General features: G+C 35.8%; 2 protein-coding genes across 3 annotated transcripts in view; both read right to left on the reverse strand.

Moving 5' to 3' along the window:
- The window catches only part of LOC106069434 (acyl-CoA-binding domain-containing protein 5-like), a 17,892-nt gene extending 1,403 nt beyond the window's left edge, over positions 1-16,489 (reverse strand). Inside the window, exons 1-10 of one of the 2 annotated variants that reach the window (XM_056004947.1) lie at positions 16,355-16,489; positions 12,993-13,113; positions 12,111-12,183; positions 9,984-10,134; positions 9,079-9,189; positions 6,038-6,285; positions 4,658-5,030; positions 3,886-4,124; positions 1,625-1,654; positions 968-1,071 (exon numbers count right to left, since the gene is read on the reverse strand). In XM_056004947.1, the coding sequence (XP_055860922.1) occupies positions 968-1,071; positions 1,625-1,654; positions 3,886-4,124; positions 4,658-5,030; positions 6,038-6,285; positions 9,079-9,189; positions 9,984-10,134; positions 12,111-12,183; positions 12,993-13,113; positions 16,355-16,421 (1,517 nt within the window). In that variant the 5' untranslated portion in view covers positions 16,422-16,489. Of the gene's footprint in view, positions 1-967; positions 1,072-1,624; positions 1,655-3,885; positions 4,125-4,657; positions 5,031-6,037; positions 6,286-9,078; positions 9,190-9,983; positions 10,135-12,071; positions 12,184-12,992; positions 13,114-16,354 lie in introns of both variants that reach the window. The other variant, XM_056004946.1, reaches the window with a different exon arrangement.
- Positions 16,490-27,948: 11,459 nt separating this feature from the next.
- On the reverse strand, positions 27,949-60,330 carry LOC106053763 (major facilitator superfamily domain-containing protein 6-like). Its single transcript, XM_056004654.1, has 15 exons — positions 60,129-60,330; positions 54,398-55,342; positions 52,293-52,452; positions 49,001-49,161; positions 47,213-47,405; positions 44,927-45,000; positions 42,744-42,866; positions 41,449-41,632; positions 41,211-41,318; positions 40,850-41,011; positions 37,484-37,566; positions 36,201-36,339; positions 35,071-35,130; positions 34,696-34,745; positions 27,949-32,336 (listed from the first exon to the last, which is right to left on the reverse strand). The coding sequence occupies exons 2-15, from the start codon at positions 55,268-55,270 to the stop codon at positions 32,232-32,234; spliced, it is 2,475 nt and encodes an 824-aa protein (XP_055860629.1). The 5' UTR covers positions 55,271-55,342; positions 60,129-60,330; the 3' UTR covers positions 27,949-32,231.
- Positions 60,331-60,948: the final 618 nt, after the last annotated feature.

Below are 60,948 nucleotides of genomic sequence, written 5' to 3' on the forward strand. Positions count from 1 at the left end.
TAGCAGGTTTGAATTAAAAATGTCAGCTGAATTTCATTTCAACTTTTCTGAATTTTTCTGAAGTTCTTTTCCCTAGTGTGTTGCCTCAACCCTTAATGAGCATTCAGCAATTTCATTTTTATCACCTGCACATTTCCTTGCTGCTAAAGGAGTGTTTGATATGGGAAGTGGCCAAATTAGTTTTAATTAGTGACTCTTGCAAAAAACTTCTATCAACCATGCTTATAATGATTTATCATGATCATACCTATGATGATGTTCTAAGCCTATGTTCTATGCCTATGAAGATGTTCTATGCATGGTTTTTCCACGCCTTTGATGATGTTCCATGCCTATAATGATGTTCTTTACCACTTAGGACAGTGATGCCCAACGGAGATCGGCCTGCGGGCCATTTAAATTTCTGACACTCATGTTGTGGGCCACATCAAAGGGGAAAAAAAATGAATTCACAACTTTTCTAATCAACTTTTGCTGCAAGTCCGCTGTGACATCAAACCGTACATCTCCACTGTTCTTCGAGGTTTTATATTCAGAATCTACTTTTGTTTTCTTTGGAACTTCCATTTCATTAATGCACCCATATTAAATGGTACAGTACCACTTGCATTGATACCAAAAGATGGTCAGAAATGATGCAAAAATGATGCTCTGGGTTGCACACACAAGATGTGACTTAAAAGACTATTTCAAGAACATAATTATGAATAGAAACGAATGAAATCCATGGAAGAAAGAGAGAGCCCTAACATCGGGACAAATAAATTTTTTAAAAAAACCTTATTTGAGGAATTTACTACATTTTTACATGTTTCAGCAGGCCGGATAACATCTTGTTGTGGGCAGGATCAGGTCAGATCTGGCCTGCTGGCCATATTTTGGGCATCACTGTCTTACGATGTTCTATGCCTATAGTGTTTTATGTCTTTGACGACGTTCTAATCAGTTATGACAAGAACTATCTCACCTGTGTTTTTGGCTGAAATACTTCAAAAGGAAATGCGCTACAAATGGCCAGACAATTATTAGGAGAGCAGTTTTGGGAGACAACTCTGGTACAGGCCACCATCCCTGTAATGTGACACGATAATGTTTATAGTTAATGAAACAATATCTAATAAACTAGATAGAAAAACTTAAATTAACAATTAAACAAAATTAATAATGAAGTTGAGACATGCTACTACAAGGCATTTAGAATAAACTAGATAGCAAACATAGACAAAATCAAAACAAGAATGAAAAGCTTAAAAATAGTCATCATTAGTTATTATCAAGGACAGAAATAGAGATGGATGGATCATGCATTCTTAATGGCAAACAATTGCAGTGGCTATTATTCTAAATAGCACAAAACAGGGAAAAAGAGTTAGCCAAAAGATTAACAGAGTAAGACTTAAAGATGGTTTTTGTAACTCCAGAGGAACCAAGACAAGATGAAATGATGTTTCACCACCATAAGATCTAAGGATTACTTTAGTTTTAAGATGAAGTAAAAGATACAATCCTATCAATGAAAAATATAGATTAAATTTACTTGGAATGGTGAAAGTAGTGGCCTAACTAAGCCCTTCTAATGTATATTATGTCTGATGTAAGATGGAGGTTTTAAAAGAACTATTACCTTTGACAACGTGTCTTTTTTATCTCTTGCCTGAAATAGAAAGAAATGACATTTTTGTTTAAATAAAGTAATTAACCAGCACCACAACATAACTGTTAGGATGGCTACATGATCATGTAGTATGCGCGCTGGACTCTTGTTCGGCCGTCTTGATATTCTCATGTTCATACCCTGCCCGCTATCCCCCCCCCTCCCCCTCACCCTGAGGAAGGTTTGGACTAGGAAAAAGTTTTTTCTGAAGGAACATCCAAAACATTTGTTTAAAAACTGTTATTAAATTAGTTTCAAAACTTTGAACATTTAATAAACAATAACTAGCAATTTATCTTTAGATGTATTCTCAAGCTATAGGGTTTGGGTAGGGTTTTAAAAATGTAATGAAAAATAAAAGAAACATATCCAGATTTACATAATAAATGTTCATTAAAGCCTAGTCCATCTAGTCTTTTTTTTTAATTACTTTAGTGTTTTGTAGATAATTTTGTATGAGACTTTTGTATTCTAAAGAAATGCAGGGTAGTAGGTTTCACCTCCTTGATTCAGCAAGTGGAGCTGGGGAAGCATTCCATTGTAAAGTGACTTTAGCATGACAAAGGTTCAAAGACATCTTATATCGAAGATGATCTTATGATGATCAATCTCATGGCAGAAGTATGTGTACTATATGAACTTTGATTTTCCATCCCATTATAGCATTGGCCAGTGCTGCCTTCTTTATTTGACTTTATTAGATGCCAGGAGAAGGCATTTTCGCAGCTCAGAATGCAGGAAATGCTTCAATATGGACCCATTCCATTGTGGGTACTGCATTTCTGCAACTTGAAATGCGGTAAAATGTTTGGTGTCATTTGTGTTTTTATTTATTAAATAGAATAGACATCATTTTGTCCTTTTACCTTCATCGAGTTGCCTACCTTAAAGTTATTACAATATTTAAATTTTATCCAAATTTGTATCTTATTCATTGTTCGGCTGTGGCGTGCCTGTTTGCCTTGTATCTGTTGTGGTCAAGCAAAATTACAAATACAACATTAATAACACCCTAGACACTGCAAAACAACCACATTGTTGTAACTCCAGTAGTGGACTGATAGAGTTAATGTGTGTGCGACCTACTGACACATGTGACTTGGGAAAATCACGCAGGTCAACGGCTGTCGATAAACAAGGACGGTACTGCTAGCACATGCAACTATGACCCGTGTTATGGTCATGTGATCGAAAGCCAGAGACAGTGTGTAAGAAAGGACAGTTGAGTCCAGGACAGCAAGGCAGTAAGGACGGTGCGGTACAAAGTAAGTCCTTGAAAATGTAGCTGTACGGGTCCAGAAGTAGACAGGGAGACGAGTAGTTTTTAGTTGGCAGTTCTGTTAAGTACAAGAAAGCATTTGTAGTTAATGTAGCCAATTGTGTTGTATTGGCTGTTGATGTATTTCTCATTAAACCACCACATTATTATTTTGAACTCTTGTTATCAAGTTCTTGTGTTAGATGTGTTGTGTTGAGCAGTGTTTACAATAGGCCTGGTAAAGAAAGTCGTAACAATATGTATTCTTAGTATACCAGTCGTAACACAGAGGCATCATGCAAAAAAAGGCCCAACTTAGAAGAAGTAGCAGCATCTTTTAATTTATCTTAATTTTTAATATATTGATTAGCAGTTCAAAAATTTTGTTATGACAATGCTACAAATATAAAATTTTCTTTGCCCCTTGAAAAATTAATTGAATGACTTTGCACCTTTTCCTCCCGAAGGTTGAGAAGTGATGTTATAGATCCTTAACCAACATTTTTTAAACAGATATTGCTTTGCCTTTGAGTATCTCTACAAAACACTCTCATGCATGTGCACTTAATAAAACACAGATTTAACATTAGACAGCAATTAAGTCTCACTAAATATTAGACAGCAATTAAGTCTCATTAAATATTAGACAGCAATTAAGTCTCACTAAATATTAGACAGCAATTAAGTCTCACTAAATATTAGACAGCAATTAAGTCTCACTAAATATTTGACAGCAATTAAATCTCACTAAATATTAGATAGCAATTAAATCTCATTAGACATTAGACAGAAATTAAGTCTCACTAAATATTAGACAGCAATTAAGTCTCACTAAATATTAGCAATAAAGTATCATTAACCATTTAAACAGCAATCAAATCATCTTGCTAGATATTAGACAATAATTAAGTCTCACTAAACATTAGACAGCAAATTAAGTTTCAATAAACATTAGAAAACAATTAAGTCTCACCATTTTCTCTGCTCGGACTAACTCTTCTAGACTGTTCAATCGCTTCAAAACTCCACTCATGTCATGCTGCAGCCTCAACAAAGTGACGACAATCTGTTCATTTAAGTCAACTGGCTGTGGCTTTCCTCCAGTGTCACTTCCCCTGTTGCCCCCACCACCTCCAGGGTTAGGAAACAGCCCCCTACGTCCACCACCACTGCCAGCTCCAGGGTTTCCATGGCCACTTTGACCACCATCACCTAGAATCATTTCAGACATTAGAGTTGTTAAGAACATATTTATTTCATGCAGGATCATACAGAATGAGAAGGGAAAAAAATATATTCAAAGATAAAGCTGAAGTTTTCTTTTTGTCTTTTGTATAACAGCGTGTTTTCAAAGTGTGCGTTGGCAATACAAAAATTTACATTTGATTGATTCCTAAATTCATTAACTTAATGTTAATGAGTAGATCCATTTATAATCAATCCATATACAACCTGAAAAATTAAAACCAAATATTGGGATCAAATTGAACACTAGGTCCAAGAAATAAATTACATTAGAGCTATGGTGCATTCCCCTTCACTTTCAATTCCAAGAACTGAATTATACATTTTACAGGAAGCTATCAAATATGTACAGCAGCATTTTGTAATTACTTACTGATATGATACATACATATGAAATAAGAATAATCTAAAACTTCACAACCTTATTAAATAATTTGTTATTACTCAAAGGTCTACAAACTTGTTTTTGTTTGATTAATTAACATTACAAATATACCCACCACTGCCTAAGTGTCTCCCTCTTCCTCCTCCAGTTGAACTATAACCTCTGGCCTCTGAACCTTCAGATTTGTGCCTCCTCTCATCACTATCACCACCCCTGCACATGGAAACATCACAGTTTTCTTCAAAAGAACCATTGAGCTTTGACCTCAGCACACAGTCTGAGTCAGCCTGAGTTTCTAATGATGACAGATCTCCAGTCTTGGCTGTGACATTCACAATGAGGCTGTCATCAAGGGCATGGTCAGACCCTGAATGGCCAATGCTTGGGTCAAAGTGAACCACCCTGGCTTTAGGGATTGGCGTCGATGAGAATTCAGACACAGATGAGAGTTGGCTAGCACATAAATGAGCAAAACTAGGGACTGCTGCCTGTCAACAGAAAGAGCATCATGTTAAATTGTAGCAAAAAAAAAAAGCATTTAACTGTTTCTCTCCGTATATATTTTTCCACGTTTTGACAGAATTCTTAATTTCATTCATTGCTATTTCACTCCCCTGTTATGATTAAGCTTCAATACTTTTAAATTTGTTATCAGAAAGTGTTTTATTTGGTATTGAAGGGAATGCATGCTCTTTTTATAGAACACAAAGTTTATACAATCAAACTAATTTAATTTAATGAGGTCAAATCAACGATGGTATCGTCAATTAGGAGAGAAAGAGTTAAGCATCTATATCTTTATTTGATAAACAGCAAACTTTTGACCAAGACCCAAACTACAAGATGTCCACATAACCTCTTAGAATATCGACTGAAATTAAATAAGAATTAATTAAGAAGAGTAGATTTTGAAGCATTCTTATTGTGCTGTAGTTTTAACTCAACCTCTTCAATAGATATTGCAAAAAGTATGTCAAGCAGTGCTTTTTTTTGTAAAAATAAATGTGTGACGGTTCTCAGTGACGGACTACCTAGCTTTTAACTACTAATAAATTAATAATAAACGTTAAAATGCAAGAAAAGGAATAATTTTTTTCCCCACATTGAAAAAGGTGCCGGTATGCCGTACCGGTGCATACCGTCACAAAAAAAATCAACGATGTGAAGAACATGCTAGATTATTTAACCATGTTTCTTAACCACAGGGTCATCAATGGTAGCAAGTACATCAATTATCTATTTCCTTTAATTGTCCTATATCTCAAGTTTAAGACATTTAAAAAATGTAAAAGTCCACAGAAAGTAGTCCAGGAATAGTAGTACAGTTTTGATCAAACCAGTGAACAGAGGAGAGGTTTGAGATGAAAGCTTTTGGGGGAAAATAATTGTTTTAGGGACTAAAATATATGAACTCAAAAAGTCAAATGAATTCTAATGAACTTGTAACTTTTTGTAATCTAATAAAGTTCTGCGTTTGTCTTTAAGAACTCAATACCTCAAGAGGCTCATCGGATGTATCACAGAATTCCTCACTCTCTGTCTCGCTATCATTCACAGACTCTAGGAATATTTTTTCCTCTTTGAACTCTTCCCAGCCTCCATTCTGAATAAGGTCAGAGTTCACTTCCTCTTGGGAATCTTCTTCCTCTTCTGCTCCTAAGTCAGTTTCATCACTTTCTGTTTCACTTCTGCTGCCTCCATTTTGATGAGGAAGTGATTCATGTCCATTGCTACTACCAATACCTGTTTTATATAAAAAATATGGAATAACTGTGTATTGACATGAAGGGAAGGTTGACTAATGGGTTAAATTTAAAAAAAAAACATAAAAAAAAATACTTTTTAAAAAAGACTTTACCTCCTTTTGCAGCTTATTGTTTTTCTCTTTTAAATTAATAAATGTTAGATTAAAAAACACTAGAACATTTTAACACCCACCCACCCCCACCCCCCCAAGACAGAATTCTGGTTAAGTAAATGTATAGATCTTGTATACTTTATAATATTCCAATGTATCTTCACTTAGACGATGTGATGAATGTTCCTGAACATTACTTCAGTCAGAAAAGCCTTGCATTTGGAAATTTCCAAAAGCAATAGTCATTTCAAGAATGTGATAGTCCTTTCAAAAGCCATGTTAGATATAGAATCTAGATTTAGATCTCTAGCCAAATTTAAATTTTTTTCATTTTTTACTTGAAAAATGATAATGGTCAAACTAGAGTTTTCCCCATGTGGCAAACGAACTAGTAATTCTTTTCTCAGCGATATACATGTACTATTAAATTTCTAAAAAAATTGTTAAAGCCATTTTTTTGAGATCAGTGTCCAGGTTCCTCCTTCCATGAAGTTATGACTTGAATAGAGGTCTTGTAATGTAAATATGTTCAAAGGAAAAAAAGCTAATGAACTAAAAAAGCTCAATAGCACAGCATTATATATGTATATAAATGATGATACTGCATAATTTTTTAAAAACTAGGGGATAAATGAGCTATATTCCTTTAAAATTTACTATTAAACTATTGTAGACCATCTCCACTAAAACATTACTGTATTTAACTATTGTAGACCATCTCTCTGTCCACTAAAACATTGCTGTATTAAACTATTGTAGACCATCTCCACTAAAACATTACTGCATTTAACTATAGTAGACCATCTCTCTGTCCACTAAAACATTGCTGTATTAAACTATTGTAGACCATCTCTCTGTCCACTAAAACATTACTGTATTAAACTATTGTAGACCATCTCTCTGTCCATAAAACATTGCTGTATTAAACTATTGTAGACCATCTCTCTGTCCACTAAAACATTGCTGTATTAAACTATTGTAGACCATCTCTCTGTCCACTAAAACATTGCTGTATTAAACTATTGTAGACCATCTCTGTCTACTAAAACATTACTGTATTTAACTATTGTAGACCATCTCTCTGTCCACTAAAACATTGCTGTATTAAACTATAGTAGACCATCTCGATGTCCACTAAAACATTGCTGTATTAAACTATAGTAGACCATCTCGATGTCCACTAAAACATTGCTGTATTTAACTATTGTAGACCATCTCTCTGTCTACTAAAACATTGATGTATTAAACTATTGTAGACCATCTCCACTAAAACATTACTGCATTTAACTATAGTAGACCATCTCTCTGTCCACTAAAACATTGCTGTATTAAACTATTGTAGACCATCTCTCTGTCCACTAAAACATTACTGTATTAAACTATTGTAGACCATCTCTCTGTCCACTAAAACATTGCTGTATTAAACTATTGTAGACCATCTCTCTGTCCACTAAAACATTGCTGTATTAAACTATTGTAGACCATCTCTCTGTCCACTAAAACATTGCTGTATTTAACTATTGTAGACCATCTCTCTGTCTACTAAAACATTGATGTATTAAACTATTGTAGACCATCTCCACTAAAACATTACTGCATTTAACTATAGTAGACCATCTCTATGTCCACTAAAACATTGATGTATTTAACTATTGTAGACCATCTCTATGTCCACTAAAACATTGCTGTATTTAACTATTGTAGACCATCTCTATGTCCACTAAAACATTGCTGTATTTAACTATTGTAGACCATCTCTCTGTCCACTAAAACATTGATGTATTAAACTATTGTAGACCATCTCTCTGACCACTAAGACATTGCTGTATTAAACTATTGTAGACCATCTCTCTGTCCACTAAAACATTGCTGTATTAAAGTAGACCATCTCTCTGTCCACTAAAACATTACTGTATTTAACTATTGTAGACCATCTCTCTGACCACTAAAACATTGCTGTATTAAACTATTGTAGACCATCTCTCTGTCCACTAAAACATTGATGTATAAAACTATAGTAGACCATCTCTCTGTCCACTAAAACATTGCTGTATTAAACTATTGTAGACCATCTCTCTGACCACTAAAACATTGCTGTAATAAACTATTGTAGACCATCTCTCTGTCCACTAAAACATTACTGTAGTTAACTATTGTACACAATCTCTCTGTCCACTAAAACATTGCTGTATTAAACTATAGTAGACCATCTCTCTGTCCACTAAAACATTACTGTATTAAACTATAGTAGACCATCTCTCTGTCCACTAAAACATTGCTCTATAAAACTATAGTAGACCATCTCTCTGTCCACTAAAACATTGCTGTATTAAACTATAGTAGACCATCTCTCTGTCCACTAAAACATTGATGTATTAAACTATAGTAGACCATCTCTCTGTCCACTAAAACATTGATGTATTAAACTATAGTAGACCATCTCTCTGTCCACTAAAACATTACTGTATTAAACTATAGTAGACCATCTCTCTGTCCACTAAAACATTACTGTATTTAACTATTGTAGACCATCTCTCTGTCCACTAAAACATTGATGTATTAAACTATTGTAGACCATCTCTCCGTCCACTAAAACATTGCTGTATTTAACTATTGTAGACTATCTCTCTGTCTACTACAGTGCTTCTCTATTGAACTATTAACACTCTACTACCCACCATTTATTTGAGGCTTGCTGTCCCCATTAGTTATGAAAGAACTGTCCTGCCATTTCTTTAAGTCCTGTTTCAACAGCTCATTAACATTATAGGAGTGAGTCAGGGTTTCATCTGAAAGCATAAGAAAAACTTATAAGTCTGATTCTCATATCAAAGTATTCAGAAACACTTAAGAAGAAATTAACACAAAAGCTGCAATGTCTGGTTTTAAAAAGTCATGATTCTCATATCAAAGTATTCATAGACAATTTAGAACAAATAGACAATTTAGAACAAATTAACCCACTAGCTGCTAAGCATGTGATGTGTGTCCGAGAGGCTAAGTACGCTTGAGCTTGGCTTGGTTACCTATCAAGGGAATTGAGGTTTGACACCCAACTCGAGCAGAGTGATGTTTACTGAGCACCTAAAGGCAGCATGGAAAACTTTCTCCCAGATACCCCCCCCCCCCCCCCATGGTTCACAAATGAGATTGGTCCATAGTGCTCTAAGCATGCTATAAGCTATGAAAAGTTATTAAAAAAATAAAAATAATATTAATCCACTAGCTGCTATTTCTGGTTTTAAAAAGTCATGCCTATCTCATAATCATAGAGAGACAATATTTTTAAAAATCCAATTCTTGAAAATACATTCTGAGAGAGACATGAGTTCTCATTATATAATTGTTTATAAATTGTTGATAACTTCCTATTACATTGTGCTGCATGAGTTGTCTACCCACTGCATCCTATTGCAATACTAGCTGTTGAATTAAAATCAAATTTCTGACAGACGCAGAAATTTTCAATAAAGCATCAGCTACTGAAGCGACCATACAACTCTTAAGGTGTACCTGCTGTTTATAAATCAAGTATGGCTGGTACTAATATAGCAGTAAAGAGTTTATTAAGTATTCCAGCTACCCTCATTGTCTTCCGGTGCTCCATTAGGCCAGGGCTTGTCAAGGAGCTTGAGTGTGTTCTGATTCTCACTGTCCTCCACCATCTCATAGAAGTTATCTAGTTTCTGTAGGAACTCTGTGACTGCATTAGTCTGTGGCATGGTTTCTACAATCTGAAGGGAAAAAAAAATTCAAATACCAAACTCAAAAGGGACCAACAGATTTACATAACATAGAATATTATTTTTTTTGTAACTCCATTTAAGATTCATCCTTAAATGCATGAAGTTTTTCCTAAGTACAAACTGGATATCTTTGAAACCCCTGATATAAAAATTTTTTTATCTAATTTTAATAGGACATCAGAGTTTCAGAATACAATTGATTAATAAGTACAACTTTAAGACACTGATAGCATGTTTATATATCTATATCATTAAGAAACTATAAAATCTTGTTATCACTTCAAAAATAAAATAAATAAATTGTAATCTAATATTGAAAAATAATATGTTCTTTCTAGAAACATATCATAACATAATGCACCTAAGTTAAACATAAATTTGGACTAAAATGTGTTGACTATACTTTCAAAATGTAAAAAAAAAAAATGAAATCATAAACAATAAATAGGTAAAAACATATGTAGTTAAGTGCAAATTGAGAAGATTATATCTTTTAAACAACTCCTATTCACCCATTTGTAGAAAGATGTGTACGTTTATTTTATTTCTTGTAGTAGTATTATTCACAGAGTAATAGTTAGAGTAAAACAAACTTGGTTGAGGAAGGGTTATTGAAAATGAAATCTCTACTCATAGACTAAAGGGTTGGGGGAAAAAAAGAAGATTGAGACATTTTATGGAAATCATAAGTCATAACAATTAGTTGGTGTTACAATAATTTATGTTGTATCCATCAGTGTAACAAAAAAAAACAACAAATAAATAAATAAAAGATTTGTCAGTATAAAGAAAATAACCATAAAATAAGTCTCAAATTATTTTTAAAAAATTCAAGGCAATAGAAATTTATTTTTTTTTCAAATAGTCAAAATAAAATTTAAAAAAAAGCCATCACCAAGCAGAAATGAAATTCATCACTACAAATGAATACAGCACAAAATAAACAATTGAAACATCAACTAATACACTCTTAATAAGGGAAACAATTTTAACTAACTAAAAAAAAAAACAAATTAAAAAAAAAGAAGAAATAAAAAAATATATCTATCTATAGCTATTTACTCCACATCTATCATCAACTACTAAGCTGAGTATGTCAAGCCTCCAAAATTAAATCCATCAACTTTATTATATTTGTATTTGTGATCACAATGTTGCTGTTTTTAGATTGAATGTCATTATTTAGTTGTAACTTCTAATGTCTCACACATTAGCAAATTTTTTTTTTTTTTTTTTTTGTCTTTTTCTCATAATGTAAGGAATTGTTTTCAATTATTCCAACTTGGGTCTTTTTTCTTTTTCTTTGTGAGGAAAGGAATCGCTTTCAATGACCAGTGCTTAGGAGGTAAAACAGATCAATAGGCAATAGTCTTTTTATTACCGGGTATTTCAGTAATTCTTCAGCCACATTTATGTAATAAAGCTTCTAGCAATCTAAACACAACACAAGTTCCCTCAACCAAAACTTTATTTTTTTTATAACAGAACAACTCCAACATTTTTTTGCACAACCAAAAGATTTTAATTATTACTAAAATTGTATACAAATCTCATATAATTGTGGCTTTCATTTTCAAATTAAAAAAATGATCTTCTAAAAATAGTTTTGATCAAGATAAAATAATTCTTCTGAGAAATCAGTTCAAAAGCAAAGAATTTTTTTTTTGGTTATAAAAGCATTATTTAAATTTCAAATAAAAATAAATTAAAATAGCACTTTTATTATAAATAAATTAATAGTGAGTATTACTGATTATTTTAATATTATTCTTATGTAACATTACAGATGCTGACCAAATCTATTTGTATTACATTACTTTGAAGCAGGTTTTAAAAAGCTTGAGGGGTCAGAAATTATACTTTTCATGCACTGGCGGAGTATTTTTCCACCTATGGCCTATGTGGAGGCTTGACAATTGCAATACCTGCGGTGGATAGTAAGTTTTCCGAACATCTATGCTCACTTTTTTTAACTCATCCACATACATCAACATGGCTGTCTCACTTTCCATGTCACCTAAGTTTGACCAGGCTTCCCTATAAAAAGAATAGGAGATGAAACATTTCAAAGTACAAAAATCTTTCAGGATACTCACACTAATCACAATACAGCCAAACTTATCTGGGCAATTCCCAATTTCAGGCTTTCATATAACAATCTCAGAGGGGGGAACATAGTGGCCAAATATTAAAGTGCTGAGAAGTATAAAGTTTGAATCCTAGGGAAGGCTGGGATTTTTAGGATGCCCCTGAGCCACCTAAATCTTAAGTGTACCTGACAAACACTGGGGAAGTAAAGGTGGTTAGTCATTGTGCTGGCCAGATGACATGCTCTTTTTTCCTTAGACATAGAAACAGATGAGTTTTACAGCATCTGCCGCAAATGGAGCTTTTTTTAAAATATACCTTTATAACAGAAAAGCTCTTTATTTATATTGTTCAATCTTTACCGAAATTCATGTAAGTATAAGCCTAACTTCACCAAATGAACCAAAAGGGTTAGTCCTCAGCCAATCAAAAAAAAAAAAAAAAAAAAAAAAAACATGTAACTAAGTGAAAAAATAATCTATGTTGTAAAATACTGCTGATATCCAGATTCTGATACATCCATACATAACCCTAACCCCAATAATCATGTTATACTATGAAATTTGCAAGTTTGACACTTGTTTAAACTTAAATCTATACTATATATATGCAGAAGAAATAGACTAAGTCTGAACTTTCTGATGGTGTACAAAAGCCTAACTTAACTAAAAAAAAGAAAACTGTCGTACTAAAAAATAAATTTAGACTGTACTCTATCTGGACTATATAATAATAATAACTAAAAGACAATTCTTTACCATTTTTTACGATTAACTAAGTCCCAAAACCCAGGTTTTGCTGCAGTGCAAGGTCCTTCTGTAGCTTGTTTATAATAACTGTAAAACTTGAGCATGAGTTCATGAGAAGGCTGAAAAGAGCCTGGAATTAAAATGAAACACAAGCTGTTCACTGATGCTGGCATTCAATAGAATTAAGATCAGATTGAAGAAGGTTCTAAAGTTCTCAGTTTCAGTTCAGTCAATTGAAGGAGATTAATTGTAGCCTTAACACTTTCATCACATAATTATTTTTGTTTTCTGACGTCATTACTTGAGGATGCCATAGTATTCAATCATACATCTAATTACTTATTTTATTTCTTGATCTGTCTTATAAATAAAGATTATATGCTAAATGTAATTCTACTTCTAATTCAACAAAAGACTTCCACTTGCGTTTTATCTGATGTAGTAACCATGCTAGATACAATGTGCTGTGTTTATCACACTTTGTGAATGTATGATTAATATTAATGTAATTCACCATCTATTTATTTTTTTCAGTGTTGTTTACATTTTTTAGCCTAATGTTCTTCAAACCATGGGCGACCCTCCTCCTCATATGGTGCTGACAAATGGGGTAGAAAAATTGGTTTTACTTTTTTTTTTAAGGACAAAAAACTGTTATATTTGGATTGTGGTTATAACCTTTATTTGTCTATTAATCAAGTAAAATTGAAAGTATTAGTAATGTTTAAAAAATTAATTAAGTGAAGTCGTTTCAACTCCCAAGTAGAACTTTTTATACTGTTTTAGCGTCTGCAACAAGATTAAGTCCTAAAGCTTCTAACAGAAGACTAAGATTCTAGCGTGCACTTTCTTATGTCAGAACTGTAAAATTTCTTCTGAGTGGTGTACCTTTGGGTTCATTATTGTTTAGCTGATGCAGTTGACACAAACACAAAGAATTAGGTACTTATCTTATCTTATATAATACAGACGTTACTTCAAAAAAGAAGATGATTACGTCCTATGCGTCATGCATTCAGTCATGCATATTAACCAATGACTTAAATTCTGCCAAGTCACTGGTTTTTCTGGCTAGCTCAGGCAACCTATTCCATGCTCTAATAGCACTAGGGAAGAAGTAGTATTTGTACTAATTTGTCCTAGCATATGGGTACTCTAAAACAGTGGTTCTCAGACTGTAGGTCTGTTCACCTACAGTGGTCAATGAGACGACCATTGTGGGTCCGCAGAAAGATGAAAATTGTATGCTATACACACAATTCAAATAAAATCTTCACTAAAAAAAGCTACTTTATCTGATCTCTGACAATCTAAATAATAATGAACTCAACCCTCACTTATTTAATCGAAAGCAAGGGAAGTGTAATATACATGTTCTCCTTTCAATCCTGAATCCAAATATGTAGGTCTTGCTTGGCTAATGCATCATGGGACTATACAGTAGTCTTAGTACCGGAAGCACCCCCATTCATGTGTATGAGTAAACAAAACATGCACTCTCATATATATAGTATACCAGTGTACTACATTGCCTAGTAGAAAAACAATCTTGCACAAAAATACAAAACTATGTGTTAAAAATTAGAAAAATGGATCTTGCACTGTGACTTATTTATACTATCACATTTCTGTAATAACCATCAAAATAAATATCATTAAGTTTTAAGATGCATAAATAAAATATGAAGAAATATCTGATATAGGCCAGCTTTACTCTAGTTAGTCACAGCTAGTCACTTAGTAAAACTAGTTTTATTAAAGAGTAAAACTGCCATATATATCGAACACTTGAGTTACTCAGTCATGTTAGACTTAGTCTTAGTCACACTTGTCACTTAGGTCTAAGTGAGTTTCTCAGTTACCACTAGACTCTATGTGACTATAATGTCACTATATAAATATAATATACTAATAAATATAGATTCTAAGAATACTTAGTAAGTTGACAGATTAGTCTAATAGATCTAACTCTGATTAGTAGACTAGATTCTCAAGACTAGATCTACTTTCTAGCTAGGCTAGATAGATCTATGCCTCCTGTACTACACTGATTTACACTAGTGTATAATAATAATACTAGATCTAATACTACAATACTGGTCAACAGTATAGTAAATCTAATAGTTATAAGTTTTAGTTTTAATATTTAATTAATTTAATATAAATAAATCAAATATAGATCTAGATCTAGTCCACAATGACAATGAATTAAAACTGACTGTGTCATAGAATGGGTGATAGAACTCAAGTCAGTAACTCACACACACTCAGTTACTGCGACAGACTCAAACAATGCAGACTCTAACTCTTAACTGTAACGTAACTCTAGATCTATAATAATAAAATAGACCTAGGCCTAGTTTTAGACTGGCTAGACTGACCTAGTCCCTAGAGTCAGAGTCTCTACTCAAATTTTAAAACTACTCAAGAGACACTGTCAGTGTCACACAGTCAAGTCTCATTTCAATTTTCAAAATCAAAGTCAAGATTGAAGATTAGGTTATAACTTATCATTATGACTTATGTAGATCTATCTACTTAATAATCTAGCCAATTTACTAAGGCACTAATAAGCCACTAAGGACTAAGCCCCAGACTAAGGCTTAGGTTAAGATTAATAAGATCAATATTAATAATAATTATTAATATAATACTAATAATGATCGATTATGATACCGATTATCATTATGACTATGTGAATGTGACTATCACTAGTATCACTGTGACTGTCACTATCACTATGTCTATGACAGTCTATGTCACAGCACACAGGTGACAGTATGAGTATCAGTAGTATCACTATCTTTATTATTATAATTATCATATTCAAATGATATTCATGTCATGATCGAGAGTATGTACTATTTACTATAGTAGTTATTAGATAAATTATAGAAGATCAGTCAGTATAGTAGTATTATTATTACTCATTAGTATAATAAATCTGTATATATCTGTATTATGTATATCATATCAAATAGATCTAGACTAATTATTATAATATATCATATATTATGATTATGATATATATAATAATATATCATTGATTATATGAGATATAATAAATATATGATTATGATATATCATATAGATCTAGATCTATGACTATGACTAAGTAACTAGACTCTAGTAAGTATGGAGATGAGTTTGACCAATTAATTCAATTAGAATCAATTATTATTATTATTATTAGATTAGATATGTGATTATGTCCAGTCTAATGTGACAAATGTCGACAATGTCGTCTGTGTAGAATTAGCAAAAAAAAAACAAAACAATATAGACCTAATACAAGTAGATCTAACTTCTCCGTTAGCAAACAGATATATCTAGTTTATGAATAAGAACTAGATTACAAAACATTAGCCTACCATTTTTAGGTAAACCTCGAATCACTTTCACTGCTGCTTCAAACTTATCCTTTGGACTTGACGCCATCTTTGTTTTTAAGATGGTAATCAAAACCAAAAATAAATAAACACCAGGAAGACGTTATTTTCAACTTTCGACTTTTTAATAACTTAATTATAGATTTCTTATCTTTTAGTGCGACACAATATTATAAAATACAACGTTACTTCAAAAAACGGAGATAATTACGTCCTACGCGTGTCCATCGTCTTACGCCTCTGCCAGTCTTTTAAATTTAAATTCAGTGTATCGTGTATCAGAGAAAAATAAAGCTTGAGCACCACAGCATTTTTTTTTGTTTCTTTATTCCCAAAATACACAAATAAAATATTATAATCTAGATATAGATTCTAGATTTAGTAGGGGGTTCACCCGGACAAGCTAGCCTGCCCCGATTGTGAGAGGGGACAATTAGGCCAAATGGGTAGCAAATCAAAGCTCCCCTGGGAGTGCCTAAGAGAGTGCGAGAGCATTGTAAGGGGATGTAAAAGAGCTCCAACAACCATTGTCAACATCCTGGCGCCGTCCCTCTAAGAGCCGTTACATATATGGCATGTCCCGCATGGTCAGCCTGTTAGATTAAAGGAATATGGCGGGGCCCCGGCGTCTCTACTTCGCGAGTCCGGAGCGTCCGTGACGCTGGAATCGAACATCAAACTAAACACGAATTTAACCCCGAGTCTGACCCCCGCCAGACAGAGCGGTGAATGCGTGGTGCACACTGTTCATTCAGGCCGGTGAGAGGGAGCTGCTGTTCAAACAGTAGGGGTTCAACTCCCTTACACACACAACACCGAAATCCTGCGACATTTTATTTTTATTTTGGACGAGAGATTTTAATTGCCCCAGGGTTGTGATTGCGGGTTTGAGGTTGAAAAAAAAAAAAAAAAAAAAAAAAAAAGCAAACTAGTCACCAAACTCCATGACTCTTTGACGTGGCTATGAGTCTGGCAATGAGCTATTGGTTTAAACTGCCCAGGGGTTGCGACGTCACAGGTCAGTGTTCATGCCTTCTATACCGATTGGTCTCAGTTCATTGCGCTTGGGCCATTACTCATGGCCAGTTGGGTCCCACAAGAGCAATTGGAGATGAGATTAAAGTGGTTTTTTTTTCTTCTTCTTCATCGTTCTCATTGTTATGTTGGAGCGTTCAGATGACTAGACCAATACATGAGATGAACTGCGCAGTGGTTTCCAAATCAGGGAGCTCTCCATATAGTTTTCTTTCTATTGGGGTGATTTTGGGCCAATGTCTTATACGGGCCTCTTGGTATAGAGAGCAGTTTTGGAGGACGTGGTCGGCATTTTCTGGTGATACTTCACATGGGCAGATTTCACTGGTTCCAATTTTGAGCTTCCGGAACATGTGTTGTCGCATTCTGTTGTGTCCGGTCCTGAGTCGAAAGATTATACGTTGGTCTTGTCGGGATAGCTTATAGTAAGCGTCATCTTTCTTGTGATTTGGATGAGAGCTCGTCCATTTCTCATTTATTTTATCTACAATTAATTTCTTCATTTCTTCTGGAAAGAGTGCAGAGTTTACTTGTGAGTTTGTTCTCCCACTCTTGGCGAGTGTGTCAGCCTTCTCATTTCGTGCTAGTTGTATGTGAGCTGGTATCCATTGAATAACAGTTTTTTTGCTGTTGTTGTTGAGCTTTGTATTAAAGTGGTTCAAATCATTGTACTTTTGTTAAAACTAATTTTATTTTAAATCTTAAAAAAAAAATGTCTCAAGATGCCCTAAACGTTTAAAGAACTTTAAATTAGCATCAGAACATAAACCCGTGTTCCTATACTCGGGGGTTTGGACTGCTTTTGGACACGTTTTTTCACCCACACCCATTCTCAGATAAAGGTGAAATTTCGCACAATTATTTCTGTACCTGACAAAACAACAACCAATTAAACAAAAAAAAAATCAACCAATTAATTAGCTATTGGTAATTAATTGTTTTGTTTAGTATCAAATAAGGGAAAAAACTAGTACTTTAATGGTACTTGACAGATGTGGTGATTGAATTAATTCCCTTTATACGTCATCCATTACAACTAACAATAGATAACTATAAAGCTTATTTTCAAAAGCACTTCGCTGGCACAATGGTTAACACATTGGACTGGGGAAGCTTGAACCCTCAAGTTCGAATTCAACTCGTACATCTTTTTTTTTTTTTTTTGAAAATGCATTTAAAAAGCGATCACAGTAACATTAACAGATACCCCTTTCTCCCCCCCCCCCTTTTTTTTTATTTTACCCATCTGGTACAAACATTGAGAAAGCTAAAAACATGAAACAATTGGTAAACATATTTGTAATCGCAGTTTAATTTTTGTCTAGATCTATTACAAACTTTAATCGCATGACTGCTGAAAACTAATTGATACAATTACACTTAATATAGGCTTTATTTTTTTTTATTGTTTTTTTTTTTTTTTAAGATTTTCTTTTAATATTTTACTTGGTTCCCTGTATGTTTGTGAAGATATGCTTGAGTGCCAGATGACAAGATACTTTTGATGCCGATCGTTACGGTGTGTTACTTCTTATGCTCTACTCTAATGGATCTTCTCTAGGCTTTCAGTGTTTGCGTTACCCATTTCAACGTTGGGTTTATATCGTCGGTAGGCCTACTGGTGTTAGGCTACCCTTGACTTTGTAGTCCTCACCATGGTTCGTGTTGACGTTCAGAAGTTCAGTGACAGTTCTTGATTGCCATTGTCAGAGTCGTGTTTCAGTGACAGTTCCTGATGGCCATTGTCAGAGTCGGTGTTTCAGTGACAGTTTCTGATGGCCATTGTCAGAGTTTGTGTTTCAGTGACAGTTCTTGATTGCCATTGTCAGAGTCAGTATTTCAGTGACAGTTCTTGATTGCCATTGTCAGAGTCGGTGTTTCAGTGACAGTTCCTGATGGCCATTGTCAGAGTCGGTGTTTCAGTGACAGTTCCTGATGGCCATTATCAGAGTCAGTATTTCAGTGACAGTTCCTGATGGCCATTGTCAGAGTCGGTGTTTCAGTGACAGTTCCTGATGGCCATTGTCAGAGTCGGTGTTTCAGTGACAGTTCCTGATGGCCATTGTCAGAGTCGGTGTTTCAGTGACAGTTTCTGATGGCCATTGTCAGAGTCGGTGTTTCAGTGACAGTTCCTGATGGCCATTGTCAGAGTCGGTGTTTCAGTGACAGTTCCTGATGGCCATTGTCAGAGTCGGTGTTTCAGTGACAGTTCCTGATGGCCATTGTCAGAGTCGCTGTTTCAGTGACAGTTCCTGATGGCCATTGTCAGAGTCGCTGTTTCAGTGACAGTTTCTGAAGTATCTTGTTACAGTGAAGAATCTTCTGTGCAGGTTGTGCAACAGTTGATGTTGTTTTAAGTCACTGTTGGTATCTTGTCTAGTGTTGTTATGGAACATAATAAAATGTGCTTATTACATTAATATTCCTTAATTAGTTACTATGAATGTATATTTAACCTTAATTACTCATTGTACACATCATTCATGTTAATATCATTGTGTAAATAGCATAGAATAAAATTATCACTCTTATTTTAAATCATAATCCACATAGTTTATTGCTTTATGTACGACTGATTGTCACGCGTCGCTGGGAAAGGCCACCATTGTCAGGGGGGTCTGGGAGGTGTGTTTAATTAGAAACAATACATTATTGAAATAATTTAGTTTTGGTGACGTTAGGTCTAGGGGCTTCTAATGCCACCATAGACCAGCGTGCGTTACAGATTGGAAACAGAACACACAGGTAGCATACAATGGATAAAAGAATCCCTTTTTGTCAACAAGATAAAATAGTTTAATGTAATTAAAATGAAAGGGGGGGATTACAAAAGTGAGGAGTATAATCATACAACCTAAAGTAATATACAAAGTAAGTATGGATAAATGAAATAGTTAACTCATCAAATTGACTGCTGACTTTATAAATATGTGAATGCCCAATTAACTTAGCCCTTAGGTTCCTTGGTTTGGTCGTGGTCTCAGAAGCTTATCCCTCTGCCTTGGTGCTGTAGACCGTGTAAGTCTGCTAGCATGAGCATCAGCTTGGGAGATGCCAGCTCCAGCTGGAATACTGCAATTGGATTGAGAGTATAAACACACATATTTTACAGTGTGTCTGTTAGGCTGAACTTTTGGATTAATGTAATCATAACGCAAAAAAAAAAAAAATCTTGTCAAATAAACCATAGACTATGATAAAAATCTATAGGTCTGTAAATCGATCAATCGCGAATAAGAATTTGTTTCCGGTTTCCAGTCTAAATATAATATATAAGTCTATGGTTTGTCCATTATCTTTTCATCTTCTTTCTGATTACTGTCTTTCTGTCGGTCGTCTGTCTAGTTTGTTTGTCTTTTGTCTTCTAAATCTTATAAATCACAGACGGTCCTTCAAAAGAAGTTATTTACGTCCATTGCGCATTCTCGTGTCCTGGAGTGCGTGCTAGAATTGTTCAGTATTAGGGACCTAGTGATTGTGAGCATAGTGTTCGGTCTGTCTGTCTGTCTTACTATCTGTCTGTCATTTATTTATTTGTCTGTCTGGTCATCACTGGTGTCTTTCGTCGGTCTGTCTTTTCTTTCTTCACTGTCCTGAATAAATTTGTTGTGGATTTGTTTGAGGTCTGAAACTGGACTCTGTTTTGTCATATGATTGCTACGTATAATTTTTTTATTTTTTTTTTCAAATAGATTCGCGAGAACCTCCGAGAAAACGTTCATGAAATTAGAATGCTTCAAATTAACATTCCCATTCTTCTCTGCCCAACCCTATGGTTAGTCACTTAGTGCGCTAAATAGGCCTAACGAAAACTTTCTAGATATATTGAGTAGTAGGCCTATTGTAGAAATAGCATATAAATGTACCTTAACTTATACTTAATCTTTTCCAAGAACATAGATTTCATCAATGTCGTAAACAAGAAATTACACGAACTAATATTGTAATAACTTAAGTGAGGCAACTCAACGAGGACATAGACGTTTATTTACATAGAGACATGACAAACATAAAGGGCATCTGCCTTGAGTTCAGCATCTCCATATTGGCTCTCTCCTTGGGCGGAAATCGTTAGTCTACTAATGTCAACATCCGACTTGTTTGGTCACAGATAGTGCGCACCTTCTTTCTGCACTATCTTGGATGGCGGTGCGCATGGCAAAGTCATAACATTGCCCCCGTCTTAGCACTTTTCGTCCCGAAAAGAAACAACTGCAGCTGAGGTTTGACAGTTCAGGTGGAGGTCGATCAGTGGGAGCCACAGGCGGCAGGGAGCGTGTTGCCCACGAGGCCATCTGCACAGTATTCCGCGGCCGTCGCTTCCTCTTCTTCCAGTTGGCCAGTCTACGCTTGAGACGATGTCGTGGTCGCTGCTTTGACTTCATGACGATATTCTCTGATGCCAGCCACTTAACACAAATGGAGGTTGTGGCGATCACTGTAGTTTCCAGGGTTGTTGTTCCAAGACGCTGAGTCAGCGGACCTTTTCCATGGATGTCTCGTGACACAGTTGTAGGCCCACTGGTAGCCATGGTTTCAGGCACATAGTCTTTCTCAGCCTCATCTGTAAGGTATGCCCATGAAGCATCCTTGTAATGTTCATCCACCGCTACATCAGGTTTCGCTGGAATTAATTCACAACCGTTCAGGCCACTCTCACTGATGTGGGCAGAAGTACACATTTCTGTCAAGTTCAGATCTTGTAGCTGGGTTTCTTGGCATGGGCACTTTCCCCGCAGGACGCCGCATATACAGTTCAAGTCAATCGCCTGGATGCAGTTGCCAAGCATCGAGTTCTTTCTTATGCAGCTGCCAAAGTCCAATTCCTTGTTTCTGTCTCGGCCATTGTTGGGGCCCGTATTCGTAATTTCACCCGACGACATCCAAGGCAAGGAATCAGAAGCGGTCTTCAGGCTTTCATGGTTTGAATTCTCGTCAAAGGTACTGACAGATAAACAGAAATCTTTAAGGTCCACAGCAGAAAGCTTGGACGCAGACCCAACGTTGTCTTGATCTGTCCGGCTCATTGAGGTACTGGTAACAGGTACAACAGGAACAAACACTTCAGGCACATAACAGACTTCTCTTGTTTCTTCATTTGTTTCTTTCCTTTCGATTTGAAACATACCGTTTAGATCGTCGCAGCAATCGTCGTCACGTTTCTCGCCCTGAAAGTCATCCCCGCCAGACTTGCCCACAACACAGTCACAGACAGCGCTCCAATCCCCAGCGTCTCCGTCACCACTGTTTGTGCAACCACAGTCTTGACCACGAAACTTCTTTACCAACGAGTCTACAGGCAACTGCTCTTTTACCAACGAGTCTACTCTTTCTTTCACTTGAAACACCATTTTATCTACCTTGTTCCCCATACTGTTAATTTGTTCACACAATGCATCAATACCTTCATTTATCTTGCCAATAAGCTCATAAATCTCCGGTTCAATTTCAAATAGGTAGGTCTCCGGATCTTCGTCTTCATCGATCAGGGCTTGCCGAAGACTAGCTGTAAGCACCTCTTTGCTACCACCAAGCTTCAGGCGTCTGTAATGAAGTTCCTGCCTTAGCCTTAGCTCTTTAACTAAGAGCTGGTCTAGTTGTTTCAAAGATGCCATTGTGCTAGAATCCTACCTCCTCTCGTTGAGTCGCCTATGATCCCACTTCTGAGACCAATGTAATAACTTCAGTGAGGCAACTCAACGAGACAAAGACGTTTATTTACATAGAGACATGACAAACACAAAGGGCATCTGCCTTGAGTTCAGCATCTCCATATTGGCTCTCTCCTTGGGCGGAAATCGTTAGTCTACTCATGTCAACATCCGACTTGTTTGGTCACAGATAGTGCGCACCTTCTTTCTGCACTATCTTGATGGCGGTGCGCATGGCAAACTCATAACAATATATTAGTCTATATTGGCTAAGAAAATAAGTTATAAAACTTTACATTTATAGATTTAAGTCACAAATTGATTTGTGCACACTTACCTCTGAAAACTCTTCGATGACAATTGAGTTTCCATTCATCATTTGGTGTAAAAGTGGTGATTAAAATCTTTAGTGATGGCTTCTTTATATAGTAAACTATTTCACCGGAAGTCATTCTACCAACACTACCTTGCAAACAAGGACGCCTCAGTGTACAGGACTTATTTAATTGAATAATATAGGCGTGGTGCGCACAGTTGGAAGTATATATATATACTTTGAATAAACACACATTATTGTATTTAAAGTTACTAGTCGCTATTTTGCAGGGCCGGCCTTAGGTGACCGCAGTGGGCTCCGCACTTATGCCACCGCAGTGGGCCCCGCACTTTCATAGGACCCGCGCTAATTCTTAGTGTATAAATTATTAAATTAAACCATTGTTTAACTTATAACAAATTTCCCGCGGCCTCCTGTGATTTAACAGGAGCTCCTGGAAATCTCCTGAAATTGCAAAATATACGAATAAGTCCTGGAAATATCCGGAAACAACCATCGCGCCAAAACGTCCAGCTTCGGGGTCAGAAGTGACTTAATTAAAATTTGTCAATTTTCTTAGAATAGCAGACGATACAACCTCTAGCCCTCTAAGATGAATTGCAAGACTATTAGATTTAGGATTCAGTTAGAGATTAAAAAAGGAAATATCTGTTTCTTTAAATTCTTTTTTTTTTTTATTTTTAGCGGCCCCCCGAAAGGGGAAAAGACTCCATTAGTTTTGTGTGAAATGTCTGTCCATCTTTCCCCTTTAGATCTCGTAAACTAGAAAAGAGAGTGAAAATCTGACACCATAATATTTAATTAAAAAGTAGGTTTTCATATTATCGCGTGAACTGCAGCGGTTCAGCATGGCCATAGGACACTTAACTAAAGGATTTTTTTTTCTTTACGCAAATGTTTTTTTTTTTTTTTGTTTTTTTTAGGATTTTAATAAGAGATTGACCCTTTACAAAACAATTAGATCAATTAGATATATATTCAGTATAAGACATCAGTTAGGCCAAGTTCACATTTAACTTCACATTCACTTTCACCTATCCTTTGGTCTGCTGGACCGTTGGGGCACCACACTAGATCTGTCAACCTTCTTTCTCCATTCTTCTCTGTCATTTGTCTTTGATAGAATTTAATTCTTATGTTCTTTCTGAAAATATTGAGACCTGCATTTTTACCTGCCTGGGTGGACCGCTTCAGGGGCCGATTTGGAGTTTTTGTTTCCACACAAGCTGTCTTTGTAACCTAGTTAAAAATAGGTGTATAATTTTGACAGTTCCGTGTATCGTATATAGGCCTAATTCGACCCAAATAATATTTGTCTTGCTCCGCCACTGGTCATGGGCCCTGGCGCAACTAGCCTTTTGGCGCCACAAGTATAAGTGGAGAGTACCTCTCATATATTTATTTTCCTACACGCCTTTTCCCAAATTTTTCTTATTCTCAGAATTGGTCTATTGTAAAAATAAAATCGGGCTAATAACTCACTTTAAATACACAATATACTCAAGAAATATTAATCAAGTAATCACAACTAATCTCCAATAAGGATCAATAAAGAAGTCTTTGTCTAGACCAGTGGTCTTCAACGGGGGCGCTATGCCCCCCCCCCCTTGGAGAGCGTTTTCGAGATTTTGGGGGGCGCTGGGCACAAAAGGGGGTGCTGGGTATGAAGGGGGAAAGAGGAAATTAAGGGTGCATAAACAAAAAACAATTAAAATTCTTCAAAATTAAAGCAGAAAAAGTAAATATAGACAAATTATACTTAGCTGGCTTCTAATTTAAGAACAGAAACAACGTTAGAAATTTGAGTTCGGGAATTCCATTTTCTAGTTTTAAATTCTTACTTTTTTGCCTTAAGGGTATCTAGTGACCTTAGATCTAGAACGCATAAACGTTTATGATTTGATAAACAAAGTAGGTAATGCGCCTTTTAGATTATAGTTTATTTTATCTACATATGTTAATATATTGATATGTAAATGTTAATTGCAAAAAAACGTTAAAGCTAACATTCAAATAGAATAATTTAACGTTTTTTTAAACAAAAAAACATTGATAAAGTTTTGTTACGAAAACTCGCTGGTATGTAATGGAATATTACTAAGAGTTTTAGTGAATTGTCACTAGATAAAAAGTATATTCTATTTTGAATGACGGCATTTTCAGATTAGGTTATGAAACCAAGTCGGCTTCACGAACATATAGCAATATCCAAAAATAATTTAAGAATATTCATGAACAATTATAAAAATCTACTATTAAAACAATATTAAAAACAAAAAAAAAAAAACGGCAAAGCAGGATATGTTTTAGTGGCTTCTTAGAAAAATGCATAGCTTTTTTTAAAGTCTTTTGATATTGTTTGAAAATTGATTGAAACTAAATTTATTTAAAAAAAACAAAAAAAAAAACAAAACAACATATGTATAACATATATATGAAAAAACTTTTTTTTGTAAGTTATGAAATATAATTTCAAAATTGTCCAGTTATGTAGCTTATGACGACATATAGGGAACCATCAGTGGTTGTACACTACAATGGCTTCATAAGTAATGTAGAATAAAGAACAGATCTATTCACTATTCACCTTGTGAGTTATGATACACAAGAAAAGTTTAGCCCGCAACTTCATTTCTATTTGAATCTAATTTTAAAAATTGTAAATAAAATACAAACCCATGCCGAAAATAGTCTCATCTTTCAACAGTTTTGTGAAACAAATGATGAAAATGATGTTAGACTCTTGTTGTAAACTGAAGTTCGATGGATTTCTAAAGGGGTTTGTTAAGCTCTTAAATACAATTTGGATTTTTTTTTTTTTTTGAGAAATAGGAAGATTTAACGGTTGGCGATGCCTTAAAGTAGGCTAAAAATATTGTTTAACATGGTAGGCATCTAACGCAAATGAATAAAACGAGCCTCAGACTGCTTGGAAAGAAATGTACTTTCATTGAATATATCATTTTTTTCTTTTATCGAGATATAACTTGTTTGTTGACAAATGAATTACTGCCTAAGGACACCGATATCTCTGCAATTCACAAAACAATGCTCTATGAAGAAATTACAATTCGCTTCTAAAATTAATATATATATATATATATATATATATATATATATATATATATATATATATATATATATATACACAAATGACAATTATTAAACATCTGATATTAAAATTGAGCTGCAGGAAAAAAATAGATTTACAGAATTATGTCTTCAGTAAAAAAAAAAGAATATAAACATAGTAGGCACACAGTGACGTAGCTAGGGTGAGGGGGGATAGAAAATTTGAAAATCTCTCCGGGCCCCCAAATGAGTGTTTTTTTAAATTAATTTAATTAAATATAACGCACAATACAGGGTCCCAAATGATGAAAAATTTTTAAATACGCTCCTGGAGACACAGCACAGATTTGGCTGCATTTAAATGTTTCAGTAAAATTCCAAAACTGTGGTCGAAAATGGAATTATGTTTTAACTTTTCTATCAGCATACATGGTTCACCTAGATTTAGTGCGTAACAAACTTAATGAATAAGCAAAGAAATAGACTGGATGTAGCCACTAGAGGAGACCTTCGCCTTGCTTTGGCTAATTTAAAGCTTGAAATTTCTAATATTGTCAGACTGCAGGAGGCACGAGGTACCCATTATCTTAATTTCTTTTTGTAGTGAATTCAGAAATAATAATGTTTATATTAAAAAATAAAACTAAATTTACAATTAAACCTAAAAACAGTTGGCCCTAATATTCAAAAAATGTAAAAGGGGACTATTCTTAGGATTTGAAAGAAAGTCATGACAATGGAATTAATTTTTGTGTGTAATCACTGAAGTTATTTGACATAATTTTTGTATAATGATAATATTGGCTGTTTTAGCCTTTGATTCCAAATATTACGACTGAGTGTTTCACATAACTACGTAAACCCAGTTGCGACCTGCATATTTTCCCGAATTTAGTGCAGACAAAGCCGTTGTCTGCTGGCGGTCTATTTAAGTTTTCTTTCCGTCTTTGACTTCAATAATGGCTTTTCTTTGAGTCTCAAATGTTTGTCCCGCAGCTTTTGTGAGAACTCTTCAACTGTCTCTCTCAGGGGCCTCTGCTGCCAGGCACTTTACACTATGCCAGTGAGGGCGAAATGGCGCCTGAGTGGATCTTTATAGCGCTTACAGGGAGCACCTCTGTAACTCCGTCCTACTCATAGAAGATCGCCTTTGGCATGGGGTCGTCTCCCATGCGGGATAAGTGTTATTGACAACATAAAAATTAATAACTAGACATTTTGTTCAAATTTGCTTTCTCACGCTTCTTTATAAGTGTTATTCTTAGAGGGGGGCGCTGGCGGAATTAAAAAAAAATACTAAAAGGGGGCGTTAGGCAAAAAAAAAAAGTTTGAAGACCACTGGTCTAGACCATGCCTAGACATATTACGCACAACAGCAGATTTTCTGGAGCCTCTCACTCTCACAGTGAAATGGAGTTTGATGAGAATGATTGATGAGAATTTATCTGAGAGAATATGAAAGGAAAACGAAACTCTAGAACAACATTGAAGAATATCTAATGTATTTGTATACTTCTACTTACAATAATGCAATGTTACACAATGTACACTATTATATGTACTAAATGCTTCATTGTATCAACTCTAACTAACAAAGTCTCAATGTACAATAGACAATGCGTCTAGGGCCAGGCTTTTCTGTATTAGCATATAAAGATCGATGATATTTTTTGCTTTTAGCTTTTTGTGCACACTATTTGACCCAATGTGATACAAGGTTACCAAAGTGGATGTAAAGCTATCAAGATAATGAAATGTTACCTACGTCGCAGGGTTCATTTTCAAACATAAGGGGATATTAAATTGGAAATGGGGAAGGGTGCACGTTTTTTTTTTTGGAGGGGCCCCAAAATATTCTGTATGTCAAGGCAAAATGAATTGTTAAAAATGAAGATAATTTTTTTTTATTAAGGCTAACTTTAAATTGAATTTATGTGTACTGTTGTAGCTAAGATATTTCTTTAGCTTTTTACAAATCTTATCTTTTCTTATATAATACAGACGTTACTTCAAAAAAGAAGATGATTAAGTCCTACGCGTCATGCATATTACCAAATGACCTAAATTCTGCCAAGTCACTGGTTTTCCTGGCTAGCTCAGGGAACCCATTCCATGCTCTAATAGTGCTAGGGAAGAAGGAGTATTTGTACACATTTGTAGTAGCATATGGAACGAATATCGTGCCTTTATCTTTGTGTCTTTCTGATTATTTTATTAAATTTTATTTTTGTATTTGAAGATTATGGTTCAGTGTTTTATGTATGATTGCTACTTTACTTATAAGTCTTCTATCCTGAAAGCTGTCTAAATTTAGTGATTTTTACTAAAGATGTTACTCTAGTGACAGTCTAGTCAAATGTGAATATTCGTCTGTTATGAATCTCACTGATCTATTTTGTGTCTGTTCCAGTTTCTTAATGTTTTCTTGAGTTGAGGGGGTCCCAAACAGAGGATGCATATTCTATTATTGGCCTAACCAATTTTATATCACTCTGTCTGGTACAATTTCTGTACACGTTATGTCTCCCACACCCATTTTCGGATCAGGTTGAAACTTTACACAATTGTTTGTTGTACCTAACGAAACAGGGACCAATCAAAAAATTATTTATCTATTGTAAATCAATTCTTTTGTTTGGTATCGAAAAGGAGAAATAAATACTACTTATTGAGAGATGTAACTATATAGGTGGAGTTATTTCCCTTATTATGTTTATATCCCATCTCGGATCACGTTTAAATTATGCATAATCATTCATAGTCGATGACAATACACGAATCAACAAAAATATTAACAAATTAGCTAATCAAACAGTGGAAATTAATTAATTTTGTTTTATATGTTTTACTTTTAAAGGGAGCTTATTGAGATGTATTGAGATGAATGACAGTAATTTTTTAGTACTTCTTCATAGAAAAGCTTTTTTTTTTAAAAAAAAAAAACGATTTTAAAAAATATTTAGCTTGTTTTAAGAGTAAGAATGTTCACGTATGAAAAACACTTGGTTTCATTTTGTCACATTGGGTCAAACATGTGCATTTAACAATCGTACAATCCAAGCAGTCAAAATAAAAATAACAAATTTGAAATATAGATATTGTCACAGCACTTCATTAACAGAGTTGTAAACACAAACAGAAGACTAGTGTACACCATGGTTTTATATGGGCTTAATTTAAAATATTGAAATGGGGGTCTTTATGACTCAGAGTCATCATATTTCATGAAAATTTGCATGGGCTGCTCAGAATAATAATTTTTACTGTCATCATTTTAGGACACAGTTATGAAATTTAAAACATCTTTGCAACGATAAACCAATCTTCATCAAACATGAACTGAAATGTAAACCTAAATGCTTTACCAAAAACTAAAAGTTTTCTAATTCAATTTTTTTTTAAAGATAATATTTTACTTGAAAATACATAGGAGGTTTATGAGTCTAATAGATTTTAGAAATATTTCAATGTATTCAGCACTGGGATATATAGGATTCCATGATACCACAGCTTGGTTTATTTAACTAATTATAACGATCTGATATAAACTTTTCACATGTAAATTATGAGTGAGTCTGGTGTGAATGTACATTTTTTTTAATAGTTAGAATGTTTCGTTTGATGTAATACGAAAATTGTAAAACAAATTTCCTTACGGACAATAGAGATTATTATTATTATTATTATTATTATCTTAATTGTCATTATCCTAAATGACTATAGCATACCAATATGTTTGCCCCACACATCACTGACATGGTAGACATACAGTCCAAGAATATAACAGAACCACCTTATAGTAGAACCTGACACCAACGTAACTATAAATAAATAATAAATCGGTTGTATTATATAGGCATATTAGCAAGTCAAACATTCTCATCACATGATCACAGTAGGGTGCAAACAAGCAGGGGCGGACTGGCTATATGGGCATTCGGGCAAATGCCCGGTGGGCCGGTACCCAAATGGGATGGTAGGGCACCTAAAGGGCCTCATGGATTGAGGTCTTATAATATTATCTTATAAAAGTGACTTTTCGTGTTCAAATAATCTGTTATAGTGTACTACTACTTTTATCTAACACATTTTGTTTTCGAACTAATGTACTAGCCTACATCCGTAGACAAGAATCGCGGTGGCTGAGTGGTAAAGCGCCTGGCTTTCGAATCCTAGTGTGATTGTGGTTTTTAATTTCGGGATCCATCTAGTTCTAATAGGTACCTGACATTGGTTGAGGGAAAAAGTGAAGACAGTTGGTCGTTTTCGGCATAATGATAGGGCATACTCCACAGTCCATAGATCGCAATAAACTTACATACATACTTGTAGGTTTCATTCGTTTATCTTATATTATGAATATATACAATTTAAGGGCCGGATAGTAAAGAAATGCCCGGGCCGATTTAGACACCCAGTCCACCCCTGCGAAAAACAATGTATCGCTAATTACCAAAAGTTACTGAGACGTCCTTTTTACATATTAATTTTTAATCCCTTGATTACCAAAGAGTAGAGATGAACACTGTGCCTCACTTTTCTTTTTTGCATATATTTACATTTGTATTTTCCTGGTATCTGATACCCAGCATTTAACAGTAACATTTACTCTCAAATCTAAATTATTTTTTTTCTCCATCAACTAGTAATAGCGCAGTAACTGCTACAACAATGAACTATAACAAAAAATATAAATAAAGCAAATCCCATTGTCTATGTAAAAATATAAATAGCTTTGACTTGTCTTAATATCTTTCATCGAAAAAAAAAGGATGGAAATTATGGACTATTGGCTTTATTCTTAAAAGCAATAAATCAGAATTTTTCCATGCTATAGAGTACAAGTAGGCGCTGTGGCTAAGCGGTAAAGCGGTGGTCCCGGGTTCAAATCCTGGTGAAGTCTAGGATTTTTAATTTCACGATCTTTGAGGGTTAGGTAAAGCGGTGGTCCCGGGTTTAAATCCTGGTGAAGTCTAGGATTTTTAATTTCACGATCTTTGAGGGCCTCTGAGTTCCCCAGCTCCAATGGGTACCTTAGTTGAAATTAGGTGGGGAAAAGAATGGCGGCTGGTCGTTGTGCTGGCCACATGACACCCTCGTTAACCGTGACCTTTACATTATCTGCCCTATAGATCGCAAGATCTGAAAGGGGAACTTTAATTTCATAAATTACATTTAAATGCGTGTCCCGATGAGATTTGTTAGTTTTTGACATTCAAACATTATAATATTTGTAAATTTCAGATGCTCCCTGAAAATAGTAACCTTTTACTCTTCAAACCCTATTAAATTCTTAATAAGCTGATTTAAACTTGCAAACTTTTATACCATCTCTAGTACATTACCTAGTGCTTTCTCTGATAGAATGATATAGATTTGTTTCATTTTTTTTTAAACATCAATGAAGTCTCATTCTGAGTCTGGTAAGCTACTAGGCAAGGATCTCTACCTTTCAACTGACACATGACAATATCGCGCAGTTATCAATGATTACAAATCATTGAATTCAATCTAGAATTATTTGTTTGGATTGGAGACATCTCACAAAGTGATACTACTTCCAGTTCTATGGATAAAATACGTTAAATGTATCCATCCAGTTGATATACAAATATTATCAACTCAACAAAGTCATTATACCAGTTAACAAAAACAGTATACATACGATTTTGCAGGCATTACAATAAATGGAATATAGTATACAAAATAGATATATACTACTAACAAATTCAACTCTAAAGTCGGAGGTAAGAAGCATGGAACATCATGGGCCGTAATCCTGATCATAGCTGTTCTTGGGTTGTTGTTGATAGATGTGTGTGGGCAGACGAGGGGGCTCAAACATGGTTATCCGGTCTCCTTCGTAACCCTGGCAGCAGACGAACAAAATGGGATAAATGAAGTTTATAAAAAAAAAAATGGAAATAGATAATAATAATTTGCTGAGATTTTAGAGCATGATGTTTGAAAATGCTTCAGTTGTGCAACCTTGCAAACAAAGATTTCGAGTTTTAATATATTCAAATTAAAGACGTTTTTAAACTGCTTATAGCAATACTTTTGTGTAGCCATGAAGGCGTTAATGAAAATATAGCCTATTTTATAAATGTAAAAGAAAGCAATAGTCTTCATATTTTTAGAAGTTGAAAATACTATTTAGTATGTGCAGGCCCCCTGTATCGAACAGACACTCGACCACTTATAATATTTAGCTCCTCCTTCGTGGTCGAAGATGAGTACATTTTCTTTGAACATGACTGTAAAGTCTAATCCTTTGAAAGCCCGGCCGCATAAGTGGCATGGGTGGGTTTGGTCAGTTGCAGATAGGCCTGCTTCTTATCTCAGCTTTGTGTTGGTTCGGCGCTCTTTCATGCTGGCCACTCTTCTTGCTTCAAATCTCGATACTTCGAGACTCATAGCTTTACGCCACGAGGAGCGATCGAGAGCTAGTGCTTCCCAGCCGTGAATGTCAATGTCGAACACCTTGAAGTAGCTCTTAAGGGTTTCTTTATGGCGCTTGTATTGACTTCCTTGAGAGCAGTTCCCTTCACACAGCTCCCTTTACATAAGACGTTTGGGAAGGCGATTGTCTGGCATGCGGACTACGTGTCCCACCCATCGAAATGGGGAACTTTTTACTGTGGCATGGATACATATTAGACAACTGTAGGATTTCAGTATCTGGTATGTGGTCAGAACATTCAGCTTATGAATTTTCCTTAGGCAGTGTAGTTGGAAGGAGTTAAGCTTTTTGATGTGGCGGGAATATAAGGTCCAGAACTCTGAAGGTAGCACTACAGTACTGTAGACTTTCAGTTTTTATGATTACTGAGTCCTCTCTGTTGCCACCTTTTTTTGTAGGTTGTGACAGAACGTCACATACGGTTTGCTAACATATTCTCCAACAGAAGGAATCACGATTCCCATGGGTAACAATACAATAAAGGCCGAAACGAGGAAAACGCAAATTGGGTCTTATCTTATAAAATATAAAGGTTATTTTTAAAAAGAAGATGATTACGTCCTAAGCGTTATGCATTTAGTCATGCATGTTGGTTGACTTAAATTCTGCCAAGCCATTGGTTTTTTTGGCTTCTCGGTCTACCCATTCCATGCTCTAATAGCACTAAAGACAAATTTGTCCTAGCATATGGAACAAGGAATGTGCCTTTATCTTTTTGTCTTTCTGAGTATTTTAATAAATTTTGTTTTTGTATATGAAGACTATGGTTCAATGCTTTTATGTATAATTGCTACTTTACTTTTGCGTCTTCGCTCCTGAAGGGTTCCTAAATTTAGTGTAACTTGGTGCATCTTCATGGAGTACCTTAGGAGTCCTATGCTCCTGGACAGTCTGCACTTGGAACAGGATAAATCGTTCACCAACATATCGTTCACCCGACAATTCGTTCAACTAGCTATCGTTCAATCTTCAAAGACAACTTGTTCACTGACAATGGGTTCATGAGAAATAGTTCCCACGACAAACGATTTGTTTGAGAACCATTTCTCGTGGAACCGTCTGCACTGCCTTAAACCCTTCCCAGTGTCTAATACAAGGTGACCAGAGCCAAAGGTAGACACGAAGGGAGAGGTTCAGGAGTCTACAATGCAACCAATAACGAGCCGAATCCTTAAAACACTATACAAACTACAAAGAAACTTAAATTGTATTCGTTTTTAAAAGGGAGGTAATAGCAGGTAGTAAAAAGTAGCTTTTTTTTCCGCTACAAATTGACCTCCTCTGAAACAGAATCAGGGCCGATCTTAGCAGAGGCAAACTAGGCAGCCGCCTAGGGCCTCCGATTGGTGGGGGCCTCGCACAGGACTCAAAACAGTTTTTTAGAGAAGAAATTGCAAAACTCATAATATCAGTTGTTGTTGGAATGGTGACCCGACATTTTGTCAGGGTACTTGTTGGAATACAATAGGTTTTTAATAAATTGCGTAATTTTTTTTTCGCTGTATATTTTGTTTTTTTCTATTTCATTTGGTGCCACCGAATTCACTTCGCCTAGGGCCTCCAATCATCTAAGGCTGGCACTGACAGAATGCCCAAAACGATATGTTGATAGTAAACATTCAGTTACAACTTTTGTATTGAAATAAAGAATATATTGAGTAGTCCTTTATAAGGTCATTAGTTATGTTCTTCGATAAAAGAAGTTTTATTTATGTCATGCATAATGAACTCTAAAAGATAAAACCTATACTAGGTAAACCCTTACTTGATGTAGAGGATTTTCCTCCTGTCGTCTGCTGGATGTTCTTAACTGACCTATAAAACAAAAAAAAATGTGTTGTGTACATTAGATTACATTATTAGATAAAAGCTTTTAACTAGGGAACCAAAACAACTTATTTAGAGATACATTTGGGTTGGGAACCAGGGGGAAAAAACGAAGGAACTAGTTCAAGAAATCATGAGAAAGAGACACTCTTTAAAGGAAAAAAATACAGAGCAAGAAAGCTGACTTTCACTCCTCCTTTTATTCAAGGATCAATGAAAAAAGTTAAATGTTAAAATATTCGAAACAAACTGTGAGGAGCTTAAAATAAATATGGTGATAATTACAAATAAAGTTAACCCTTTCTCTGCTTACCGTCTCTTTGTCCTTGAACAGCAAATGAAGAGCCATTATCATTGGTCACTGACCCATATTCTAAGAAAGAAAATCGACACATTCAAATTTTAATATCTGTTTGTAAAGCTGTGAACTTTAAAAATAAATACTAACAGGAGAAGTTATTTCCAGTATAACCTGAATGAAGACATCTGAAGCTGTAACTTAAGCCATTATGCAGTTGAACAGTAATCGCACGTCCAGCCCAAACTTCAAAAATAGAAGGCTGGGCCTCGCAACAGGAGGCTGGGCATCACAATAGGAGGCTGGGCCTCGCAACAGGAGGCTGGGCCCTTACAACAGGAGGCTGGGCCTCACAACAGGAGCCTGGTCGTCACAACAGGAGGCTGGGCATCACAACAGGAAGTTGGGCCTCACAACAGGAGACTGAGCCTCGCAACAGGAGGATGGGCCTCACAACAGGAGGCTGGGCCTCACAACAGGAGCCTGGACGTCACAACAGGAGGCTGGGCATCACAACAGGAGGCTGGGTCTCACAACAGGAGGCTGGGCCTCACACCAGGAGTCTGGGCATCACACCAGGAGTCTGGGCCTCGCAACAGGAGGCTGGGTCTCACAACAGGAGGCTGGGTCTCACACCAGGAGTCTGGGCCTCACACCAGGAGTCTGGGCCTCACAACAGGAGGCTGGGTCTCACACCAGGAGTCTGGGCCTCACACCAGGAGTCTGGGCCTCGCAACAGGAGGCTGGGTCTCACAACAGGAGGCTGGGCCTCACACCAGGAGTCTGGGCCTCGCAACAGGAGGTTTGAGCTAGGATGCGAAAATCTGAAGAAACGTCTGGAAACTTACACAATGTTCAAGTTTCTCATTTCTCATCCTATCAGTTATTAGTCAAATTAGCTTGCATTGTAGACCATCTCACTTGGCTAGTAATGGTCAATACTGGTTTAGTGCGCTACATATAAGAGTATCTAGGGCTCTAGGCACGCAGTTTAGCATCGGCATTTGGCAACATTTTTAAGCCCCATTACGGAAACCCCCTAAAACCACCACAGCTTATTATATAAACGTCATAATTTATAAGTGAGGTATAAAATAGGCTATAGTGAGAAGTGAAAATGACTAAGATATTTTTTTAATGATTACCTTGCTTGACATCTTTGGCAAGCCGAGTGTTGGACAAATTCCTGGCCATGCCCGAGGGGACACCGTGTGGTGCCAGGTGGGCTGTGTCCTCGAAGAGCTCGTGAGGAACTTTGCCACCATGAGAAAACTTACCGCGCTTCTGGAATGGTTAAAATCAAATAGATTCAAATCTTAAACATGACATGTAAAGTAAAAATATCGTGGTGAATGATAAATGACGCCAGTTTTAGAGAAAACAGTGTGGCCAGCACTTTGAATTACAGCCTTACCTTTTACACTCTCATATCAGGTAGTCAATGAGATTCTTATGAATCCAAATGAAAGAAATCTTTATCTACCAAATTTATGTAGGAATAGGCCTATTTAATTAATTTTATTTTCTCTATACCCGAAATGCTCGATAGTACGAATATGTACCTAGTACGTGTTATGGAGTGTGCGTTTTTGTGTGTCTGTGTGTTTGTGTGTTTCTATGGTGACGGTGAGAAGAAATTTGCAATTAATTGGTGGCTATATAGTGTGAATGATGCAAGATAATACGCAATGTCGTAAGCAGTCTTGAGTACGCAAGACGACTCCATAATTCCAGAGTGAAAAGACGAGTTTTGGTAGTGCGTTAGATTTTGTTCAAAATTCCATTTTATATATATATTATTTAAAAAGTCTACTACATTTATTTCATTTAAAGTTAAATTTGTCTACAATATGTAGACTGTTATATTTAGTATTGTTTACAAAAAAGTTATTCAAGTTATTCAACGTTTTTAATAAGTTAAATAGTATATGCCTACAGCGATTTAGTTGTCTACCTGCAGCATAATACTATGTTTGTTTGTAAAATGTTTTACATGTTTCGGATGTTCCTTCAGAGTTGAAGATAATTACTTCCTAGTCCAAACCTCCCGCAGGACGACGGGGGATGGGAGCGGGCAGGGTTTGAACCCTCGACCATCGATAAATCTGAACGACAGTCCAGCGCGCAAACCGCACGACCAGGCAGCCATCCAATGCAGCTATAGTGCTCAATGATAGTCAACAACAGTACGCTAATAATTAAGGGTCGTAATTAACTTATTGTGAACTGTATGGAACTTTTTCCCATCACTACGTGGCGTTGAAAATAAATTTCAATCTGAACAATTTTGCGGGAAGGGAGATATGAAGATTGAAATATTTACCTCCCTTATCCTGTTTTGGAGTGAGGGAGTGAAAAGCTCAAATATATTGGTTATCGCTATTCCACTATTGAAACTATTGAGAAGGAATAATTGTGAGGAACCTACCTCCAGAAACACGTTGATTCCAACATACGCTAGTAGCACCATGATACAAGTAACGCCATATATACGGAAGGTGACAATACTGCCTGTAATATAATATTTGAAATAAATACGAAACTGAACCACTCGCTCTCTGTTAGTGTTATATAATAGTACATAGAATAGAGTACGGTAAATATAGAATTGTGCACTTTAGTTAGAGACAATACAATAAAAAGGCATATAGGTAACCCTGCTGGACCAAGGGGGGAAAAGGGATGTTTGGACAATAACAACTTTTTGATGAAGGTCTCGTGATTCAACCGTCTTTTTTTAAAATTGGTCCGGCAGGGTTATGCATGTTTATTGTATTTTATATACAGTCGTTCACCCCTGCAGCAGTAAATCTTTGTTAAGAGACACTAAGACTAAGACTTAGACTGCTTTATTGATCCTTACGGAAATTTGTTGTGATTACAAGGACTCGTTTCTCATATAAAGACAACACAACAGAAAAATACACATAAATACAACAGACAACATAAAGAGTTCATTCAGCGACTACACACAGGTATCTTGGTGCATTTCATGTTCCCTGGTCAATGAGTGGCGGTGATAGAGTCTGACCGAGTGAGGTACGATGGAGCGGGTGGCCGTTGTCTTCCAAAATTTTTTCGATTTTTCTTAGGCACGTTTGTTCAAAAAGTTCCTTTAAATGTGGTAATGTTGTGAGTGTAATTTTTGATGCTTTTTTAATGATGTTTTCTAGACGTTGCAACAGTTTAGATGAGGTGTTGCCTTGCCAACAACTTATTCCGAATGTTAGCAGATTTTGTACAGTCGCGCCATAAAATGTCTCAAGGATCTTCTTGTTTAATTTAAAACTGTTGAGTTTGTATAGAAAAAAAAAAGTCGCTGGGCTGTTTTCTTTGTCAGAGTTCCAAGGTGGTCTTCCTATGAAAGCTTGTTGTTGATGATAAGGCCTAGATATTTATATGCCTTTACTTGTTCCATAGATGTAGTGTTTATTTGCAGTTCACGTATAGTTTGTTTTTTCTTTCTAAAATCTATTATAAGTTCTTTAGTTTTTGTTACATTCAGTTCTAGAAAGTTGTCGGTGCACCAGTTTGTAAACTCTTCTATCGATCTACGATACTGAGTTTCGTCTCCTGAAATGAGACCGACTATGGCAGTATCATCAGCGAATTTAATGACTTTAACTGAGTCATAGATGCTTCTTATGTCATTAGTGTAAAGAGTGTATAGTACAGGAGAAAGTACACAACCTTGTGGAGCACCCGTGCATAGTACTCGAGTTGACGATTTAGTGTTGTTGACTTTAACATACTGGGGCCGTTGGGTTAAAAAGTTTAGAACCCATGCTTGTAAGTAAGGGCTTACATTTAAGTTACTCAGTTTGTTTATCATTAGATATGGCTGTATGGTATTGAAAGCCGAGGAGAAATCTACGAAGAGGACTCGTGCATATGTTTTGGGTATATCGAGATGCTTATAAAGCTGGTCCAAAAGCAATAGAATGGCATCCTCAGTTCCTCTAGCTGCTTTGTGTGCAAATTGGTGAGGGTCTAGGCTGTTATTGACTTTTGCTACAAGTTGTTTAAGCATATATTTTTCTAAACATTTCATAACAAAGATAATGACGCGACACACATAATTGTGACATTTCAGAATAGGAGCATAGAATATGAGTTTGGTGTTGTAATGGACCTCATTCACCAAAACGAAAGGTCACTTGATAATCATTGATAAAACAAAAGGAAAAAACTGTCACTGGATAACCATTGCTGATTCGAATTAGGTCATAAGTTGTACAGAACAGATATGGATTCAAGTGGCTCAATGTTGTTTGTTTACAATTGATGAATCTCTTTTAGAGATAGTGAAATGACTGCTAGTTTATAGTGAACAATTTACCATCCCACGTTAGTAGACCTAAAGACACAGATAAATTCTACAAGCGGTTTCTTAAAGTATAGCTTTATTAAATATACTTGATTGTTTTGGATGTGTTGAGTTTGTGTATAAAATGCGGCAATACTTATCAAGTAATCAAAGTCAGTGATTTTTCTAAAACAAGCAAATGAAATAAGAGCCTACAGAAAACAAGAAAATAAAAAAAAATAAAAAAAAAAAAGCTTATAAAAAGGGCAATCAGATTGGATCAGTCATGTAATTAATTGTGTAATAGATCTAGACTAACAATAATAAATTTGTGCGAATAGAAATATTTTTTACCAATTGTTTTTGTGTAGCGCAATTTTATACTATGATCCTCCTTTCACTTGTCTGGACCATTTGGAAAGGGGGAGAAAGAACGGGGTATCTGGATGATCGCTTTTTAAATGTATTTTTAAAAAAGGGCCCAAGCCCTCTCAATCCCACAGGTAACCATTCTGCTAGCGAAGAGTCTATGAACATGGAAGATTGTATAGTTATCTGTGGTTTCTATTTCTTGTTTATGCTCACTAATCATGAGGCGGCAGCCTAATAAAAAGGGAATAATTCAGCTAATACCAGCAATTCAATCAAGTACTATTTCTTTTCCTTGTTTGAGATACCAAGCAAAGTAATTTATTATCAATAGTTAATTAACGAATTGGTTAATTTCTTTTTATTGATTCTTGTGTTGTCAGGTAAAAGAAAAAATAATGCAGAATTTTAGCTTGATCCGAGATTGGGTGTCGGATAAATAACGTGTACAAACTTGTGGACAGGCAGATACACAAACAGACACACAGACAGACAGACAGAGTAAGTTGATATTAGCTTTGTAAAAACACGCATTTTAATATTGTACGTTATTATATTGATCTATGCATACATATATAGATTTCAAAAATATCTTTCTTGCTATTGATTCATTGATAAAATAAATGGAAATATTTTGGTTTCTTTTCATTCTCAGTATAAGGAATTTGTTTTTAATCGAAAAAACATTTTTGAACTCATTAAAACTTCGATAGTGAGCGAGAGAGAGATGAAGGTTAGGTGTTCAATGTAAATTCTTTGTAAAGGTCATTATAGTTCATTGTTCACTGTTGGTTACTGTCAATCAATCAATCCTACTATCAGTTGAGTTACCTTATTGAACTAACACTTATGCAGGTTATATGTGTGATTTGTTTATTGTAAGTTATTTTATCGTTAGATTTATATTCATTTCTAGTACTTAAGTTTGAAGGCATTATATGATAAGCTTTAATTTACGTTACAACGACATTGTGTCACTCCACTATATTATTATGTCCACAGGTGCGTACATTACATAGAAAGGTCAGATTAAAACAAACAACACAAATTTCAACTCCCAAAATTAAAACATACAAAACAAATCTCAACTCTTAAAAGTTAACTAACCGCCAAACTTACCATACTGATAGACTAAAAGACCGCCAAATACAGCGCCACAGCCTCTTCCTAGGCCATGGTGCAAGCCTTGCAGAATTCCCTGGGCAGACGATCTTAACTCCACAGGAATGGCATGAGTGATATATGCACAGCAAGACGCCCATACCGCGGCATGTGTTAATCCTTTAAGTCAAATCAAGGTATAAGCATGAAAGTAGCGTTATTTAAAAGCTATACTTATTATTATTTATTATTATAACTATATCATAAATTTAGGAATTCTGTCACATTGACTCGAACCAATGCAATGGTATAATAATCAACTAAAAACAAAATAAAATATTAATAAAACATAAATATAGGGTTTAGTGGATACACAAACCTTGTACAAATTCAAATGGCAAAACCCACCACGGGTTAGACAAAAATGAAATGTAAAAAAATCTGGCAATGTTTCCTAATAAACCAGCATACAGAATCTTGACATGACCTATAATGAAAAAGATATTTTATAATATTTTAAAATAAGCTATTTGTTATTAAAATTGGGAAGGGCTATGTGCATTAAACTCACTTAAGTAGATCTACATCTAATCATTTAAATCAAATGTAAAACTTACCAAATTTTAAGATCAAATTGCCAGCCATAAAATAAGCGAACAGCTCAGAGATGTGATTGATCACAGACGCCACGCCAAACAAAGTTGGAGATCCACCCAGATCTTGAAGATGCCAGAAAAGAAAAGTAAAGATGATGCCTATCCCAAAGCCCATGAACCAAGCTATAAACAGAACTGAGATATACTGTGAATAGAAACAGGATTTTTCTTTAAATAGCGCTGATTTCAAGTTCACCTATTGTGTTGACAAAATATTCATTGAATCATGGAATAAACATAACATGACTGGAACATGTGATCTGTCTTTAATCAGGAAAAAAGATCTAGAGGTGATTTCTTAGCAAGTAACATATAAAAAGCGAATTAGTCCCTCCTATAACAAGCTTATGGTGGTCCATAATTTGTCATTCTATGTATTTCTTGTAATGCTTCATTTAATTTTAGAGGATTATATTTTGAAAAATTATAACGGTCCAATCAGAGTTTTCACTGTTTTGCCAATAAGATAGTAAATTTTACCAAAGATATACATGAACTGGCGAATTTCTAAGAAAATCGATAAAGCCGTTTTCGAAATACCGGTCAACCCAGTTTCCATGAAGAGTTTGCAAGCTATTGGGTCTTAGGAGGAATACTAAACCTTATTAAAATCATATGAGATAAAGACAAGAAGTTTGTGGGGGAAAAAAAGGGACATGATGCGAACAATGATCTTAAAACAACTTTTTTTTTCAATTGTAGTGCAATGAGATGCAGAAGGGAAATTCTGAATCTAAATTTCCGCTGCATTGCAGCTCAACCAAACATGGCTTTGAGAGTCAACCCTAAGGAAAAGTCGAACCGGGTACACTAAGGCATCTTGCACACTAGCGTTACATTCTGACGCAACTTGCGAGGCTGCTGTTTACAAGCTGTGTCGGTTATTTGCCGTTTCTTATGACCCAAGAGTTGCGTTTAGAGGGGGCTGACTGATTAAACGCTTGGCCTGGGCTCAATTCTCGGTGAAGACTGGAATTTTGAATTTTAGGGTGCTCCTCATTCCACCCAACTGACTTAAGTATTGGAAAGTAAAAGCTGTTGGTCGTTGTGCTGGTCACATGATACCCTTCTCGATAGCCGATGGCCAAAGAAACAAATTAACTGTTATATCATCTGCCCTATAGCTTGCAAGATCTGAAATGGGAAATTAACTTTTATACATGATGACAAGATAAACGTTTCAGCCCAGATTTTTATTTTCGGCATCTCAAAACAAAATCATTAAATTGAAAACCAAAAACAAAAAAAAATATTACCTGGTATGTAGCAAGCAGTTTGACCACAGCTATCCATTTGCCAAAGAATGGTTGATCTGAGTAGTTAGCCTCTGCACTGCCAAAAGGTATAGCTCCAGTGGCGCCACCTAGGCCACGCCCTGCCTGTTGACGGAGAAAACATGCGAAAGAGGTTTATGTTTAAAGTAAAACAAAAACAAATTACATAGCATTTTACGACTTTGAAAGACCTTCTTAAATGTTAAAGATGAATTTCTACTCTTAAAAGAAGCGACGAATGGGTATGTATATTAAACACTTGTGGCTTGGAATATAACTCGAAATGCTTTAACTAAAGAAATTCATGTCAGTGGAATGTCTGAATTTGAGCATTAAACAAATGCATAGGTCAGTGTTTCTCAAACTTTTACATGCGATGCCTCTTGCACTAGAAAAATTTCTAACGCGCCTTTGCGCCAAGCGTTCTTCTGTGTAATGAGCTTCAGGAATTAAATTCTCCTGGCGTCTACAACACACTCTTGTTCTCATAGTCATAGTAAGAAAAAAAAAGTCTGTACTTAAAAGGGGTACGCCGACCTAATACTCATGGCATATATAGTCACGTGATGTAATAGAGAGGGAAACGGAACCGGCCAATACAATTATGAGATGGGCATTCGATGTGTTAAGTACTGTTAAGTAAGACTACTTGTCTTCGATTTATGTAAGTCTATTTGTCTTCGATTAAAGTAAGATTTTTTGCCTGTGATTTAAGTAAGACTTTTAATGTTCATATGAAGTAAGATTTCTTGTCTTCGTATTAAGTAAGACTTCTTGTCTTCGTATTAAGTAAGACTTCTTGTCTTCGTATTAAGTAAGACTTCTTGTCTTCGTATTAAGTAAGACTTCTTGTCTTCGTATTAAGTAAGACTTCTTGTCTTCGTATTAAGTAAGACTTCTTGTCTTCGTATTAAGTAAGACTTCTTGTCTTCGTATTAAGTAAGACTTCTTGTCTTCGTATTAAGTAAGACTTCTTGTCTTCGTATTAAGTAAGACTTCTTGTCTTCGTATTAAGTAAGACTTCTTGTCTTCGTATTAAGTAAGACTTCTTGTCTTCGTATTAAGTAAGACTTCTTGTCTTCGTATTAAGTAAGACTTCTTGTCTTCGTATTAAGTAAGACTTCTTGTCTTCGTATTAAGTAAGACTTCTTGTCTTCGTATTAAGTAAGACTTCTTGTCTTCGTATTAAGTAAGACTTCTTGTCTTCGTATTAAGTAAGACTTCTTGTCTTCGTATTAAGTAAGACTTCTTGTCTTCGTATTAAGTAAGACTTCTTGTCTTCGTATTAAGTAAGACTTCTTGTCTTCGTATTAAGTAAGACTTCTTGTCTTCGTATTAAGTAAGACTTCTTGTCTTCGTATTAAGTAAGACTTCTTGTCTTCGTATTAAGTAAGACTTTTTGTCTTCGTATTAAGTAAGACTTCTTGTCTTCGTATTAAGTAAGACTTCTTGTCTTCGTATTAAGTAAGACTTCTTGTCTTCGTATTAAGTAAGACTTCTTGTCTTCGTATTAAGTAAGACTTTTTGTCTTCGTATTAAGTAAGACTTCTTGTCTTCGTATTAAGTAAGACTTCTTGTCTTCGTATTAAGTAAGACTTCTTGTCTTCGTATTAAGTAAGACTTCTTGTCTTCGTATTAAGTAAGACTTTTTGTCTTCGTATTAAGTAAGACTTCTTGTCTTCGTATTAAGTAAGACTTCTTGTCTTCGTATTAAGTAAGACTTCTTGTCTTCGTATTAAGTAAGACTTCTTGTCTTCGTATTAAGTAAGACTTCTTGTCTTCGTATTAAGTAAGACTTCTTGTCTTCGTATTAAGTAAGACTTCTTGTCTTCGTATTAAGTAAGACTTTTTGTCTTCGTATTAAGTAAGACTTCTTGTCTTCGTATTAAGTAAGACTTCTTGTCTTCGTATTAAGTAAGACTTCTTGTCTTCGTATTAAGTAAGACTTCTTGTCTTCGTATTAAGTAAGACTTCTTGTCGCTTTTCTTTATGGGCAAAAGTCGTCGACATATCTTACTTAAGATACTTAAATTTCTGAAACCCTGTCACTTTACTTGATTAATATTTAAACATGAATTTACAACTACAATGAAAATACAAAATTGTTTTACCCCATTGAAAAACAAATTGTTACAAATAGCATTGTCAATGACGTTAGGACGTACCTTAGCCCCAGGAGCTTTTAATGCATCTGTTACCATATCAGAACCTGCAGCTGGGTTGATTTTCAGATTCGATTCTGTGAATTTAGATTATATACAAGTAAGATTTACTGTTTAACGTTTGCGTATATCAGTGCGGTCAGTGTGTTAGTGTGCGGCACATAGGACTAGATCATGCTATTAATGAAACCGTTGTTGTGTGCACTTAAATGCAAACATAAATTGTCTTTGTGCATACATCCCTGAGTAGCTGTAGAAAGTTAATGAGAGACACTATCAGGTTAGAGGCTATATATATGTGACATAAAGGGATAGAAAGCGATCACAAGGCGGACAAAGAAAACGCTTCAGGGACACCCTCACAGCTTCTCTGGAAGCTTCAGCTGCACTTCAGCAGTGACCCTGCCACCTGGGAGACGGAAACACATGATAGAGCATCATGGCGTCGCGCTGTGAAAACTGACGCACTAATAGCAGAGGACAAGAGAACAGCGCTGGCCGAAGAAAAGCGTCAGAGAAAAAAGTGCTGGTCACATAACGCCCTCGTAAATGGTGGACCTTTACATCATCTGGCCATACATCGAAAGATCTGAAGAGATGATTATACTTTACTTTTCTAGCCAAGAGAATCAGGTAGTCGATTAAAAATTTGAAACAGAATAAGATTTTTTCATAAGCACTTGGCTGGCTCAGTGGCTAATGTGTCTTCTTCAGGAGGCTCAAGCCCTGAGTTTGAATTAAAGTCGAACACATTTTTTTTTAATTGCTTTTAACAAGCCATCACGGGAACCTTTTCTCCATAGACCACCACCTCCTCCCACCTCCATCATCATCATAATCATCATCTCCGAGTAGCTGATGAGACCAATGGAACGGAATATCCGATACAGTTTGGGATCAGTAGCGCCGCAGGCTCTGCCAGGCTGTAGCACGGTGTGGCGGCACAATCTGCCTAAGGGTCACCAGCTCCTGATTTTTTCTCAGGGTTGTCTCCCGAAGACTTTCCCGTGTTTGGGTATAGCCGCAAGGCAGCGGAAGTTTGGATTCAGAGTTTTCCCTTCTCCTAGATGGGTAGCCAACCAAGGCTAACGAGCCCCTCTTGCCCGAAGCTTACTGGTTTGGGCGCCAGTTACTCGCATTTGCCCCGTCTGTTGGTAATAACATTTCCGCCGGACTCAGTATCTGAACCACAAGTGAAGGCCAGAAGTTGGACTGGTTGTCAGATGCTATTTAAGACGCGTGCCGTTGGGGGTATCTCCGATGGCAATGTTGAATTTCGCATTTTAATATCTGTACCACAAAAATGATTGGACCATAGCGCATTGAGCCTAAATGCATACATTTATTACTGTTAGACTAGATCTATTACGGATTAATTACATGATTGATTCAAAACTATTGATATAATTAAACTTAATATAGCTTTGTTGTTGTGTTGTTTTTTTGTTTTACTTGTTTATGATTTTTAGATTAGGTTGTGGGAGATAACTAGAGCATAAATGTTATCTCCCTTATAAAGTGAGCGTGTGCATTGCAATTATTTCCCTTGCAAAACCCTGTTAGCATGACAAAGAAATATTGGTGTCGATAACAAAATTACTCAATATAACTCTAACAAAAGATGGCAACATGAGATCAATATAGGATCAGAGAAAATGGAGTACAGTAATTATAACCGTCACGCGAACCTTTTTTTTCTTCACACAAGACTTTTTTTTTTCATTAAATAAATATTTCAAACTTTTTCCATACTTGGAGCCTGGCTATAATGTAGAGTAAGTTCCGTGTAATTTTAGATGACAACGCATTTTAAACGGTGAAAGAACAAGAGGTATTCTTTAATTATCTATTTTTTTATGAAGACCTTCTCCTTGAAAGGGAGATTTTTGTTTACATCCTTTTATCTCGTAAATTGGACCAACCTTTTCATTACAAACATGAACGAAATCTCTCTCGTAGGAGATGTGAGAGGAGACTGAATAATAGAATTTCACTAAAGACGCACATAGTGGGTAATATGGTGGGTGGGTAACAGGATGGGTGGGTAACATGGTGGGTACTGTGGAGGGTGGGTAACATGGTGGGTGGGTAAAATGGTGGGTACTTTGGTGGGTGGGTAACATGGTGGGTAACATGGTAGATAACATGGTGGGTAGTTTGGTGGGTGGGTAACTAGGTGGGTGGGTAACATGGTGGGAAGTTTGGTGGGTGGCTAGCATGATGGGTAACTGCTTTAAAAAAGTATATAGTAAAAAAGTTGTTTTGATTCGCCCTCGCCTTATGGCTAACCTGCGGAGTCCTCAGCAACGGCGTCCTCTAACGGTTTCCTTGGAAACTCTTCGTCATCCTCGTCGTATTCCTCCACCAGCCTCTCCCGATCTATCTTCCTGTGACCTGAGATCACCCTCTTGACCTTGTCCTTCACCTTCACTGGGATTTCAGAAAGTTTGAGCTTCCGGTTGAGGTGGTGGTCAAATCGAAACTGAGGATTAATATTTGAAATTGTAATTTATGATATCACATGCTGGACGTTTTATAATATGTTTTATTTGGGTTACGTTTCATTGGTGTTTTTTTTTTGTTGTTGTTGTTGTTTTGGATGGGTCGAAGTTTTGTAAAAAGAAAAAAAAAAGGACAAAAAAAAAACTCGTATTTGTAGGTGGATTGCTAGAAATAAATTTTGAAGAGATTTCTATATTATAATCGTACAAAAGTAAAGTTCTCCTTTCAGACCTTTGCGATCTATAGAGTCAGATGATGTAAAGGTCATCTGTTTCTGTGGCCCACGGTCAACGAGGGTGGCCAACACAACGACCAACCGCCTATACTTTTCCCCTTCTAATGTCAGGTGCTCATTAGAGCTGCGTGGACTCAGAGGCGCCCAAAGAAACCAAAATCCAAAATCCCAATCTTGACCAGGATTCGAACCCGGGACCGCTCACCCACCGCACCTCCATTATAATCTTTTACTTGTCGTTATATACCCGGTACTGGAGGCGCTATGCTGAAATATCTTGAGCTCAGTTTGGCATGACCATCGTCAACAATAACCGTATATCAGTGCTGGATTTATTTACAAGCAATATAAGCTATAGCTTAGGGCCCTATTAGCATGGGGGCCCCCCCAAAAAATGTTTTTAAGACAAAGTAAAGGCATAAATAGCCTTATGTTGATTACAAGTGGCCCTATATCTCAAACAGCTTAGGGCCTTATGAAGCCTAAATCCAGTTCTGAATTTATAGGCAGGCTGAGGCATTTCTTGATATTATCGTAGCTAATTTAAAAAAAATAACCCAGATACACCAAGCTAATTGGGAAGAAGTCCTAGTTGCACAGACATTAACTTTGTCAATCACACAAACACGCACAAATAGAGATATCATCTGGGAATTATGAAGTTCCCCCTTTAAAAAGAAATAATAATGAAAGCAAACAAAAAATTAGTAGAAGAAATTTGTTATTTTAATTAGAAAGGAATTGAATAGTACACACAATTCTCACAAACATGACATGATGGACATGGCGAGTGCAAGACTGGGAAAGCAAATGTTTAAAAACTATAAATAAATATATTCTTTCACAATTTAATACGCTGTTGGAGACGAAAAAGATTAACCCTAACCCTAATTGATTAACTAATCGTTTCATTTTTAAATTCACTCCTGTCTTGTCGTCCAGCGTGGAGCTTGTATGCAAAATTTAATGACAATTAGAGAAGTAATAGTGGTCGAAATATTTTTTTCTGTATATTCTATATTAGAACAGAATTAATAAATTACACATAATTGATTAACTAATTGGTGGACTTTTGTTTTATTGATTCATGTGTTGTCATCAAACCTGAGCTTGTATGGAAAATTTGATGACGATTGGATGGTCCAAAATCGTTTGCAAAAAAAATCTAACATACAAGAAAGATACAGAGCGAGTTAATATAAGCGTTGTAAAAACTAACACTGTTTTTTTTTTATGTGTTGCTGAAAGACAAATGGGAAATGGGTCACTGGGGGGTCTAACAGTGTTCTTATAGAGGAAATGTTTGGGAGTTGCTTTACTAGCAAAGCACAAAGTCTTACCTGTAAAGCTGCCAGGAAGGCGCAGCTCATGAGGACAGAGAAGACAGCAAAACAAACTGTGTAGTTTTTCTCACTCAGGTGCGCTTTACCGCAAGGGTGGTCAGGAAAGGTTGTCGAGTGGTCCAAGGCCATGCCCACAAAAAACATGGCGAGACCCCAGCCTGTTTAAAGCAAGGAAATATACGAATTTATTTAATGTAGACTTATACATACAGGTGTATCTATACCTTGGGTGCTTACTGGAACCGTGACGTATGTATAGTAGCCCTTAAAAAAAACTAAAGACCCTAAAAACAAAGTTGCCGAACTCTATGAAGGTATTAGTATCTCATAGATCTAGGCCATCTTTGCCATGTTTAGATCGAAAGGATCTAGATCTAATTTTTAAAACTACACTTTGCACAGATATTTTTTTTTTACTTTGACACATGAAAATACTAAATATAGTCAATTGATTTGATTATTTAATAAAATTAACCTTCAAATTTCTGTTTCAAAAGCATTTTTACATACATTCTTTCCTTATTACTGCGAATTTATAATTCCTGACGTACATTCTTTCATTAGACAAGACCGAAATGTTATACAACTCTCTATTCTTAGGTCTAAAACTCTACTTTAACACATGAACATACTAATTATAGTTTATTCATTTCATATTTTTTTTCAAATTAACATTCAAATTTTTTCTTCTAAAGCATTTTTCATACATTCGTTCGCTATAGCTGCGAAGCCGTGTTGACATACATTTTAATAGTTCCATTCATGAGTCGCGTACATCTAGTAGAATTAACTCTGCATCTTCTGTCTTATAGATCTTTATAGGCTATCTCAAATTGAAATTATTACACTAAAATGCTTCAAAAATAGCTAAGAAATGCCCATAAACTCTGTAGAGAGTGGACGTATAATAAATGTTCCGAATATTTTTTACTCAACCAGTATCTAAAAAAAGGTGGTAAAATGTCAAATCGACTCCCGTTATGGAGTGGAAACCTTTTTTAAGGAAAGCAAATAAATGCCTAACAGAATCGATTCTCTTGGGAAATCGATTTGCTCTCAGAAAAAAAAAAGGAAGAGAGGTAATTCTAACAAGTGTTTGAACTGAATCTTGTCAATAAGAAATATATGTAAATATTACCTTTGTTAAATCTTAACTAAATATTTATCTGTAATTACTAGAGTGTAATACATTATTAATGAATTAAAGGATTCATGTTGATTGCATTCAAGTAGATTTGATTATTTTGTTCTCAAATGCAATGTTTAAACATCTAGATACTGAGCATTGCATGCGTTTCACTGACATATGTGCACTTTTAGAAGTGTCATCAGGGTATATGCACTTCCCAAAATTTAATGATAGATAGATAGATAGATAGATAGATAGATAGATAGATAGATAGATAAGATAGATAGATAGATAGATAGATAGATAGATAGATAGATAGATAGATACTATATAGAGGCACATTTCTTATTCCGTATGATAGAACAAATTCGTACAAGTGCTCATTCTTTCCTTGTGCCATTAGAGAATAGAATGGGTTGCCTGAATCAGCCATGAAAACAAACGACTCGGCAGAGTTTAAGTCATTAATTAACATGCATGACTATACTGGCACATGAAATGCGTAGGACGTAATTTTTTTTTTTTTGAAGTAACGTCTGTAATATAAGAAGATAAGATACGATGGTAGCATTAGGCCGACTGTTGATCTGAACAGCGCACGACCACGGAAGTTGTGAACAGACCACACGACCATCCACACCCAGTTGCTGCTAGTTGGAGCTGTCAAAATGTTGCATCCAGTGCTGTCTTGATATAGGTAAAACAATACGCACCATTATTTGTTTCAGCACTTTTAATCCCGTTTGTATTTTCATCTGGATTGCCAACACGTTCACACTTTACAGGAAGAGCTATTTTTAACCCACTTCAAAGTAAGGGATATTACTTGTACTGGGTACAGATGCCTATTCTCTACATCTGCGATGTTTAATAATTAATAACGTATTAATTATTACCACGGCCAATCTAGGCATTGAGAGAAGGGAGATGAAGACGAGGCTACGTTTTCCCAATTAAAAGCTATACATAAAGATGTTACAATAACTCTGCTTCTGCACTGGTGTTCATTTAGCGCACCAGCGCACTGTTCAACACTGGAGATGGACAGATTGTTCAGATGAGCTAGGAGAGACAGTTGAGATTCGGCTGAAGTTATTAGAAAGTGAGTCTGATCTGTGTTGCAGACGGTCGTTGCCTTATAGCACCAAACTGCTGGTAGACAACTAAACTGCTGTAGGGGTAGGGGAATTATATTTTAAGTTATAGAACTTTAAATAACTTGAATTAATTCTTTGTGGAAAAAAAAAGCTTAACCCTTAAAATGCGTATGGTAGTTTAGCCTCTAAACATCAGAATTGTAATTCCATTTCGTAAAACAGCTCAGCACTTTAAGGGTTAATATAACTTTTATTACAATATAGACACATTCAACTTCAGATGAAATTAAATAAACTGGAATTTAAACAAACTCACTATAAAAACATGTCTTTACACTCTGGCATCCTGGAGTCGTCTGGCGTACTTCACACAGCTTATGAAAGTGCCTACTATCTTGCATCATTCTACAATATTAAATTAATGCTTTCTCTCTCTCTCTCTCTCTCTCTCTCTATATATATATATATATATATATATATATATATATATCTCAATCTAACAAACAATGAATACTCCCTTTCTTCATTATCACCATGGAAACATTCACCCACTCATAACAAGCTGTCTGGAACTAAAGATCTTCATGCTGAGTGAGAACTGGAGTAGAGACCTGGAGAGACACAGTTTAGAGTGTCGCTCGTCCGAATTATTGTTCGTCAGGAGAGGACTAGTGAATTGAGGATTGGTGTATTGAAGGCTCGGATTAAGTCAATACAGCTCCGAGTTACGACAGTGCGTCTACCAAGGGCCTTACCCTCCGCAAACTCAAAAATATACAATTTAATATTTAAATGCATATGAATTTTTTTTAAGAGAGTGAGAATGAAACTATAGAGATTCTTATTTCTTTCTTCTAAAATATAGCATGCTTTTAGATCTAAGTATTTTCATTCCGAAGCGGATCTTTATTCAAGCTTTCGAAAAAAAAGTGTAGGGGCCTACAGACACAAAAAATCCTGCCCTGAAGCCTCCACCTACCAAAATCCGGCACTGATTGCAATAGAAGTTCCCATCATGAAAACACTGTTGCTCATATTACCAATCAATTAACGCAGACCTTACCTAAGGATCCGAACATTCTCTGTCGTCCATAGTTCTGAGTGTCTTCTCCCAGGAAGGACAAGGTCACCGAGTCGGCGAACGTGATGGCAGGGGCGCTGAAAAACTCGCCGATAATGACCAGGAGTAGAAGGATGAAGAACGCCTGCGATACTTCATCTTCCTGGATAGGAATGGGAAAACAAATTAGAAACTTTTAATAGATATATATATAATTACAGAACTGTTGTGTTCCCTCTCCCAATAATATTTTAAAAATTATAAAAAAAAAGAATCTCATTATTTTAAAAGATTATATGTTTACTAAAGGGCATTGGCGGTGGGCAATGCGCGCTGGACTCGCTCAGTATTCTCGGTGGTCTCGGATATAAACCCTGTCCGCTGCCATCCCCAGTCGTCCTGCGGGAGGTTTGGACTAGGAAGTAAATTATCTTCAACTCTATCGATGCATTTTGCAAAACAAACAAGTATGTTTTTTGTCAATTTTGAGCGACTTTCTGTCTAGTATCATATGAATATGCAAGTCTCATTTGTTTCTTAGGAGGCGCTGTGGCTGAGCGGTAAAGCGCTTGACTTCCGAACCGGGTCCGGGGTTCGAATCCTGGTCAAGACTGGGATTTTTAATTTCAGGATCTTCGGGCGCCTCTGAGTCCACCCAGCTCTAATGGGTACCTGACATTAGTTGGGGAAAAGTAAAGGCGGTTGGTCGTTGTGCTGGCTACATGACACCCTCGTTAACCGTAGTCCACAGAATCAGATGACCTTTACATCATCTGCCCTATCGACCACACGGTCTGAAAGGAGAACTTTACTTTACTTTACTTTAATTTGTTTCTTGGGTAAATTGTTATCAGATGAAGTCCAGGGAAATGCATGTCGCCAGAAAAAGGAAAGTCACAAATCATATTGTTGTAGCCAGGTCATTGATTGGTTGCTCCAGACAGCTAGTACAACTAAACCGATGCAGCTTGTTCTTTATCAAATAAACGTGTACAATATCTAAACCAATTCCACTACAGACTTAAATATAATTTTTATGTTTAAATATGCAAAGATTCAACCTGAATTAAGAAATAGTAGTAGCGCAAATGAAATGATAATTTAAACAAAAACCAACTCACTAGAAATACAAGTCTACATTGTCTCACGTCTCTGATAAGTCTCCTGTCAACATTCACGCCAGTCTTTTTATTTCACTGGAATTACGACAAACCAGCTCGTGATTTCATCCGAAACACCTAAGCCTACACCAACCAAAATCATTCACGCCCCTTTTCTCATGGTTACGACATAAACACGCACATATGTAGATGAATTCCTTTTTAAAATATTCACATTTTATCCTATCATTCTTCAAACTGGTATGCTAAATGTCTACGACTGGTTATTTCATGTCTTTCGGATTTATTTGAAGCTCACTTTTAAAATTGTCTGATACTTTCAAACACACTAAATTTATGTCTTTGTTCCCGTAGACATTTTTGAAGTTTGTCTGCGGACCCATAGACTTTCTTTCCTTAAAAAAATATAATCTACCCAAATCAAGAGTAAAAGTTCTTAAGTTCTGGAGACACAAACTCATGACCTTCGATTAGGCAAGCAAAGGATGGCTGCCTGGTCGTGTCGTATACGCTCTGGACTGTCATTTGGTGGTCACAATGGTCCCGGGTTCAAACCCTGCCCGCTTCCATCCCCCGTCGTCTTGCAGAAGGCTTGGGCTAGGATGTAATTAACTTAAGAATCTGAAAGAACATCCAAAATATATAAAACATTTAAAACAAAGGCTCTGTCCCTGTATCGCAATATTACAAAGTTTAGGTCTCCTGAAGCAATTAGAATGGAAACGGAAGTGGTTTGTTCTATCTATAGCCTATAATTTTACCTACATCCTACATCATTCACAAACGTCTAACGCAGTCTTGTCCCACTTCTATGACTTTGTCTTTCCTCCGTTTCATTGCACCCCCCATTCACACATCCTATGTCACACATTGTGTGTATTAATACGGTTTTAAAATATCTATTTTCAAATAACAACCTTGACTCCTTTCTGAACTCTAAACACTGAGCGACGAACTACTAATTAGCACAGAAATCACGTGACCCACCTGATACACAACGGTCGAGTGGCGATTGAAGATCAGTCCACGCATCGAACCATTCACGTTAGCAATTTTGCTGGGATCGACGACGGGGCTGCGTCGGTAACGACTGTTGATGTCGATTACTTCCAGATCGTCGGGCAGTACAATAACGTCTTTAGCCCAGCCGCTGTTGTGAGCTAAACGAGGGTCTTGAATACTGTCCGCCACCGACAGTGTCGTCGTCTTTGACAGCAAGGGGGGTGGATTCAATAATCTGAAATCGGATCCGAGAACTTTGAAGCCTCCTAAATGCGAGACAGACATCGGTGTGAGATCGACAGAGAACCGGTGGATGGCGCTGGCATCGTCTCGACGTCTGCGGCCCAAGGGAACCTCCAGGAGATTGTGAGTTCCATTAAAGGTGATGCATTTGTGTGCAGGGGGCTTGACGAAGGCGATGGCCAGCGTGAAGACGATCCAGCAGACGAGAGAAAAGAGCAGCATCTCCTTGCCTCTCTTCCACTTGTCCGCCAGGCCTCCCCAGAAAGGCGCGCTGAGAAACTCGATGAACGGCCGGAAGCCGATCAGCACACCGCTCTGGGAAGCGTTCATGCCAAGCTGTTTGAAGTAAATGGCCAGCAGGGGAAAGAGGGAACCAAAAGCGCCGAAGAAGAAGAAATAGAAAAGCTTGCAGAAGAGAAGGTCTCTGTTGACCACTGTGCAGAGAGAGTCCAAGAAGTCTCGACTGAAAGCTGTTGGTCGCTGCGGCTGTTGAGAATGAGAAACCCCTTTGAATGGCTCGCGAGCGCCATTGGTCGATCCAGAACTTGGTTTTACGTTCTGAAATGGGTCGAATTCCTGCTTGGATCGGTCGTACTCCTCGTAGTCTGCCTCCATTTTAGTTTTGCATGCAGTCCAACACGTTCAATCTTTGCCCCCGCTATCACACCGAATGAAAATCGATCACATCTGAGGGAAAGAAAATGACAATATAATTTTAGTTAATTATGGCCAATGTAATTAACTTTGTTTATCGATCGTATAAAAAGATGAAGTTTAGAATGGATATTATTATTATTATTATTTGCAATTTATGGAAACAACGTCAGCACCCAATAAAAATTTCAGAAGGTAATCAAACTGAAGAATATTTTAAAACCAAACATACCTAAACATTGCCGTTGTTAAATTTGCAAGATTATACAAGGTATTGTTCCAATGCAGGGGAATTTAAGAAAAAAAAATTTTACTTATTAAGTCACTGGCTGCTTCGTTTACTTTAGTTAACTTTATTTAATTGATGATTTCCTAGACATAACTTTGCTTTCTCGAATAGGTCTGTTTTTTTCCAAAGACTAGTGACTCGAGGCTAATATGTTTTTTAAAAATGTTAAATTCTCATTTTTTCTAATTGCGAAAAGAGAGAGAGAGAGAGAGTGATAAAGAGAGAGAGAGAGAGGAGGGGATTTCTAAGAAATGTGAAAGGACTTCACAAGACAGAGATCAGTAAAAAAAAAATATTTAACACTCTAGGGAGTTAAAGTGGTAATGTTTGTTATTTTTAGCAGTAATTTTATTGTAATATTATATGAGTAGGTCAACTAAACCTTATATATATATATATATATATATATATATATATATATATTATATATATATAAATAGTTTAAAGGGACGGGGAAAAACACATCTCCAGATGTTATACCACAGTGTATCTTAATCTTAATATAAACACTGAACTTACACACTCATAAAATAAGCAATAATGTAAAGGTCAATATATAATTATTCTCATCCATTAACGTTTTGATTGGAAATCCGTAAATCTTTAGAGTTCAGAGTTAAAAGTTGCTAAATCGATTAACATCGATTCTCTTCACACGCGTCGCTTTTAGCCATACAAACTCTATAATCATATTAGTTATCTGCCCCTTTCATATCAAATATTTACCCAGTGCCTTTCAATGTTACAAACTTTTAAATAATGGAAACTTGGATTTTATTAACGTAAGTTTATATCTACTTTTGGCAGAAGTCTACAAAAAGATTTTAATTTTACTATCACAGTCCTATAAGCTGCCAAGAATGATACAAAACAGTTTGATCCATATTGACCAAAAGCAGAAATCATAAATTTCCTATTGAGGCTTCCCACTCCAAAAGTGAATCACAGAGTCGTCTGCTTTCTATTTACACGATTTTTACTTTGACCTATTTTGAGTACTTTTCTTTAAGTAATAAAATACAACAAGAGAGAAAGAGAAGACTGTATAATGGACACTAAAGAAACACTTTAGGAAATTGATAAGAAGAGTAAAAGAAAAAGAAAAGAGATTTGATGGTGTCGGGTTAATACCCTGAGACACCATCAATGTTGCTTGTTTTCCAAACAAATCGTAAAAAACAAAAAAGAAAAATGATAGACCTTCTAATGACTTACTTCACTTCATCACCAAGCTGGCCAAACATACAGACAACATGAAAGACTGAGAACGGTGGATGATGTCAACAAGGAGCACATTGAAGAAGTTGACAATTACTGACGGAAAGTTATTCATGGCATAGTGAATGTTAGTTTTAACGTTAGCATGCAACAACATTTTAATTAGTGGTCATCGCGAGGTTATCGTTTTGGTGACACAAGTAACAATGACAATTTCTTAGCAGTACATAAATTGTTAAGGAGAAAAAACAACAACCCCTTACCTCGACCCATAGATTCAAAACGAGATGATAGACTTGTTGGGCAATGCAATTTTAGCAAAAATACTAAAGGAGATCCAATTAGTGTCATTTTTCTCTATCATGGTTGACAGCACTCAAGAAGTATTAAAAGTTTATTGAATTAGCATTATTTTCTGAAATTGTTTTGTGAGCTCCGATAACAAACTACCCAAAGAAATTGCAATTAGATAGCCACTTTTAAACTTTCATATTTGTGAGAATCAGAAGTCTGCAGGATTGACTGAACAAATACTCTAAGTAATAAAATATCACCATCTTTATTTAAATGCCAAGGCAATGATGGTTTTCCAATATGAGCGGACAGTACAATAGCCTTCAAATATTGTTTCAACAAAAGCAGCTTCTTGCGCATTATGTTCACTGTGCTAAACAGTACTTAAACATGGTCTTCAATGATTCTGTCGGCTGTGTTCATGAACTTGCATTGGAGTGACTTTTAGTAAATGTACCGATACAGTGGATACACACAAACTACTGGATTTCTTTGTCACACAAAATATTTGTCATTTGAAAGGGGGAGGGGGGCCCACCAACATATTCTTGAACCCGGGCCCACGGGTACCTTACTACGCCACTGACCCTTAGACAATGTCATTCATATGCGGGGCCCTAAGACGTAAGGGAGGACTATATATAGGCCTATGTCATGCCATGTCACGATAACCGGATCGTCCGCCTTTGACGCTGAAGGCCTTATTTTCTGTTACAGAACATATCTGACGTAATTACTGTACTATTGGTCCTTTAACTACATAAACTCAAAGTGTACAGGTCGTAAGTTGCTGTCTTTACCAAAACTGAACGGTATTTCGAAACCAAAAATGTCATTTAAGAGCTTACATGTAATTGGTATCATATAGATGCCAGGAAACTTTGAGCAACAAGTCCTAGTTTATGAGAACTGGTGTGGTTTTCAAACCTGACGGTGACAAGGGAATCTCCAATCGCGGGGCCTGGGGCGGTTGCCCCACTTGCCACCCCCTAAGGGCGCTACTGTTGTGACCTACTGTCAGTGGCTGACCTCTTTCAACAAAGTTGGACAAAGTGGTTAGACCTTCCATTGTTGCTTTCAAATGAAAAAAAAACAATAAAAAAAAACTAATTGAGACAGGGGTGCCCCATGGGCACTAGTTTGGAAATGCGTTAGAAAAACTTGCAGACTATTGGCGTTGATTGGTACATTGCCCTGAGGCCAGTGTCAGACAATGAGCAGTGGAAAATTTGACTAATTAGTTGAATGTTTAATAACTCCCTAGATCTATTTTGAAAAAGTTAAAAACCTCGTCTATTGGATATTTTCATACATGGCGGAAAAGCTAAAAATAGAAAGCTTGTTGGTGTATCCGGTGTACAGAATAAAAGAAGTGCTGTGTTACATAATGTTTGCTTTTTAAAATTGTATGATTAATTTTGTGAACGTGAACAGAAGAATCAAAATTTTAAGATCGTCCATATGTAGCTTTTATTTAGTTGTCAAGATTGAAGTCCACTTTAGCGATCTTTGCATTATTAAGTTTATCTCGTGAAAATCTCCAAGCCATCCTTTAAATCTCTGAAGGACAAAAACATTAAGAATTTATAGAGAAAATTGATAACTGAAAGCAGTCTGTTTTGATGAGTACCAGATGAGAAATTCGTTGAAAGCAGGCTGTATGAATGCTTTTATTCCTGCTGTCTACAATCAAATACCCTCGTTACCTAATGATTGTCACCAAGCAGACGTGGAATTCAGTGAGCTGGGCTTTTGTTTTATTTTCTTCAATAATATTTTACGGCGCTATAGTTTAGGCGCATTTCACATTTCGGAAGCTGCCTATTTTTCAGTTTTAAATTAAATCTTAGTTTTAGTCTTAGTAAATAAAATGAAGTTAAAATATTATTTAAAGATTCTTTTAAAAGTTAGTTGTGGTTAACAAACATTATCCTTCGACACATATTCATTTGTAAAATAGTCTAGCCATCGCATGCACATTAGGATTTAGTTTGTATGTACAGGTTGATAGCTTTTTTCTTTTAATCATATACATATATATGATTATCTGACAGGAAACACTCTTGATTCAAAATGCCAGCAGCATTTGGCTTTTAATATTTTACATCATACGACTTACGACTCAATAAAATGTCCAGAAACACCAAAATCCAATAGTTGTAATGCCAAGCCCGTCAGCCAGTTAATTTAATCATGAAACAAACATCAATATTGCGAAAAACATGGCAAATCTATAACCCCCCCCCCCCGCCTCTCTCCCCAAAAACAGTCATAACAATGTAGCCTAGATTACATTTAGATTTTGACATAGATTTAATTAGCATTGGTAACAATAAAAAGGGAAAAAGGTAGATAGATAGATAGATAGATAGATAGATAGATAGATAGATAGATAGATAGATAGATAGATAGATAGATAGATAGATAGATAGATAGATAGATAGATAGATAGATAGATAGATAGATAGATAGATAAACAGACAGACAGACAGACAGACAGATAGATAGATAGATAGATAGATAGATAGATAGATAGATAGATAGATAGATAGATAGATAGATAGATAGATAGATAGATAAGATTTTTTCACTACGAGCTAGATCAGATAATGATACGCCCTTGAACTTTTGTTTGCTCGTAAACGAACTATTTCTCAGTGCAAATATTTTTATTGTTTTCACTTTGATACATAGATCTATGGCCTACACTATATTTAAATATTTGTTAAATATCAAAGACTAGTCATATTTTAAAACTTTTCCACTGGGGAAAATGCATTTGTCTATGGCGACCAGCCCGGTCCAAAAAAAAACAACCTAATTGGTAGCTAAATAAAATGGTTTAAGAGTTTGATACTGAGATATAGACTAACTATTCATGCTTTTTTTTTTTTCCAAACTATCATCAGCTATTTAGTGGATATGTCGCTATATGATTTGTTCAGACTATCTATAGAATTGATGCAAGTGTGTCAATAGCATTCAAGAATAACACGCCAGAAACAGGGCAATACTTACATGTCATGCAGTACACATCATCACCACACATCATCTTCTAATAAAGCAAAGTATTATTATACCCTTGGAATCCGTAAATAACAGCCAGTATCTAGTTATAGCATTACTCCTCGGTCCTTGATGAGGGAGGCGTTGGCGTTCCAAGGAGTAGGCTAGAACTAGGGATCGATAGTTGCGGCATTGATTTGTTGAGCGCGGTTGCTACCCGGGACACGTCCGTTGCTTTACACATATTTCTTTTTTTTTTACTTCTCCTTTCTCTCTTGCGGCACAAAACTTGTGTATGTTTGGCGTCCTGTTGGTCCGCATTTTGGCGCATTGCCAGACAGCATTTCCGAACTGATGCTGAAAAGGGTGAATATAACCCATATATATATATATATATATATATATATATATATATATATATATATATATATATATATTGTCTTGTTTACTTGAAGTGGCACGCGCTATAAAAAGGGGTGGATCTTAAATCTAGCTCTTGCCTGTGTGTTGGTTTTTTTATTATTTTTTTTGACATACCACTAGAGGAAGACAAGTGTTAGGGTTTTAAAAAATGTATGCCTATGACTATTTCAGAAAAAAAAAAAAATCTCGACAAATAATGCAATTATTACCAATTATACAAGATTGTGGTTGTAAGATTATGCATGAATTTTTTTTTTTTTTTTTTATTTTTTTTTGCAAAGCTTATATAAAATTACTGTCTATATGTAAAAAGTTTGTACACGTTATTTCACCCACACCCAATATTGGATCAAGCTGAAATTTTGCACAACTGTCTCTTTCTGACAACAGAAGAATCAATTAAAAAAAA

The sequence above is a fragment of the Biomphalaria glabrata genome, chromosome 11 (assembly GCF_947242115.1).
Source record: "Biomphalaria glabrata chromosome 11, xgBioGlab47.1, whole genome shotgun sequence".
Taxonomy (NCBI): Eukaryota; Metazoa; Mollusca; class Gastropoda; family Planorbidae; genus Biomphalaria; species Biomphalaria glabrata.

What these genes read in the sequence shown, in the direction of transcription:
- LOC106053763 (XM_056004654.1), bottom strand. Translation starts at nt 55,270, where the DNA reads ATGGAGGCAGACTACGAGGAGTACGACCGATCCAAGCAGGAATTCGAC. An exon ending in CCTTCCTGGCAGCTTTACAG is followed by an intron (nt 47,406 to 49,000) that starts GTAAGACTTTGT and finishes ATTAATCCTCAG; the next exon opens with TTTCGATTTGACCACCACCT. An exon ending in CGTTGCTGAGGACTCCGCAG is followed by an intron (nt 45,001 to 47,212) that starts GTTAGCCATAAG and finishes CTAAATTCACAG; the next exon opens with AATCGAATCTGAAAATCAAC.